This window comes from Rutidosis leptorrhynchoides, chromosome 7 (assembly GCF_046630445.1).
Source record: "Rutidosis leptorrhynchoides isolate AG116_Rl617_1_P2 chromosome 7, CSIRO_AGI_Rlap_v1, whole genome shotgun sequence".
NCBI classification, from domain to species: domain Eukaryota; kingdom Viridiplantae; phylum Streptophyta; class Magnoliopsida; order Asterales; family Asteraceae; genus Rutidosis; species Rutidosis leptorrhynchoides.
In genome coordinates this window covers 329,457,915-329,530,003 of record NC_092339.1, presented here as the reverse complement: position 1 = coordinate 329,530,003, position 72,089 = coordinate 329,457,915, and positions in this window count along the sequence as shown.

Genomic DNA, 72,089 nt, shown 5'->3' with positions numbered 1-72,089 from the left:
TTTTCCAGTTTCAAACCTTCTCTTTTTCTCAGCTTTACCACCATACTATTCTTTATCATCAAACTTTTGACTGTTAAAGTCGTTTACAGTTTTTGCTGCTTCATCAGCATTTTTCCAATTTCGGAGAACTAGTTCATAGTTTGGGATGTTTTTCAGAAAATTCACATTCGAAGTATGTAAGTCTAGGAGATAGACGTTATATGTATACATATAACTTTTAACGTAAAATTGTCGCGAAATTCAAAATACTGATTGCTAATTCCCAGTAGTTGGTGTGACAATTATTGTTACAGGATGTAGGTGAGTACATGATGGGGTTTAATGAATAAGTATAGTGGATTTTCGGAGAGGCTTAAGTCGAAGGTTAATGAAGTTGTTGATAAGTTTACTGCTAATGTGACGAGATATGAAAGGTTCCCCGGTAACCATGATAAAGGGTTTATTCGTATAAACAAATGAAGGTGATTTGCTGGAGCTGTGACAAAACTGTCTATTTTGGAAAGAGATTGAAAAATTATATTTGGTAATAAATATCAAAGGATCTAACATGGATACGTGTTAAACTATAACTTTGGTTTTGAGAGCTTTTCAGGTGCATGACAGTGGGTAATGTGTGGTTGGATCATCATCTCGCATGTCTTTAGGAATTTCGAAGTGTTTGAACACATATTGTAATTGTTAATATACATATGATGTTCTAAGATTTTGAATGATACAAATATTTTTGTGAGTTCCATGAATAGAAATGAGGTTATAGGACAGTTTTGAAGTCAAAGTATAGTTTTGAAAGATGTAGGAATCTAAGAGTGATGATTTCGGTTATATCTTGAATCGAATTCTGAGATTTTAAAATCAGAATATGTAATTAGATTTTGAATGAGTATGGTTGTTTTGATTTCTATAAAAGAATGTATATTGTTGTGAAAGTAGGGAGTATAATGGATGACTTGCTGAATCAGATTCGAAGAATGTAACATATTAATTGTGAATTTATATATCTCTCGGGTATTACCTACCCGTTAAAAAAAAATTTCACAATTAATATTTTGTACAAAAGAATTTTATTACAGTCTTTATGGAAATATATATGTGTATATTTCTTCAGATGTAATATAAATTTAATGAGTTAATATTAAATTAAACTCATTTGATTTATGGTTAAGGCTAGGATAGATAATTTCTAAACTTTAGAAATTACATAATCGCCGTAGAATGTTTCCCCAATGAAGTTATGAATCAATACTTAATCGTTGTGGTATTCCTTGGTATCTACATGGCGTATGACGTCGATGCTCGTGGGACAGATTGTGAAGTTGAGGTTTGCGATGCGGTTGTTGTTGGTGGTGGTAATGGTACTGTTGATGTTGTTGATGGTGGTACTGGTTATGCTGTCGGTGCTGCTGCTGGTATTTGTAACCTTTGCACCATATTCTCCAAAGCCACTACCCGAGCGCTAAGCTCGTTGACTTCTTCTATTACACCGGGGTGATTGTCGGTTCGGACGAGCGGATAAATAAGATCTAGAATTTGGTGTAGTATATAATCATGACGAGATACTCTGGAAATGAGAGAGAAAATGGTGTTTCGGACAGGTTCGCCAGAAAGTGCTTCAGGTTCATTGCCAAGAGGGCAATGTGGTGGATGAAAGGGATCACCTTCTTCTTGTGTTCAATGGTTAAGTAGATTACGAACCCATCCCCAATTCATCCAGAATAGATGATGGCTAATTGGTTGATCCATTCCGGTCACGCTGATTCGGAGCTCATGTGGAAATCCATATCGGCATAGCTGTCGGAATCCGAGGAACTCAAACTGGTTGAGGGATCCATCTTGTATGATCAGGGAAAGAATTTTTTTGTATGAAATAGATTGTAGAATTTAGATTTGGTATTCTTCAATACATAATTTACATATGTATATATAATACCAAAATCCCATAAATTACGGAGGAATCTTTGAAAGATATCAGTCAAAGTTCACATTAACAGATATGCTAAGATAAGAATTCGTCTATACACTATTATGCAATAAATGTAGGAAAACGCGTCTAGACTTAAGAATGATAAGCAGGTAATTTCCTAAGGGTGGTAAGTAGATGATTTCAGACTAAAAATGATAAGCAAAACTTTTGACATGCAGACACGGTCGAAGTCCAGACTCACTGATGCATCTTAACAACTATCAGTTAGACACACTAATGCAAGACCTGGTTCGCTAAGACCACCGCTCTGATACCAACTGAAAGGATCCGTTCATATACATTATAAACGATTCACAATAGTTGATTACATCGCGAGGTATTTGACCTCTATATGATACGTTTTACAAACATTGCATTCGTTTTTAAAAGACAAACTTTCTTTACATCAAAAATTGACGGCATGCATACCATTTCATATTACATCCAACTATAATTGACTTAATATTAATCTTGATGAACTCAATGACTCGAATGCAACGCCTTTCAAAGTATGTCATGAATGACTCCAAGTAATATCCTTAAAATGAGCTAATGCACAGCGGAAGATTTCTTTAATACCTGAGAATAAACATGCTTTAAAGTGTCAACCAAAAGGTTGGTGAGTTCATTAGTTTATCATAATCAATCATTTCCGTAATAGTAATAGACCACAAGATTTCAGTTTCTATAAATATCCGTACACTCGCAAGTGTATAAAAGTATTCTATAAGTTGTAGGCACCCGGTAACAAGCCTTAACGTTCATGTTTTACCGTCTGAAGTACACCAGATCAGGTGTGTTTAAAATAACCTCGAAGTACTAAAGCATCCCATAGTCAGGATGGGGTTTGTCAGGCCCAATAGATCTATCTTTAGGATTCGCGCCTACCGTACATAGACAAGTAGTTTAATGTTACCAAGCTAAGGGTATATTTCTGGTTTAAACCCATATAGAATTAGTTTTAGTACTTGTGCCTATTTCGTAAAACATTTATAAAACAGCGCATGTATTCTCAGCCCAAAAATATATATAAAAAGGGAGTAATGAAACTCACCATACTGTATTTCGTAGTAAAAATACATATAACGTCATTTAACAAGTGCAAGGTTGGCCTCGGATTCACAAACCTATATTAATTATATATATTTATATGTTGGTCAATATTTGTCTAACAATTTTTGGTCAAGTCATAGTGTACCACAATCCTAATGCTCGAGACTAATATGCAAAAGTCAACAAAAGTCAACTTAACCCAAAATGACTTCTAAAATTTATACGTGTTTATTATATAACTTAACTATAGTCATTTTATATATTTAAATATATTTATTAGATTTTATAATAATAAAAGTCATTTATTAATAAAAATTTATATTAACGTTTATATATGATAAAATATACTTTTATATATCTTAAGTAGTAAAATTTATAAAGTTCACTTAATATCATAAAACTATAGTGGTAAGTATTATTAATGTAATTATATTACGCGTGGTGAAAAATATCTTTGTATCCCCTATTTATTTGATAAAATAATATTGATCATAATAATAATAAGTAAAAGTTGTATTAATTTGTAATAATAATTATTATTATTCTATAAAAATAACAATATTTATATTTACTAAAAATGTTATTATGATAAAATGATAATACTAACATAATAGTAATAATGATATTTTATAATAACAATGATATTTCTATTAAAATAATAACGACGATAGTAATAATAATCATTTTAACAATAATACTAAAATTCAGTTGACTATAACTTCTAATCCGTTCATCGAAACCATTCGATATCTAAGTGAAAAGTTCTTAATTTTTCGCTAGCTTTCCAATGACATGCATATCATATACCCTATCTCAGTAGCATATGTATCTAATTCAGGATTCAACAAACTTATCTAAGGACAATATCGAATGTACAAGCATGCATAATCCTATATACTCGAGCACTAGTCAGGGATACACTATTGAAATATAAAAGTTAAGTTATGAGTGCTCACGTATCAATATTGAGATTCAATATTGCAGGAAAGTACGTAGACGAAACGAAAATGATAAATGTTAGGTTGACCTCACGAGCAATACCCTCGATCAATACCCATAACCTCCATAGCTATAACCCATAATTTCCTTAGCTCTATTCCGTTTGAAAACTTATTTTAAAATCGTCTGAATATAACTCCGTCGTAGCATTTTATGTATACTAATAATATCTTGAAATAATATAAAGAAAATATATATGTGTAATTCGATTGAGAGAGTTTAGAGACATATATTTTCAAGTTTCTATGAAATAATAAAACCTATTGAATTCTATTTATAATAGATTTTTGAATTATTAAAGTGAATTATTAAAGTATGAATTATTAAAGTGAATTATTAAAGTATGAATTATTAAAGTGAATTATTAAAGTATGAATTATTAAAGTGAATTATTAAAGTATGAATTATTAAAGTGAATTATTAAAGTATGAATTATTAAAGTGAATTATTAAAGTGAATTATTAAAGTATGAATTATTAAAGTGAATTATTAAAGTATGAATTATTAAAGTGAATTATTAAAGTATGAATTATTAAAGTTAAAGTAAAGTAAAAGTAAAGTAAAGGTAAAGTTAAAGTATAGTAAAAGTATAAAACTATATACGTATAATACGCGTATAAATATATATAATATTAATTTAAATCATTATATATATTTGATAAAATAAAATATAAATATCGTTATTTTATCGTACTAGTTAAGTAATGAGTGGTCAAAAAGAATAGATTTTCTTAAATCACAGTGGACCTCATAACATAGGCCCGTAATCATATCACAATGTATCTGATAATTCAATCATTTGATATTATCTCTTAATTCTGTCAATAAATATATCGAAACAAATACGTTCATGTAAAGTATCATATATCTAATACTTTGTTAATGTTTTCAGTTAATATTATATATTATATATACATATCTATATACACATAATTGTTCGTGAATCGTCGAACACGGTCAAAGGATAATTGATTACATGAATGTAGTTCCAAACTTTTTGAGATTCAACATTACAAATTCTGCTTATCGTGTCGGAAACATATAAAGGTTAAGTTTAAATTTGGTCGGAAATTTTCGGGTCGTCACAATGGTTCACCACCCCAAACACAAAAGCTAACACGCTCTTAACAACCGAATCACCAAAGCCCATTCCCGAGGCTTGGTAGAAACATCTCCCGAACAACAAGGAATGCTTGGTTGCACCAAGTCTTACGCCCTTCGCCCATCAATCAAAACGTCACCGTAGGGTAATTCCATTAGGAATGTCACTCGTAACAATAACATGCACAACACAATGCATTCAACAAACCGAGCTCATCGGCACATAATAATTAATCAAAGGACATATTTATTAAAGCGAAACGTACCTTAACGTCTCCTTGCCACACCCGTCCCCGCTAACTCGGGACACTCCGACTTACGATGTCCTTCTTCTTGGCAATTGAAGTACACCGTGCCATCCCCCTTTGGCACCGAACATTCCCAAGACTTGTGACCCCTCAAGCCACAATTGTAACACCTAGATGCACTAGAGTCCGATATACCCGTCCGTGTACCACCCGTGCTCACACTGGGACCCTTAGTCCTCTTACTTGGAGCACCATACAAAACAACCCTTCTCTCACTTGAAGGTTCACCCATCTTCGATCGCGAATACGACTCGAAACCTCTAGCCACGGCGAATAATTCCGCAAACGATTACCTCTGCTAATTTTGTTCTTCAAGTCATCATTCAAAGTTCGATAGAAATCCTCCATCAACAAGCGATCACTCCCCAAATACTCCAGGAAAAAGCGAGCCTTCGCCATAAAGGCCGTCTTGAGAGTATTCAAATCCATAGAACCTTGTTGCAAATTTAGCAACCCGCTACGCAATTCCGACAAATCGGCTGAAGTCCAGAACTCCTCGAAGAATTCCTCCTTAAACTCGTCCCACGATAACGCCATAAACGGATCACCACCGACAAGATCAATCTTACCATCCAACCAATCCTTCGCCCTACCTAGCAACAAACTAGTAGCGAGTCTTGTCCTCTTCTCGGGAGGGAATTCGATAGTGCGAAAACAAACTTCGACATCCGAGATCTACGTTGTGCTAACCAAAGGATCCGGTTTCCCGTCATACATCGGAGGTTTAGTCCTCATGAAGCTCTTATGACAATACTCCATTTCACTACTACTCCGAGATTCGGAATACTTCCTATCCATTTCTTCTCGAAACGCACCCATTTGCTCCGCAACGGCGGCCGCAACTCTAGCTTTAAACTCCTCGTCATTCGTCTCGATATCATTTCGCGTCGCCATTCTAAAAAATGAAAAACGATTAGTCCACGAACATATAAAACCACACGCACAACACCGCCCCATCTTGCTAAACACACGTCGTACATCACTTGTTAGACACGATTTGCACCCGTAATAAGGTTTGCAAGTCCTTATTACACACACACGCCGTATCAACTTGTTAGTACAACGACCGCCTCAATCGATGATATAAACAACACAACTAAAATATTTTACGCGACATAAACACACGCAAGAATAATGTCACAATACAAGCCAATACCCTAGTTAGTTCACCTACACGCTAAGGCACTAACCAACTGAAATGTCCCGTTCTTATTGATTAAAAACGTTCCATATTAATTGATTTCGTTGCGAGGTTTTGACCTCTATATGAGACATTTTTCAAAGACTGCATTCATTTTTAAAACAAACCATAACCTTTATTTCATAGATAAAGGTTTTAAAAAGCTTTAAGTAGATTATCAAATAATGATAATCTAAAATATCCTGTTTACACACGACCATTACATAATGGTTTACAATACAAATATGTTACAACAAAATAAGTTTCTTGAATGCAGTTTTTACACAATATCATACAAGCATGGACTCCAAATCTCGTCCTTATTTAAGTATGTGACAGCGGAAGCTCTTAATAATCACCTGAGAATAAACATGCTTAAAACGTCAACAAAAATGTTGGTGAGTTATAGGTTTAACCTATATATATCAAATCATAATAATAGACCACAAGATTTCATATTTCAATACACATCCCATACATAGAGATAAAAATCATTCATATGGTGAACACCTGGTAACCGACATTAACAAGATGCATATATAAGAATATCCCCATCATTCCGGGACACCCTTCGGATATGATATAAATTTCGAAGTACTAAAGCATCCGGTACTTTGGATGGGGTTTGTTAGGCCCAATAGATCTATCTTTAGGATTCGCGTCAATTAGGGTGTCTGTTCCCTAATTCTTAGATTACCAGACTTTAATAAAAAGGGGCATATTCGATTTCGATAATTCAACCATAGAATGTAGTTTCACGTACTTGTGTCTATTTTGTAAATCATTTATAAAACCTGCATGTATTCTCATCCCAAAAATATTAGATTTTAAAAGTGGGACTATAACTCACTTTCACAGATTTTTACTTCTTCGGGAAGTAAGACTTGGCCACTGGTTGATTCACGAACCTATAACAATATATACATATATATCAAAGTATGTTCAAAATATATTTACAACACTTTTAATATATTTTGATGTTTTAAGTTTATTAAGTCAGCTGTCCTCGTTAGTAACATACAACTAGTTGTCCACAGTTAGATGTACAGAAATAAATCGATAAATATTATCTTGAATCAATCCATGACCCAGTGTATACGTATCTCAGTATTGATCACAACTCAAACTATATATATTTTGGAATCAACCTCAACCCTGTATAGCTAACTCCAACATTCATATATAGAGTGTCTATGGTTGTTCCGAAATATATATAGATGTGTCGACATGATAGGTCGAAACATTGTATACGTGTCTATGGTATCTCAAGATTACATAATATACAATACAAGTTGATTAAGTTATGGTTGGAATAGATTTTTTACCAATTTTCACGTAGCTAAAATGAGAAAAATTATCCAATCTTGTTTTACCCATAACTTCTTCATTTTAAATCCGTTTTGAGTGAATCAAATTGATATGGTTTCATATTGAACTCTATTTTATGAATCTAAACAGAAAAAGTATAGGTTTATAGTCGGAAAAATAAGTTACAAGTCATTTTTGTAAAGGTAGTCATTTCAGTCGAAAGAACGACGTCTAGATGACCATTTTAGAAAACATACTTCCACTTTGAGTTTAACCATAATTTTTGGATATAGTTTCATGTTCATAATAACAATCATTGTCTCAGAATAACAACTTTTAAATCAAAGTTTATCATAGTTTTTAATTAACTAACCCAGAACAGCCCGCGGTGTTACTACGACGGCGTAAATCCGATTTTACGGTGTTTTTCGTGTTTCCAGGTTTTAAATCATTAAGTTAGCATATCATATAGATATAGAACATGTGTTTAGTTGATTTTAAAAGTCAAGTTAGAAGGATTAACTTTTGTTTGCGAACAAGTTTAGAATTAACTAAACTATGTTCTAGTGATTACAAGTTTAAACCTTCGAATAAGATAGCTTTATATGTATGAATCGAATGATGTTATGAACATCATTACTACCTTAAGTTCCTTGGATAAACCTACTGGAAAAGAGAAAAATGGATCTAGCTTCAATGGATCCTTGGATGGCTCGAAGTTCTTGAAGCAGAATCATGACACGAAAACAAGTTCAAGTAAGATCATCACTTGAAATAAGATTGTTATAGTTATAGAAATTGAACCAAAGTTTGAATATGATTATTACCTTGTATTAGAATGATAACCTACTGTAAGAAACAAAGATTTCTTGAGGTTGGATGATCACCTTACAAGATTGGAAGTGAGCTAGCAAACTTGAAAGTATTCTTGATTTTATGAAACTAGAACTTTTGGAATTTATGAAGAACACTTAGAACTTGAAGATAGAACTTGAGAGAGATCAATTAGATGAAGAAAATTGAAGAATGAAAGTGTTTGTAGGTGTTTTTGGTCGTTGGTGTATGGATTAGATATAAAGGATATGTAATTTTGTTTTCATGTAAATAAGTCATGAATGATTACTCATATTTTTGTAATTTTATGAGATATTTCATGCTAGTTGCCAAATGATGGTTCCCACATGTGTTAGGTGACTCACATGGGCTGCTAAAATCTGATCATTGGATTGTATATACCAATAGTACATACATCTAAAAGATGTGTATTGTACGAGTACGAATACGGGTGCATACGAGTAGAATTGTTGATGAAACTGAACGAGGATGTAATTGTAAGCATTTTTGTTAAGTAGAATTATTTTGATAAGTGTATTGAAGTCTTTCAAAAGTGTATAAATACATATTAAAACACTACATGTATATACATTTTAACTGAGTCGTTAAGTCAACGTTAGTCGTTACATGTAAGTGTTGTTTTGAAACCTTTAGGTTAACGATCTTGTTAAATGTTGTTAACCCAATGTTTATAATATCAAATGAGATTTTAAATTATTATATTATCATGATATTATCATGTATGAATATCTCTTAATATGATATATATACATTAAATGTCTTTACAACGATAATCGTTACATATATGTCTCGTTTAAAAATCATTAAGTTAGTAGTCTTGTTTTTACATATGTAGTTCATTGTTAATATACTTAATGATATATTTACTTATCATAGTATCATGTTAACTATATATATATCCATATATATGTCATCATATAGTTTTTACAAGTTTTAACGTTCGTGAATCACCGGTCAACTTGGGTGGTCAATTGTCTATATGAAACATATTTCAATTAATCAAGTCTTAACAAGTTTGATTGCTTAACATGTTGGAAACATTTAATCATGTAAATATCAATCTCAATTAATATATATAAACATGGAAAAGTTCGGGTCACTACAGTACCTACCCGTTAAATAAATTTCGTCCCGAAATTTTAAGCTGTTGAAGGTGTTGACGAATCTTCTGGAAATAGATGCGGGTATTTCTTATTCATCTGATCTTCACGCTCCCAGGTGAACTCGGGTCCTCTACGAGCATTCCATCGAACCTTAACAATTGGTATCTTGTTTTGCTTAAGTCTTTTAACCTCACGATCCATTATTTCGACGGGTTCTTCGATGAATTGAAGTTTTTCGTTGATTTGGATTTCATCTAACGGAATAGTGAGATCTTCTTTAGCAAAATATTTCTTCAAATTCGAGACGTGGAAAGTGTTATGTACAGCCGCGAGTTGTTGAGGTAACTCTAGTCGGTAAGCTACTGGTCCGACACGATCAATAATCTTGAATGGTCCAATATACCTTGGATTTAATTTCCCTCATTTACCAAATCGAACAACGCCTTTCCAAGGTGCAACTTTAAGCATGACCATCTCTCCAATTTCAAATTCTATATCTTTTCTTTTAATGTCAGCGTAGCTCTTTTGTCGACTTTGGGCGGTTTTCAACCGTTGTTGAATTTGGATGATCTTCTTGGTAGTTTCTTGTATAATCTCCGGATCAGTAATCTGTCTATCCCCCACTTCACTCCAATAAATCGGAGACCTGCACTTTCTACCATAAAGTGCTTCAAACGGCGCCATCTCAATGCTTGAATGGTAGCTGTTGTTGTAGGAAAATTCTGCTAACGGTAGATGTCGATCCCAACTGTTTCCGAAATCAATAACACATGCTCGTAGCATGTCTTCAAGCGTTTGTATTGTCCTTTCGCTCTGTCCTTCCTGCTCAAGGCATCGGCTACCACATTTGCCTTCCCCGGGTGGTAACGAATCTCAAAGTCGTAATCATTCAATAATTCAATCCACCTACGCTGCCTCATATTCAGTTGTTTCTGATTAAATATGTGTTGAAGACTTTTGTGGTCGGTATATATAATACTTTTGACCCCATATAAGTAGTGCCTCCAAGTCTTTAATGCAAAAACAACCGCGCCTAATTCCAAATCATGCGTCGTATAATTTTGTTCGCGAATCTTCAATTGTCTAGACGCATAAGCAATCACCTTCGTTCGTTGCATTAATACACAACCGAGACCTTGCTTTGATGCATCACAATAAATCACAAAATCATCATTCCCTTCAGGCAATGACAATATAGGTGCCGTAGTTAGCTTTTTCTTCAATAACTGAAACGCTTTCTCTTGTTCATCATTCCATTCAAATTTCTTCCCTTTATGCGTTAATGCAGTCAAGGGTTTTGCTATTCTGGAAAAGTCTTGGATGAACCTTCTGTAGTAACCAGCTAGTCCTAAAAACTGGCGTATGTGTTTCGGAGTTTTCGGGGTTTCCCACTTTTCAACAGTTTCTATCTTTGCCGGATCCACCTTAATACCTTCTTTGTTCACTATGTGACCGAGGAATTGAACTTCTTCCAAACAAAATGCACACTTTGAAAACTTAGCGTACAATTCTTCCTTCCTCAATACTTCTAACACCTTTCTCAAATATTCACCGTGTTCTTGGTCATTCTTTGAGTAAATAAGTATGTCATCAATGAAAACAATGACAAACTTGTCAAGGTATGGTCCACACACTCGGTTCATAAGGTCCATGAACATAGCTGGTGCATTAGTTAAACCAAACGGCATGACCATAAACTCGTAGTGACCGTAACGTGTTCTGAAAGCAGTCTTTGGAATATCATCTTCTTTCACCCGCATTTGATGATACCCGGAACGTAAGTCAATCTTTGAATAAACAGACGAGCCTTGTAGTTGATCAAATAAGTCATCGATTCTCGGTAGTGGGTAGCGGTTCTTGATGGTAAGTTTGTTCAACTCTCGGTAGTCGATACACAACCTGAATGTACCATCTTTCTTCTTGACAAACAAAACAGGAGCTCCCCACGGTGATGTGCTTGGTCGAATGAAACCACGCTCTAAAAGTTCTTGTAATTGGCTTTGTAGTTCTTTCATCTCGCTGGGTGCGAGTCTGTAAGGAGCACGAGCTATTGGTGCAGCTCCTGGTACAAGATCTATTTGAAATTCAACGGATCAATGTGGGGGTAATCCCGGTAATTCTTTCGGAAATACATCGGAAAATTCTTTTGCAATGGGAACATCATTGATGCTCTTTTCTTCAGTTTGTACTTTCTCGACGTGTGCTAGAACAGCATAGCAACCTTTTCTTATTAGTTTTTGTGCCTTCAAATTACTAATAAGATGTAGCTTCGTGTTGCCCTTTTCTCCGTACACCATTAAGGGTTTTCCTTTTTCTCGTATAATGCGAATTGCATTTTTGTAACAAACGATCTCTGCTTTCACTTCTTTCAACCAGTCCATACCGATTATCACATCAAAACTCCCTAACTCTACTGGTATCAAATCAATCTTAAATGTTTCGCTAACCAGTTTAATTTCTCGATTCCGACATATATTATCTGCTGAAATTAATTTACCATTTGCTAATTCGAGTAAAAATTTACTATCCAAAGGCGTCAATGGACAACTTAATTTAGCACAAAAATCTCTACTCATATAGCTTCTATCCGCACCCGAATCAAATAAAACGTAAGCAGATTTATTGTCAATAAGAAACGTACCCGTAACAAGCTCCGGGTCTTCCTGTGCCTCTGCCGCATTAATATTGAAAACTCTTCCGCGGCCTTGTCCATTCGTGTTCTCCTGGTTCGGGCAATTTCTAATAATGTGGCCCGGTTTTCCACATTTATAACAAACTACATTGGCATAACTTGCTCCGACACTACTTGCTCCGCCATTACTCGTTCCGACACCATTTGTTCCTTTCGTTCTGTTAACCCCTGGTCCATAGACATCACACTTCGCCGCGCTATGACCATTTCTTTTACACTTGTTGCAAAATTTGGTGCAGAACCCCGAGTGATACTTTTCACACCTTTGGCATAGCTGCTTCTGATTGTTGTTATTGTTGCGGTTATTATTGTTGTTAAGATGATTGTTGTGGTTGCTGTTGTTGTTGTTGTTGTTGTTGTTGTTATTGGGCCGTTTGTTGTAGTTGCGATTGATGTTGCGATTGTTAGGATAGTTGTTGCGATTATTGTTATAATTGCTGTTGTTGTTGTATTGGTGATTCTTATCACCGTTTTCCTCCCACTTTCTTTTGACTTGCTTCACATTGGCCTCTTCAGCAGTCTGTTCTTTAATTCTTTCTTCAATCTGGTTCACTAGTTTGTGAGCCATTCTACATGCCTGTTGTATGGAGGCGGGCTCGTGTGAACTTATATCTTCTTGGATTCTTTCTGGTAATCCTTTCACAAACGCGTCGATCTTCTCTTCCTCATCTTCGAATGCTCCCGGACACAATAGGCACAATTCTGTGAATCGTCTTTCGTACGTGGTAATATCAAATCCTTGGGTTCGTAACCCTCTAAGTTCTGTCTTGAGCTTATTGACCTCGGTTCTGGGACGGTACTTCTCGTTCATCAAGTGCTTGAATGCTGACCACGGTAGTGCGTACGCATCATCTTGTCCCACTTGCTCTAGATAGGTATTCCACCATGTTAACGCAGAACCTGTGAAGGTATGCGTAGCATACTTCACTTTGTCCTCTTCAGTACACTTACTTATGGCGAACACCGATTCGACCTTCTCGGTCCACCGTTTCAATCCGATCGGTCCTTCGGTTCCATCAAATTCCAAAGGTTTGCAGGCAGTGAATTCTTTGTAGGTGCATCCTACACGATTTCCTGTACTGCTAGATCCAAGGTTATTGTTGGTATGTAGCGCAGCCTGTACTGCGGCTATGTTTGAAGCTAGAAAAGTACGGAATTCCTCTTCATTCATATTCACGGTGTGTCGAGTAGTCGGTGCCATTTCCTTCAAAATAGTTAAATGGAACAAGTTAATCATACAGAATATTAAGAGTAGTTAATAGTATTTCGTAGCATAATATGAACTCATTTATAAAAGCTTTTTCTTCATATTAGCGTTTTATAAGTTTAAATTCGGGTAGTACCTACCCGTTAAGTTCATACTTAGTAGCTAATATACAATTCAACTACTACAATTCTATATGAAAAACTGATTATAATAATATTTCGCGTTCAAAATTTTACACAATATTTTACAAACTTACAATACCGCTTATTTTACATATAGCATTAAATATAGCACACAATAAATTTGATACAAGATGGTTGTGAAGATAATTCTAGCTAGTACACAAGTCGTTCAGCAAAGGCAATAAAGACACGTAATTCATACGTCCAGAAACAAGTCATGCATTCTGGTTTTACTAGGATTACTTCCCATCCTTGGTCTTGTGGAACATAACCGTTATGGCCGTTGATAAGACAGCGTGTTGTAACGTCGTCAAAGGGACGAGGGTTACGTAATGTCCAACAGTCTCGTAACAATCTAAAAACCTCATTTCTTACCCCAATTACCGACTCCGTCACTTGTGGGAACGTTTTGTTTAATAGTTGTAGCCCGATGTTCTTGTTCTCACTTTGGTGAGAAGCGAACATTACTAATCCGTAAGCATAACATGCTTCTTTATGTTGCATGTTAGCCGCTTTTTCTAAATCACGAAGTCCAATATTCGGATATATTGAGTCAAAATAATTTCTTAACCCATTGCGTAAAATAGCATTTGGGTTCCCCGCAATATATGCGTCAAAGTAAACACATCGTAACTTATGGATTTCCCAATGTGATATCCCCCATCTTTCGAACGAAAGCCTTTTATAAACCAAGGCATTCTTGGAACGTTCTTCGAATGTCTTACAAACTGATCTTGCCTTAAATAGTTGTGCCGAAGAATTCTGACCGACTCTAGACAAGATTTCATCAATCATGTCTCCGGGTAGGTCTCTTAAAATATTGGGTTGTCTATCCATTTTGTGTTTTTATACTGTAAAATAGACAAGAGTTAGATTCATAAAAAAAAAATACTTATTAATACAAGCAATTTTTACATATATCATAAAGCATAAGCACACTATATTACATATATTACACCACACGAATACAACTATCTTATTCCGACTCGCTTGTTTCTTCTTCTTCGGTTTTGGTTCGTTTTGCCAAGTTTCTAGGGATATATGATGTTCCCCTAATACGAGCCGTCGTGATCCACATTGGTTTAGAAAAACCTGGTGGTTTAGAGGTTCCCGGGTCATTGTTACAACTTAAGGACTTCGGGGGTTGACGATACATATAAAGTTCATCGGGGTTGGAATTAGATTTCTCTATTTTTATGCCCTTTCCCTTATTATTTTCTTTTGCCTTTTTAAATTCCGTTGGGGTAATTTCTATAACATCATCGGAATTCTCGTCGGAATCCGATTCATCGGAGAATTGGTAATCCTCCCAATATTTTGCTTCCTTGGCGGAAACACCATTGACCATAATTAACCTTGGTCGTTTGGTTGAGGATTTTCTTTTACTTAACCGTTTTATTATTTCTCCCACCGGTTCTATTTCTTCATCCGGTTCCGATTCTTCTTCCGGTTCCGATTCTTCTTCCGGTTCCGACTCTTCTTCCGGTTCCTCTTCGGGAACTTGTGAATCAGTCCACGAATCATTCCAATTTACATTTGACTCTTCATTATTATTAGGTGAGTCAATGAGACTTGTTCTAGAGGTAGACATCTATCACATAATATCAAACGCGTTAAGAGATTAATATATCACATAATATTCACATGTTAAAAATATATAGTTTCCAACAAAATTTGTTAAGCAATCATTTTTCAAGTAAACACGGTCGAAGTCCAGACTCACTAATGCATCCTAACAAACTCGATAAGACACACTAATGCAAAATTCTGGTTCTCTAAGACCAACGCTCGGATACCAACTGAAATGTCCCGTTCTTATTGATTAAAAACGTTCCATATTAATTGATTTCGTTGCGAGGTTTTGACCTCTATATGAGACATTTTTCAAGGACTGCATTCATTTTTAAAACAAACCATAACCTTTATTTCATAGATAAAGGTTTTAAAAAGCTTTACGTAGATTATCAAATAATGATAATCTAAAATATCCTGTTTACACACGACCATTACATAATGGTTTACAATACAAATATGTTACAACAAAATAAGTTTCTTGAATGCAGTTTTTACACAATATCATACAAGCATGGACTCCAAATCTCGTCCTTATTTAAGTATGTGACAGCGGAAGCTCTTAATAATCACCTGAGAATAAACATGCTTAAAACGTCAACAAAAATGTTGGTGAGTTATAGGTTTAACCTATATATATCAAATCATAATAATAGACCACAAGATTTCATATTTCAATACACATCCCATACATAGAGATAAAAATCATTCATATGGTGAACACCTGGTAACCGACATTAACAAGATGCATATATAAGAATATCCCCATCATTCCGGGACACCCTTCGAATATGATATAAATTTCGAAGTACTAAAGCATCCGGTACTTTGGATGGGGTTTGTTAGGCCCAATAGATCTATCTTTAGGATTCGCGTCAATTAGGGTGTCTGTTCCCTAATTCTTAGATTACCATACTTTAATAAAAAGGGGCATATTCGATTTCGATAATTCAACCATAGAATGTAGTTTCACATACTTGTGTCTATTTTGTAAATCATTTATAAAACCTGCATGTATTCTCATCCCAAAAATATTAGATTTTAAAAGTGGGACTATAACTCACTTTCACAGATTTTTACTTCTTCGGGAAGTAAGACTTGGCCACTGGTTGATTCACGAACCTATAACAATATATACATATATATCAAAGTATGTTCAAAATATATTTACAACACTTTTAATATATTTTGATGTTTTAAGTTTATTAAGTCAGCTGTCCTCGTTAGTAACCTACAACTAGTTGTCCACAGTTAGATGTACAGAAATAAATCGATAAATATTATCTTGAATCAATCCACGACCCAGTGTATACGTATCTCAGTATTGATCACAACTCAAACTATATATATTTTGGAATCAACCTCAACCCTGTATAGCTAACTCCAACATTCACATATAGAGTGTCTATGGTTGTTCCGAAATATATATAGATGTGTCGACATGATAGGTCGAAATATTGTATACGTGTCTATGGTATCTCAAGATTACATAATATACAATACAAGTTGATTAAGTTATGGTTGGAATAGATTTGTTACCAATTTTCACGTAGCTAAAATGAGAAAAATTATCCAATCTTGTTTTACCCATAACTTCTTCATTTTAAATCCGTTTTGAGTGAATCAAATTGCTATGGTTTCATATTGAACTCTATTTTATGAATCTAAACAGAAAAAGTATAGGTTTATAGTCGGAAAAATAAGTTAAAAGTCGTTTTTGTAAAGGTAGTCATTTCAGTCGAAAGAACGACGTCTAGATGACCATTTTAGAAAACATACTTCCACTTTGAGTTTAACCATAATTTTTGGATATAGTTTCATGTTCATAATAACAATCATTGTCTCAGAATAACAACTTTTAAATCAAAGTTTATCATAGTTTTTAATTAACTAACCCAGAACAGCCCGCGGTGTTACTACGACGGCGTAAATCCGGTTTTACGGTGTTTTTCGTGTTTCCAGGTTTTAAATCATTAAGTTAGCATATCATATAGATATAGAACATGTGTTTAGTTGATTTTAAAAGTCAAGTTAGAAGGATTAACTTTTGTTTGCGAACAAGTTTAGAATTAACTAAACTATGTTCTAGTGATTACAAGTTTAAACCTTCGAATAAGATAGCTTTATATGTATGAATCGAATGATGTTATGAACATCATTACTACCTTAAGTTCCTTGGATAAACCTACTAGAAAAGGGAAAAATGGATCTAGCTTCAATGGATCCTTGGATGGCTCGAAGTTCTTGAAGCAGAATCATGACACGAAAACAAGTTCAAGTAAGATCATCACTTGAAATAAGATTGTTATAGTTATAGAAATTGAACCACAGTTTGAATATGATTATTACCTTGTATTAGAATGATAACCTACTGTAAGAAACAAAGATTTCTTGAGGTTGGATGATCACCTTACAAGATTGGAAGTGAGCTAGCAAACTTGAAAGTATTCTTGATTTTATGAAACTAGAACTTTTGGAATTTATGAAGAACACTTAGAACTTGAAGATAGAACTTGAGAGAGATCAATTAGATGAATAAAATTGAAGAATGAAAGTGTTTGTAGGTGTTTTTGGTCGTTGGTGTATGGATTAGATATAAAGGATATGTAATTTTGTTTTCATGTAAATAAGTCATGAATGATTACTCATATTTTTGTAATTTTATGAGATATTTCATGCTAGTTGCCAAATGATGGTTCCCACATGTGTTAGGTGACTCACATGGGCTGCTAAGAGCTGATCATTGGAGTGTATATACCAATAGTACATACATCTAAAAGATGTGTATTGTACGAGTACGAATACGGGTGCATACGAGTAGAATTGTTGATGAAACTGAACGAGGATGTAATTGTAAGCATTTTTGTTAAGTAGAAGTATTTTGATAAGTGTATTGAAGTCTTTCAAAAGTGTATAAATACATATTAAAACACTACATGTATATACATTTTAACTGAGTCGTTAAGTCAACGTTAGTCGTTACATGTAAGTGTTGTTTTGAAACCTTTAGGTTAACGATCTTGTTAAATGTTGTTAACCCAATGTTTATAATATCAAATGAGATTTTAAATTATTATATTATCATGATATTATCATGTATGAATATCTCTTAATATGATATATATACATTAAATGTCTTTACAACGATAATCGTTACATATATGTCTCGTTTAAAAATCATTAAGTTAGTAGTCTTGTTTTTACATATGTAGTTCATTGTTAATATACTTAATGATATATTTACTTATCATAGTATCATGTTAACTATATATATATCCATATATATGTCATCATATAGTTTTTACAAGTTTTAACGTTCGTGAATCACCGGTCAACTTGGGTGGTCAATTGTCTATATGAAACATATTTCAATTAATCAAGTCTTAACAAGTTTGATTGCTTAACATGTTGGAAATATTTAATCATGTAAATATCAATCTCAATTAATATATATAAACATGGAAAAGTTCGGGTCACTACACCAAGTTCCCATTCCGACCTGTAATCCTACAAGTCCCGCAACAAATAGGCACACACAAAAAGTCTAAGTCTAGGCGCCTATCTCAAGTCACTGTGGTACCTGGGAGGAGGTACTTTGCCGGCACAGGTGTAGTGACCCGAACTTTTCCATGTTTATATATATTAATTGAGATTGATATTTACATGATTAAATGTTTCCAACATGTTAAGCAATCAAACTTTTTAAGACTTGATTAATTGAAATATGTTTCATATAGACAATTGACCACCCAAGTTGATCGGTGATTCACGAACGTTAAAACTTGTAAAAACTATATGATGACATATATATGGATATATATATATAGTTAACATGATACTATGATAATAAAACATATCATAAAGTATATTAACAATGAACTACATATGTAAAAACAAGACTACTAACTTAATGATTTTTAAACGAGACATATATGTAACGATTATCGTTGTAAAGACATTTAATGTATATATATTATATTAAGAGATATTCATACATGATAATATCATGATAATATAATAATTTAAAATCTCATTTGATATTATAAACATTGGGTTAACAACATTTAACAAGATCGTTAACCTAAAGGTTTCAAAACAACACTTACATGTAACGACTAACGATGACTTAACTACTCAGTTAAAATGTATATACATGTAGTGTTTTAATATGTATTTATACACTTTTGAAAGACTTCAATACACTTATCAAAATACTTCTACTTAACAAAAATGCTTACAATTACATCCTCGTTCAGTTTCATCAACAATTCTACTCGTATGCACCCGTATTCGTACTCGTACAATACACAGCTTTTAGATGTATGTACTATTGGTATATACACTCCAATGATCAGCTCTTAGCAGCCCATGTGAGTCACCTAACACATGTGGGAACCATCATTTGGCAACTAGCATGAAATATCTCATAAAATTACAAAAATATGAGTAATCATTCATGACTTATTTACATGAAAACAAAATTACATATCCTTTATATCTAATCCATACACCAACGACCAAAAACACCTACAAACACTTTCATTCTTCAATTTTCTTCATCTAATTGATCTCTCTCAAGTTCTATCTTCAAGTTCTAAGTGTTCTTCATAAATTCCAAAAGTTCTAGTTTCATAAAATCAAGAATACTTTCAAGTTTGCTAGCTCACTTCCAATCTTGTAAGGTGATCATCCAACCTCAAGAAATCTTTGTTTCTTACAGTAGGTTATCATTCTAATATAAGGTAATAATCATATTCAAACTTTGGTTCAATTTCTATAACTATAACAATCTTATTTCAAGTGATGATCTTACTTGAACTTGTTTTCGTGTCATGATTCTGCTTCAAGAACTTCGAGCCATCCAAGGATCCGTTGAAGCTAGATCCATTTTTCTCTTTCCCAGTAGGTTTATCCAAGGAACTTAAGGTAGTAATGATGTTCATAACATCATTCGATTCATACATATAAAGCTATCTTATTCGAAGGTTTAAACTTGTAATCACTAGAACATAGTTTAGTTAATTCTAAACTTGTTCGCAAATAAAAGTTAATCCTTCTAACTTGACTTTTAAAATCAACTAAACACATGTTCTATATCTATATTATATGCTAACTTAATGATTTAAAACCTGGAAACACGAAAAACACCGTAAAACCGGATTTACGCCGTCGTAGTAACACCGCGGGCTGTTTTGGGTTAGTTAATTAAAAACTATAATAAACTTTGATTTAAAAGTTGTTATTCTGAGAAAATGATTTTTATTATGAACATGAAACTATATCCAAAAATTATGGTTAAACTCAAAGTGGAAGTATGTTTTCTAAAATGGTCATCTAGACGTCGTTCTTTCGACTGAAATGACTACCTTTACAAAAACGACTTGTAACTTATTTTTCCGACTATAAACCTATACTTTTTCTGTTTAGATTCATAAAATAGAGTTCAATATGAAACCATAGCAATTAGATTCACTCAAAACGGATTTAAAATGAAGAAGTTATGGGTAAAACAAGATTGGATAATTTTTCTCATTTTAGCTACGTGAAAATTGGTAACAAATCTATTCCAACCATAACTTAATCAACTTGTATTGTATATTATGTAATCTTGAGATACCATAGACACGTATACAATGTTTCGACCTATCATGTCGACACATCTATATATATTTTGGAACAACCATAGACACTCTATATGTGAATGTTGGAGTTAGCTATACAGGGTTGAGGTTGATTCCAAAATATATAAAGTTTGAGTTGTGATCAATACTGAGATACGTATACACTGGGTCGTGGATTGATTCAAGATAATATTTATCGATTTATTTCTGTACATCTAACTGTGGACAACTAGTTGTAGGTTACTAACAAGGACAGCTGACTTAATAAACTTAAAACATCAAAATATATTAAAAGTGTTGTAAATATATTTTGAACATACTTTGATATATATGTATATATTGTTATAGGTTCGTGAATCAACCAGTGGCCAAGTCTTACTTCCCGACGAAGTAAAAATCTGTGAAAGTGAGTTATAGTCCCACTTTTAAAATCTAATATTTTTGGGATGAGAATACATGCAGGTTTTATAAATGATTTACAAAATAGACACAAGTACGTGAAACTACATTCTATGGTTGAATTATCAAAATCGAATATGCCCCTTTTTATTAAGTCTGGTAATCTAAGAATTAGGGAACAGACACCCTAATTAACGCGAATCCTAAAGATAGATCTATTGGGCCTAACAAACCCCATCCAAAGTACCGGATGCTTTAGTACTTAGAAATTTATATCATATCCGAAGGGTGTCCCGGAATGATGGGGATATTCTTATATATGCATCTTGTTAATGTCGGTTACCAGGTGTTCACCATATGAATGATTTTTATCTCTATGTATGGGATGTGTATTGAAATATGAAATCTTGTGGTCTATTGTTACGATTTGATATATATAGGTTAAACCTATAACTCACCAACATTTTTGTTGACGTTTAAAGCATGTTTATTCTCAGGTGAATATTAAGAGCTTCCGCTGTTGCATACTAAAATAAGGACAAGATTTGGAGTCCATGTTTGTATGATATTGTGTAAAAACTGCATTCAAGAAACTGATTTCGATGTAACATATTTGTATTGTAAACCATTATGTAATGGTCGTGTGTAAACAGGATATTTTAGATTATCATTATTTGATAATCTACGTAAAGTTTTTTTAAACCTTTATTTATGAAATAAAGGTTATGGTTTGTTTTAAAAATGAATGCAGTCTTTGAAAAACGTCTCATATAGAGGTCAAAACCTCGCAACGAAATCAATTAATATGGAACGTTTTTAATCAATAAGAACGGGACATTTCAGTTGGTATCCGAGCGTTGGTCTTAGAGAACCAGAAAATTTGCATTAGTGTGTCTTATCGAGTTTGTTAGGATGCATTAGTGAGTCTGGACTTCGACCGTGTTTTCTTTAAAAATGATTGCTTAACATTTTTGTTGGAAACTATATATTTTTAACATATGAATATTATGTGATATATTAATCTCTTAACGTGTTTGATATTATGTGATAGATGTCTACCTCTAGAACAAGTCCCATTGACTCACCTAATAATAATGAAGAGTCAAATGTAAATTGGAATGATTTGTGGACTGATTCACAAGTTCCCGAAGAGGAACCGGAAGAAGAGTCGGAACCGGAAGAAGAATCGGAACCGGAAGAAGAATCGGAACCGGATGAAGAAATAGAACCAGTGGGGGAAATAATAAAACGGTTAAGTAAAAGAAAATCCTCAACCAACCGACCAAAGTTAATTATGGTCAATGGTGTTTCCGCCAAGGAAGCAAAATATTGGGAGGATTACCAATTCTCCGATGAATCGGATTCCGACGAGAATTCCGATGATGTTATAGAAATTACCCCAACTGAATTTAAAAAGGCAAAAGAAAATAATAAGGGAAAGGGCATAAAAATAGAGAAATCTAATTCCAACCCCGATGAACTTTATATGTATCGTCAACCCCCGAAGTCCTTAAGTTGTAACAATGACCCGGGAACCTCTAAACCACCAGGTTTTTCTAAACCAATGTGGACAACAACGGCTCGTATTAGGGGAACATCATATATCCCTAGAAACTTGGCAAAACGAACCAAAACCGAAGAAGAAGAAACGAGCGAGTCGGAATAAGATAGTTGTATTCGTGTGGTGTAATATATGTAATATAGTGTTCTTATGCTTTATGATATATGTAAAAATTGCTTGTATTAATAAGTATTTTTTTATGAATCTAACTCTTGTCTATTTTACAGTTTAAAAACACAAAATGGATAGACAACCCAATATTTTAAGAGACCTACCCGGAGACATGATTGATGAAATCTTGTCTAGAGTCGGCCAGAATTCTTCGGCTAAAACTATTTAAGGCGAGATCAGTTTGTAAGACATTCGAAGAACGTTCCAAGAATGTCTTGGTTTATAAGAGACTTTCGTTTGAAAGATGGGGGATATCACATTGGGAAACCCATAAGTTACGATGTGTTTACTTTGACGCATATATTGCGGGGAACCCAAATGCTATTTTACGCAACGGGTTAAGAAATTATTTTGACTCAATATATCCGAATATTGGACTTCGTGATTTAGAAAAAGCGGCTAACATGCAACATAAAGAAGCATGTTATGCTTACGGATTAGTAATGTTCGCTTCTCACCAAAGTGAGAACAAGAACATCGGGCTACAACTATTAAACAAAACGTTTCCACAAGTGACGGAGTCGGTAATTGGGGTAAGAAATGAGGTTTTTAGATTATTACGGGACTGTTGGACATTACGTAACCCTCGTCCCTTTGATGACGTTACAACACGCTGTCTTATCAACGGCCATAACGGTTATGTTGCACAAGACCAAGGATGGGAAGTAGTCCTAGTAAAACCAGAATGCATGACTTGTTTCTGGACGTATGAATTACGTGTCTTTATTGCCTTTGCTGAACGACTTGTGTACTAGCTAGAATTGTCTTCACAACTATCTTGTATCAAAGTTATTGTGTGCTATATTTCATGCTTTATGTAAAATAAGCGATATTGTAAGTTTGTAAAATATTGTATAAAAGTTTGAACGCGAAATATTATTATAATCAGTTTTTCATATAGAATTGTAGTAGTTGAATTGTATATTAGCTACTAAGTATGAACTTAACGGGTAGGTACTACCCGAATTTAAACTTATAAAACGCTAATATGAAGAAAAAGCTTTTATAAATGAGTTCATATTATGCTACGAAATACTATTAACTACTCTTAATATTCTGTATGATTAACTTGTTCCATTTAACTATTTTGAAGGAAATGGCACCGACTACTCGACACACCGTGAATATGAATGAAGAGGAATTCCGTACTTTTCTAGCTTCAAACATAGCCGCAGTACAGGCTGCGCTACATACCAACAATAACCTTGGATCTAGCAGTACAGGAAATCGTGTAGGATGCACCTACAAAGAATTCACTGCCTGCAAACCTTTGGAATTTGATGGAACCGAAGGACCGATCGGATTGAAACGGTGGACCGAGAAGGTTGAATCGGTGTTTGCCATAAGTAAGTGTACTGAAGAGGACAAAGTGAAGTACGCTACGCATACCTTCACAGGTTCTGCGTTAACATGGTGGAATACCTATCTAGAGCAAGTGGGACAAGACGATGCGTACGCACTACCGTGGTCAGCATTTAAGCACTTGATGAACGAGAAGTACCGTCCCAGAACCGAGGTCAATAAGCTCAAGACAGAACTTAGAGGGTTACGAACCCAAGGATTTTATATTACCACGTACGAAAGACGATTCACAGAATTGTGCCTATTGTGTCCGGGAGCGTTCGAAGATGAGGAAGAGAAGATCGACGCGTTTGTGAAAGGATTACCGGAAAGAATCCAAGAAGATATAAGTTCACACGAGCCCGCCTCCATACAACAGGCATGTAGAATGGCTCACAAACTAGTGAACCAGATTGAAGAAAGAATTAAAGAACAGACTGCTGAAGAGGCCAATGTGAAGCAAGTCAAAAGAAAGTGGGAGGAAAACGGTGATAAGAATCGCCAATACAGCAACAACAGCAATTACAACAATAATCGCAACAATTATCCCAACAATCGCAACTACAACAAACGGCCCAACAACAACAACAACAACAACAGCAACTACAACAATCATCCCAACAACAATAATAACCGCAACAGCAACAACAATCAGAAGCAGCTATGCCAAAGGTGTGAAAAGTATCACTCGGGGTTCTGCACCAAATTTTGCAACAAGTGTAAAAGAAATGGTCATAGCGCGGCGAAGTGTGAGGTCTACGGACCAGGGGTTAATAGAACGAAAGGAACAAATGGTGTCGGAACGAGTAATGGCGGAGCAAGTAGTGTCGGAGCAAGTTATGCCAATGTAGTTTGTTATAAATGTGGAAAACCGGGCCACATTATTAGAAATTGCCCGAACCAGGAGAACACGAATGGACAAGGCCGCGGAAGAGTTTTCAATATTAATGCGGCAGAGGCACAGGAAGACCTGGAGCTTGTTACGGGTACATTTCTTATTGACAATAAATCTGCTTACGTTTTATTTGATTCGGGTGCGGATAGAAGCTATATGAGTAGAGATTTTTGTGCTAAATTAAGTTGTCCAATGACGCCTTTGGATAGTAAATTTTTACTCGAATTAGCAAATGGTAAATTAATTTCAGCAGATAATATATGTCGGAATCGAGAAATTAAACTGGTTAGCGAAACATTTAAGATTGATTTGATACCAGTAGAGTTAGGGAGTTTTGATGTGATAATCGGTATGGACTAGTTGAAAGAAGTGAAAGCAGAGATCGTTTGTTACAAAAATGCAATTCGCATTATACGAGAAAAAGGAAAACCCTTAATGGTGTACGGAGAAAAGGGCAACACGAAGCTACATCTTATTAGTAATTTGAAGGCACAAAAACTAATAAGAAAAGGTTGCTATGCTGTTCTAGCACACGTCGAGAAAGTACAAACTGAAGAAAAGAGCATCAATGATGTTCCCATTGCAAAAGAATTTCCCGATGTATTTCCGAAAGAATTACCGGGATTACCCCCACATCGATCCGTTGAATTTCAAATAGATCTTGTACCAGGAGCTGCACCAATAGCTCGTGCTCCTTACAGACTCGCACCCAGCGAGATGAAAGAACTACAAAGCCAATTACAAGAACTTTTAGAGCGTGGTTTCATTCGACCAAGCACATCACCGTGGGGAGCTCCTGTTTTGTTTGTCAAGAAGAAAGATGGTACATTCAGGTTGTGTATCGACTACCGAGAGTTGAACAAACTTACCATCAAGAACCGCTACCCACTACCGAGAATCGACGACTTATTTGATCAACTACAAGGCTCATCTGTTTATTCAAAGATTGACTTACGTTCCGGGTATCATCAAATGCGGGTGAAAGAAGATGATATTCCAAAGACTGCTTTCAGAACACGTTACGGTCATTACGAGTTTATGGTCATGCCGTTTGGTTTAACTAATGCACCAGCTGTGTTCATGGACCTTATGAACCGAGTGTGTGGACCATACCTTGACAAGTTTGTCATTGTTTTCATTGATGACATACTTATTTACTCAAAGAATGACCAAGAACACGGTGAACATTTGAGAAAGGTGTTAGAAGTATTGAGGAAGGAAGAATTGTACGCTAAGTTTTCAAAGTGTGCATTTTGGTTGGAAGAAGTTCAATTCCTCGGTCACATAGTGAACAAAGAAGGTATTAAGGTGGATCCGGCAAAGATAGAAACTGTTGAAAAGTGGGAAACCCCGAAAACTCCGAAACACATACGCCAGTTTTTAGGACTAGCTGGTTACTACAGAAGGTTCATCCAAGACTTTTCCAGAATAGCAAAACCCTTGACTGCATTAACGCATAAAGGGAAGAAATTTGAATGGAATGATGAACAAGAGAAAGCGTTTCAGTTATTGAAGAAAAAGCTAACTACGGCACCTATATTGTCATTGCCTGAAGGGAATGATGATTTTGTGATTTATTGTGACGCATCAAAGCAAGGTCTCGGTTGTGTATTAATGCAACGAACGAAGGTGATTGCTTATGCGTCTAGACAATTGAAGATTCACGAACAAAATTATACGACGCATGATTTGGAATTAGGCGCAGTTGTTTTTGCATTAAAGACTTGGAGGCACTACTTATATGGGGTCAAAAGTATTATATATACCGACCACAAAAGTCTTCAACACATATTTAATCAGAAACAACTGAATATGAGGCAGCGTAGGTGGATTGAATTGTTGAATGATTACGACTTTGAGATTCGTTACCACCCGGGGAAGGCAAATGTGGTAGCCGATGCCTTGAGCAGGAAGGACAGAGAACCCATTCGAGTAAAATCTATGAATATAATGATTCATAATAACCTTACTATTCAAATAAAGGAGGCGCAACAAGGAGTTTTAAAAGAGGGAAATTTAAAGGATGAAATACCCAAAGGATCGGAGAAGCATCTTAATATTCGGGAAGACGGAACCCGGTATAGGGCTGAAAGGATTTGGGTACCAAAATTTGGAGATATGAGAGAAATGGTACTTAGAGAAGCTCATAAAACCAGATACTCAATACATCCTGGAACGGGGAAGATGTACAAGGATCTCAAGAAACATTTTTGGTGGCCGGGTATGAAAGCCGATGTTGCTAAATACGTAGGAGAATGTTTGACGTGTTCTAAGGTCAAAGCTGAGCATCAGAAACCATCAGGTCTACTTCAACAACCCGAAATCCCGGAATGGAAATGGGAAAACATTACCATGGATTTCATCACTAAATTGCCAAGGACTGCAAGTGGTTTTGATACTATTTGGGTAATAGTTGATCGTCTCACCAAATCAGCACACTTCCTACCAATAAGAGAAGATGACAAGATGGAGAAGTTAGCACGACTGTATTTGAAGGAAGTCGTCTCCAGACATGGAATACCAATCTCTATTATCTCTGATAGGGATGGCAGATTTATTTCAAGATTCTGGCAGACATTACAGCAAGCATTAGGAACTCGTCTAGACATGAGTACTGCCTATCATCAACAAACTGATGGGCAGAGCGAAAGGACGATACAAACGCTTGAAGACATGCTACGAGCATGTGTTATTGATTTCGGAAACAGTTGGGATCGACATCTACCGTTAGCAGAATTTTCCTACAACAACAGCTACCATTCAAGCATTGAGATGGCGCCGTTTGAAGCACTTTATGGTAGAAAGTGCAGGTCTCCGATTTGTTGGAGTGAAGTGGGGGATAGACAGATTACGGGTCCGGAGATTATACAAGAAACTACCGAGAAGATCATCCAAATTCAACAACGGTTGAAAACCGCCCAAAGTCGACAAAAGAGCTACGCTGACATTAAAAGAAAAGATATAGAATTTGAAATTGGAGAGATGGTCATGCTTAAAGTTGCACCTTGGAAAGGCGTTGTTCGATTTGGTAAACGAGGGAAATTAAATCCAAGGTATATTGGACCATTCAAGATTATTGATCGTGTCGGACCAGTAGCTTACCGACTAGAGTTACCTCAACAACTCGCGGCTGTACATAACACTTTCCACGTCTCGAATTTGAAGAAATGTTTTGCTAAAGAAGATCTCACTATTCCGTTAGATGAAATCCAAATCAACGAAAAACTTCAATTCATCGAAGAACCCGTCGAAATAATGGATCGTGAGGTTAAAAGACTTAAGAAAAACAAGATACCAATTGTTAAGGTTCGATGGAATGCTCGTAGAGGACCCGAGTTCACCTGGGAGCGTGAAGATCAGATGAAGAAGAAATACCCGCATCTATTTCCAGAAGATTCATCAACACCTTCAACAGCTTAAAATTTCGGGACGAAATTTATTTAACGGGTTGGTACTGTAGTGACCCGAACTTTTCCATGTTTATATATATTAATTGAGATTGATATTTACATGATTAAATGTTTCCAACATGTTAAGCAATCAAACTTTTTAAGACTTGATTAATTGAAATATGTTTCATATAGACAATTGACCACCCAAGTTGATCGGTGATTCACGAACGTTAAAACTTGTAAAAACTATATGATGACATATATATGGATATATATATATATAGTTAACATGATACTATGATAAGAAAACATATCATAAAGTATATTAACAATGAACTACATATGTAAAAACAAGACTACTAACTTAATGATTTTTAAACGAGACATATATGTAACGATTATCGTTGTAAAGACATTTAATGTATATATATCATATTAAGAGATATTCATACATGATAATATCATGATAATATAATAATTTAAAATCTCATTTGATATTATAAACATTGGGTTAACAACATTTAACAAGATCGTTAACCTAAAGGTTTCAAAACAACACTTACATGTAACGACTAACGACGACTTAACGACTCAGTTAAAATGTATATACATGTAGTGTTTTAATATGTATTTATACACTTTTGAAAGACTTCAATACACTTATCAAAATACTTCTACTTAACAAAAATGCTTACAATTACATCCTCGTTCAGTTTCATCAACAATTCTACTCGTATGCACCCGTATTCGTACTCGTACAATACACAGCTTTTAGATGTATGTACTATTGGTATATACACTCCAATGATCAGCTCTTAGCAGCCCATGTGAGTCACCTAACACATGTGGGAACCATCATTTGGCAACTAGCATGAAATATCTCATAAAATTACAAAAATATGAGTAATCATTCATGACTTATTTACATGAAAACAAAATTACATATCCTTTATATCTAATCCATACACCAACGACCAAAAACACCTACAAACACTTTCATTCTTCAATTTTCTTCATCTAATTGATCTCTCTCAAGTTCTATCTTCAAGTTCTAAGTGTTCTTCATAAATTCCAAAAGTTCTAGTTTCATAAAATCAAGAATACTTTCAAGTTTGCTAGCTCACTTCCAATCTTGTAAGGTGATCATCCAACCTCAAGAAATCTTTGTTTCTTACAGTAGGTTATCATTCTAATACAAGGTAATAATCATATTCAAACTTTGGTTCAATTTCTATAACTATAACAATCTTATTTCAAGTGATGATCTTACTTGAACTTGTTTTCGTGTCATGATTCTGCTTCAAGAACTTCGAGCCATCCAAGGATCCGTTGAAGCTAGATCCATTTTTCTCTTTTCCAGTAGGTTTATCCAAGGAACTTAAGGTAGTAATGATGTTCATAACATCATTCGATTCATACATATAAAGCTATCTTATTCGAAGGTTTAAACTTGTAATCACTAGAACATAGTTTAGTTAATTCTAAACTTGTTCGCAAATAAAAGTTAATCCTTCTAACTTGACTTTTAAAATCAACTAAACACATGTTCTATATCTATATGATATGCTAACTTAATGATTTAAAACCTGGAAACACGAAAAACACCGTAAAACCGGATTTACGCCGTCGTAGTAACACCGCGGGCTGTTTTGGGTTAGTTAATTAAAAACTATAATAAACTTTGATTTAAAAGTTGTTATTCTGAGAAAATAATTTTTATTATGAACATGAAACTATATCCAAAAATTATGGTTAAACTCAAAGTGGAAGTATGTTTTCTAAAATGGTCATCTAGACGTCGTTCTTTCGACTGAAATGACTACCTTTACAAAAACGACTTGTAACTTATTTTTCCGACTATAAACCTATACTTTTTCTGTTTAGATTCATAAAATAGAGTTCAATATGAAACCATAGCAATTTGATTCACTCAAAACGGATTTAAAATGAAGAAGTTATGGGTAAAACAAGATTGGATAATTTTTCTCATTTTAGCTACGTGAAAATTGGTAACAAATCTATTCCAACCATAACTTAATCAACTTGTATTGTATATTATGTAATCTTGAGATACCATAGACACGTATACAATGTTTCGACCTATCATGTCGACACATCTATATATATTTCGGAACAACCATAGACACTCTATATGTGAATGTTGGAGTTAGCTATACAGGGTTGAGGTTGATTCCAAAATATATAAAGTTTGAATTGTGATCAATACTGAGATACGTATACACTGGGTCGTGGATTGATTCAAGATAATATTTATCGATTTATTTCTGTACATCTAACTGTGGACAACTAGTTGTAGGTTACTAACAAGGACAGCTGACTTAATAAACTTAAAACATCAAAATATATTAAAAGTGTTGTAAATATATTTTGAACATACTTTGATATATATGTATATATTGTTATAGGTTCGTGAATCAACCAGTGGCCAAGTCTTACTTCCCGACGAAGTAAAAATCTGTGAAAGTGAGTTATAGTCCCACTTTTAAAATCTAATATTTTTGGGATGAGAATACATGCAGGTTTTATAAATGATTTACAAAATAGACACAAGTACGTGAAACTACATTCTATGGTTGAATTATCAAAATCGAATATGCCCCTTTTTATTAAGTCTGGTAATCTAAGAATTAGGGAACAGACACCCTAATTGACGCGAATCCTAAAGATAGATCTATTGGGCCTAACAAACCCCATCCAAAGTACCGGATGCTTTAGTACTTAGAAATTTATATCATATCCGAAGGGTGTCCCGGAATGATGGGGAGATTCTTATATATGCATCTTGTTAATGTCGGTTACCAGGTGTTCACCATATGAATGATTTTTATCTCTATGTATGGGATGTGTATTGAAATATGAAATCTTGTGGTCTATTGTTACGATTTGATATATATAGGTTAAACCTATAACTCACCAACATTTTTGTTGACGTTTAAAGCATGTTTATTCTCAGGTGAATATTAAGAGCTTCCGCTGTTGCATACTAAAATAAGGACAAGATTTGGAGTCCATGTTTGTATGATATTGTGTAAAAACTGCATTCAAGAAACTGATTTCGATGTAACATATTTGTATTGTAAACCATTATGTAATGGTCGTGTGTAAACAGGATATTTTAGATTATCATTATTTGATAATCTACGTAAAGTTTTTTTAAACCTTTATTTATGAAATAAAGGTTATGGTTTGTTTTAAAAATGAATGCAGTCTTTGAAAAACGTCTCATATAGAGGTCAAAACCTCGCAACGAAATCAATTAATATGGAACGTTTTTAATCAATAAGAACGGGACATTTCAACAGGTCTCTTTCGGGGTGGGATTGGTGGGTGCTACGGCACACAGGGTTAGCGTGTCCCTTGCCAACTTACACGTTTTGATCCAAGTCACCTAAATCCCTTAGACCATGCTCTGATACCACTTGTAACGACCCAACCCGTTATCCAACCGAAAATACGGCTAAAAAAAAATTTGTGGGGCAGTACATCTGGACGGCATCCAGCTATCTGGACGGTGTCCAGTTATGAAGGATTGGACGGCGTCCAAGCCTTTTGGACGGCGTCCAAATTAATTAAATATTTCTGATCAGTTTTGCAATTTTACGCGAGCAGAAAACTCGCTTACCGACACTTTCACAGGAAAACACTTTCACAATATGTTATAATAATTATAACTAAGAGTTTTCCACGATAAAACAGAGTTTTACGAAACCGGGCCCACATCGGCCGTTTTACGACTTTTGTACAAAATTACGAGTTTTCGACCACGTGAGTTTTAACATAAACTAAAGACCGAGCATGGCGATTGGGGATACGCTACCCAATCCTAATCAATCCAAAAGCAAGATCTTCTAAGGCCACTACGCGAGTCCACTAGTCCCCATGTAGCGACCCCGACAAATCGTCAAATGACGGCGTCATCTACGTATGGTCCCATTACATGGTCGTAAGTCTTTATAACAACGTTTGACCGAAAAGTATGTCGCATTCATTTCATAAATAAGGGTGTTTCAAAGTTTACAAAAGTGGTTCCCATAACAAGTACATAACAATGTTTAAAGTTTGTATGAAACACGTGCGACACGATTAAAAGTAGTCGAAAAGACGCTCCACGTATGCAAGTATACTCGACATCCAATGCAAGTATCAAATAGTATGAGCGGAAGCATGTATCACCTAAGTTCAAGGACCTGAGAAAAACATAGAGAATCTGTCAACGAAAACGTTGGTGAAATCATAGGTTTAAGTAAGTAAATGAGTAATAGTAAGTTGAACCACAAGATTTGTAACATCGATAAAGCCATAGTACATTCTAAAAGTTAATATTCACGAGCACCCAATTATCAAAGCTTAACGTTCCGTCCGTTGAATACCCCATCAATTAGTGCTAGAACAACACTGTTCCCGAAAATATATTTCATTCGTAAACGGTAGCGAACCGTTTGAATGAGGGTTTGTCAAACCCATATGGCCATATAACATAAGTTCTCGCTTACACCATCTGATGTAACTAATGATAATCGGATTGAGGATTTTCGTTCTAAACTCGTATGTAGAATGTTTGTTTTCCCGTTCTTGTGTTCACTTAGTTCAAAAGAATCGTTTATGTTTTCTCATCCCAAAAGTAAGTTTAAAAGAGTAAAAGTGGGACTATGATCTCACCTTGTATGCACGAACCAAAAAGTACTTCGACAAGTAACGTGTGCAAAGAACAATGCTAGTCTTGACCTAAACAAGTAAGTTATATCAATTAACCGGTTACGACACAAGGTCGGGTGAAATGTGTTCAATTAGTCCTATGGCTCGTTACGACTCGAATAGTATAGCATGTGAATCACGTTGTCAAGTTTCATGCAAGAATCAAGTATAAAAGCATGTTAGAACGATTGTAATAAAGTTTGAGTTGACATTTCAAAACCTTACCATTAGAAAGGAAATCTTATTACGTTTCCAACGATATTTGATTCATCGAAAACGGAGTTACGGTCAAAAAGTTATGGCCAAAACAAGTTTGCTGAAGTTCGGATGAAACAGGCTATTGTCGCGGCGCGACAAATGGCTCCGCGGCGCGACAAATGCCTATGTTGAAGGTCAGAAAGCCTGAAAAACATGTTCTAAAATCACCCTTTGGGCCACGGCGCGACAAATTGCTCCGCGGCGCGACAATGGCCGTGGCCTGGTACCTGGTCAGTCTCAAATGTTCAAGTCTTGGTCAAAACTTCAAACAACCATAAAACGCAAACCGTAAACAACTAGAAGGCGTATCTTATACCGTTGGAAAGCTCTTTTGACAAGGAACACAACTAAACATGTTTCATCAAACAAAAACAACATTTTCCATAACCGATTTCTCGTCAAGTGATCATTTAAAAGTCCATTTTCAAAGTTTCAAGTTCATCAATTGCATTTTAAGTTTCGGGAATCCAATTCACACATATGATATGCCGTTTTGAAGGTAATGAAGCATACATCACTACTAAACACTAACAATTAACATTCCATGGCATTTAAGCATCCAAAAGTTCATGTCAAGAACTACCAAACCCTAGTCAAACATCACAAAATCATTAATCGGATTCTTGAAGTTTTCTTAATCAACCTACGCATCAAAACGAAGCTAGTGATACTAGTAACACAATTAAAACATGCACTTTAACAATCTAACAACATTAACTCATCCAAAATCAAGGATTAAGCAAACCCATTTCAAATGTTCAAACTAGTTACTCAAAACAACGAATCGAGCAAACAAAACATATATTCATGTTATACACGAGCCATAGACACTAACTAACACCATTTCAAGTCAAAAACACGAATTTATAGAAATCTAGAGTTTTTAGAAAGTTACCCAAACGAGATGAAGTTGGTATCAAATTGTAGAGGATGAAGAGAGGATTCCAAATATGTAATTTGTTTTGGAGTTTGCTTCCCGATCCGGATTTAGATGATGATTTATGTTTGTGTTCTTGAGAGAAAAAAAAGAAAGAAAGAAGGAGAAAGAAATGGATGAATGAGGGGTGGAGGTGGTGAGTGGTTGACTAGTCAACTACTAGCCACCTCTTTGGTCAAGTGGCGGAACTAGTCCCTCAAGTTTCAGAGCGGGTGCGGGAATTAACCAAACGAATATTTTTAAAACGCTCGAGTAAACGGGTGATGTTATAAACATATAACGGAGTTTAAATAGTTAAACGGAAAAGTTGACGGAAAAAGGCGGGATGTTACACCCCACACTTACCCGAGCCACCGCATCCATGCATATCTATAAAAATGTAAACAACGAGAGGGTAAGCTAAAGCTTAGTGAGTGAGAATATACTACACACATATATATATATATATATATGCATAAAATGGACACGCCACATAAGTAATCAAATAACGCATAACGGAGCATCCACGTATAAGGCAAACTAAGCATACCGTTCAACCGCTATATAACAAGCTAATAATCAACAAGTAAGTTCACCAACGACGCTATGAACAACACCCACAAGCTACACCAGGAGGGCTAGCTACATCACAACAATACGATGATATATATATATATATATATATATATATATATATATATATATATATATATATATATATATATATATATATATATATATATATATATATATATATATATAACTAAAAATAAAGCGTAAAACGCCCAAGGTTAACCCCTTAACCCAATACCAAAAGTCAATTACCAAAATACCAAAATGAAGATTGGCCGAACTACACGAGCCTTAGTAAATCCGCATCCACACGAGACTACTATCTTTAATATCACAAGAACATCGAGGTTGGCCGAACTACACGAGCCTTAGTGAATCCGCAACCACACGAGATCACTACCTCAATAAGATGACCGAAATACACGCGTCATCATGAATCCGAACTACACGGGACTCACTTCCGATAAGATGACCGAACTACAAGCGTCATCGTGAATCCGCATCCACACGTGATCCACTTCTCCAATACAACTCAATACTAACCCTTCACCATTGGGTTGTATAATCCACATCACAAGCATATGTGATAACGTACACACAAAGTGTGCACCTCGACAAAGGTGGTCAACCAAAACGCACAACCGTGCTAATTTGGACCCATACACAAGTCCATCAAATCTACCTATATGTGAAATGAGCTCTATAGCCGAGAATCTCCTCACCCGACCCGAACCCATCCTACACATACATGTGCACATAGGATATTAACACTCACCTTGTCGCCTTGATGAATGCAACCGAAATAATCCGCAATGCGCCAATGGAAAGTACCTATTCCATTATCACAATACAAACAACACACTTAGAGTGGATTTACAAACCAACTCAAATCGACACTTAGTGCAATTTCGACCCATTGCACTTCCAAGCACCAAACCGCCTCCAAACTAACCAATAATCACTAACACAAGTGAGAATGGTCCTAATACGCCAATTAAACCCGAACACAAGTGTTAAACACCCGTCTTGCTCAAATTGACACCAAATTCTAATTTTGGCCCATTTCAAAATTAGTCAACCAAATACTCCCAAAAGGGTTCCAACACTTCCATAATCACTAAACCTAGTGATTAAACCCAATATCAAGGCCTAGACATGGCCAAAACGTCAACCAACCCAAAACCCGCCAAGTGACAAGAATAACTAGTCACCATAAACCCACTTCATCATCTAAAAGGGTTTTACAACTAAACAAGCTCAAACCCTAACTTGAATATCAAATCTAACAATTGAAATTCAGAGTTTGAACTTACCAATACTACCACAACGTAGCTAGGAGCGAGATGAACAACTTTAAAACCCGAGCCTTGGTGAGAATCCGACTCCTTCTTCCCCAAATCAAGCGCTCTCTCTCTCTCTCTCTCTCTCTCTCTCTCTCTCTCTAAACCCTTCCTCTCTCTCTAGATACAAGTGTGTGAGTGAAAAGAGGTGAAATGAGGATAAGATAGCCCATGGATCAGTTTTGTGGCTCATAAACCGACCCTCAAGTAAAAATACCAAAATACCCCTTACTAACTCAATTTATCACAGCTGGCCCGCCAGTTCTGTTGGACGGCGTCCCAAAACTTGGACGGCGTCCAACCCTTCATTGCTGGACGGCGTACTCCAATCTGGACGGCGTCCCAATCAACTGAAAAGGACTGAAACAGAAACAGGGTCTTACACTAAAAGCAAACATCTACCTGCAAAATAAGGACGACAACAATAAACTACAAAAGTATACAAAAAACAGAAGAATAGAAGGAAACAAAACTTAATACCGTCGATGAAGGATGGGGGCTGAAACCTGACATGTAAAGACCATGTAAGCAAAAGGAAAACAAATAATAAAAAATCAGGTATTACCTTATATATATTTAATTGAACGTCGGTCTCTATTCTCTAAACTTGATTTCGGATGTCGTAAAGCAAAATCTGAGATCAAGTACAAAATAACAACAACAACAACAATAAATAACAATTTTAAACAAAAACCAAAATTCGGGAAACGATGATACCCGAGTTGCAGATAAAGCGGAATATATGAATACTACATGAAAACAATTGAAGATTAGACCCAAAAAAACAAATAAAAAAACAAAAACCTAACCAATTAATCAGTAAATTAACCATGGAAATCAGTAAATACAACGAAAATATTACGCGTATAAAATAATAGTAGGTGCAAAAACCTACTAACAGTACATGTGGAAATCGCAGGGAATAAGAAATGGAAGCAGGGCAAAGAGGTAAGAGTTTTGGCGCGAAAAAAATAAGAATAGCAAAGGGTAAAACGTCGAAGCCGATAGAGAGGATGAACAAGTGGACGACATGCGTGAGATACGTCCGATCAGTTTTTACACCAGTGCAAGTTTATTTGCTCCGATACGTTACCTCAAAATATCCAATTTATTTTTTCTTTTATTGTTAAATAAACAGCCGGGAAAAAAAGAAAAAATAGAAGTTGAATAGTTGGCGGCCCAATAGGAAGGCTGGATTAAATGGATGGGCCAATGAGGAGCGAGCTTACTCGGGCGTAACTAGAGATAGGGAATTTAAATTATTAAACGGTTCGGTCAAGTTTGGCTGTTGATTTGACGTTTTTTAATGAACTTTGATGTTTTAAATTTTCTAATTGTAATATTGTACGGGGTATATGTTAATCAGTCTATAAGTTATTGATATGTTAAGGTAGGTGCACCTGCTGCCGTGCTTGCTGCGCCAATAGACATCATGATTGCATTGCATCTTGCTAAGTCAATGGACATCAAGTTAATAATAACATTGTTATGGGTTTTGTTTATTATTAGATAATTTATTTTGATCATAGGTTAATTTGATCTTTAATAAAATATAGTCAAAGTACCCATAATATCAAGTTGTTAAGCCAATGGACACCATGACTTCATTTATTTTGATCATTGGTTAATTTGATCTTGTCTTTATTGTTTTGCTCATCGGTTAACTTGATCTTTTTATCGATTATATATATTCCCTAATATTTATTATATGTGAAATAATTTGGAGGTTAATAAAAGTGACATATATATCTTTAAGGGTTAAAGTCAAAAATAGGCTACAAACTTACACAAATGTATCGATGTCGCCCACAAACCCATTTCCGTCTTACTGTCGCCTACTGTCACGACCATACTTTTTCCGTTATCTTTTACCATTTATTATTTAACATCCGTTAATTGTTATTCGTGTCACGTCATTTCTATGACCTATATTATTATTTTTGTAATAATATATTAATTATTATGTGTTATGTGAATATTTGTATTCATATTTAAAGTTGTACGTTTCTACGTGTCGTGGATTTCTATCCGGCGAATCTTTTCGGTTTTCAAACCAACGGTCAGACTTTTGAGATTTTTGAATCTCATTTATTTTAAATATGATATTTTGATGTCATATGATTTTATATAGTGTTTATATATTTTATTTGTCGCGTATATGTTATCTCTCTGAATATTTAATCGCGTAGCGGTGTTTTCGCGTTTCGGGCTTCGATCGGGCGTTCGGGCCACAAGTAATTTATCAATTATAAAAGATGGGCTAAATGGGAGCCCACTCCAACCCCCATTCGACCGAAACCCTCTAGGAGGGGTGTTATGTGCCATTTTGAGAAAATTGTGACTACTTCCATTTTAATCTCCACATTTATTCATTTCTCTAACATTTCTAAACCTAGCAAGCCTTTCTCTCCTCTCTCTTTTTCTTTTTGTGGCCGTCACCTTCATCATCATCATTCTTCATCAATTATTGCTTCGATTTTAGGGCTTTTAGCATCAATAGATTACTCTCATCATTCTCTACGCGTTCATATCTCTTGATTCTTGATTAGGGTATAAACTCTAACCCTAGCTTTTTTATTTTTTATTCATTTTACTGATTTTGAATGTTATTATGATAGTATGGCACTTGTGTATTGTTGTATTGTTGATTATATGCGTAGAAATGCTCGATTGTGTATGTTTTCGGTTTGAAAAATTTGGACAGCGGACTATTTGATCATTTCAGTACACTTAACTGATGTTTTTGATAAATTAAAGTATTTAGATGAGTTCCTCTCATCAAGACATTGATTTTAGACTCCGAATTCATGTTATTTCGATTCCCGGAACTTAAGTTATGATTAAAATGGTGTTTTCATAAAATTAAATTATAAAAACGAATGTGTTCAGGTTTGGTCCGACTTTGTGACCACTTTTGGAGTCTCTAGGGTCTACTAGTGTGTTAGGATTAATGATTGGATGAACATTCATGTTTGGATCATCGAAATCCGAGCCACGAATCACCCGGTATGACTAAAACAAGTTTTTGATCGGATTAAAGTTCCAAGTTGAATTATGGCTGTTGGTCACGACTTGGGGGCTATTCTTGGGGTGTTCTTGAGTGTACTAATATGTCGGGTGGTTTGGTTAGGCGAGGATATATATAAGACTCGCCGAAAACCGACACCCGGGGCTCAAGTTATGACCCGATGAACTTTTAATTAAAACTTATGGTTATAAAACTTAACTTATGATATGAATAATGATTTTCATTATTAATAAATTACTTATGATATAAAAGTGATTAATTAAATTTAAGACTTATGATATACATATTTATTATATCATTATTAATTACATTTTTTTTTTTTTGAAAAGCAAGTAGATTTATATATATCAACGAAAGAGTACAATGGTTGTCAATTTGACAACGACAATAATACACGAAACTATTAAGCTATACAATTACACGGAACATGAAAATTGCAAAGGATGCAATTCCGACTACTATGGATTTGTGAACCAAGTGTGCCAATCGATACTAAGATGTTTATGTCTTCGCGAGATCCAATCAAAGGAGAGAGCTTAGATTTCCATTAATAAGGATGGAACCGTCGTAATCTTGTTCTTGAAAACTTTAGAGTTCCGACTCTTCCAAAGCAAGTAACATACAATCCAATAAACCGCTTGCCACACCGCCCGCTTGCTATCCCAAGCCGATGACCCAAATGTGCCTAAGAAGATATCTTCGAACCCAAATATTGCCGAATCATAACCCCACCAACCAAGAACTTTACGCCAAATTTCCTTTGCGAATTGACAAGAGAATAGAATGCGTTCAACCGTCTTGATCCCCCCATCACATACCGGACATCTCAAACTATGCAAATCTATACCCCTTTTGTCTAATTCAAACCTCACCGGTATACGCCCTTGTCTAGCTCGCCATATGAAAATATCGATTTTTTTAGGAGCCAAACGATTACAAAGTGTCTCGATTGAATTAAAATCCCTGGGTAAAATAATGTCATCAATCAATGTTGCCATTCTCTTCACTGAGTACCCTTTAATCGGATCCAGAGTCCACTGCCAACCATCTATTTTGTCTCGGTCCAGAATAATGTGCTGCAGTAGTCCACCGAGTTTGATGAATTCAGCAGCAGTTCGGCCCGACGGTTCACGAGCCCAAGTCCAACAAACATCAGCCCCATCGAGAGTTCCAACCATCTTGTCTTTCACGCTTGCGTTTTTGTTTATCTCCAGCCTATATAATCTCTTGAATCTATTTTTGAAGCAAAGGTTACCAATCCAAATGTCATCCCAAAAAGAAGTATTCGCCCCATCCCCGATAACATGAGAGAACGAACTAGAGAAAAGAATCCCTAGCTCGTCCACACCTTTTCCTGCATTACAAATAGAAGACCAAAGGCTCGCGTTTGAATTACGAGTAATCTCGTTACCAAACACAAGCCCTTCGTTAGAACCATAGATGCTACGAATCACGGTAGTCCACAAAGTGTTGGTTTCAGTTTTAAACCTCCACCACCACTTACAAAGAAGTGCAAGGTTTTTACATTTAAATGACGAAATATTTAACCCTCCTTCTTCGTGAGGAAGAAGGATTGTTTCCCATTTAACCCAAGACATTTTCGAATTATGACCCGACCCGCACCAAAAAAAGTTCCGTCTCACACTCTCTAAAAATTTAAGCACACAAGGCGGGGCCCGAAAAAGCGAGAATTAGTAAAGAGGCAAACTAGAGAGAACCGATTTAACAAGAGTTAATCGACCACCGAATGACACCGTTTTAGCCCTCCATTCCGCTAACCGATTGTTAAACTTCTCCATAACCGGGGACCAATCATTCATTTTTTTCATTTTACAACCCACGGGGAGACCCAAATAAAAGAACGGTAGTTTGCCCGCTTGACAAGAGCACCATGATGCTAGATCCTCCACAATATTGTTATTAATACCAACCTCGTATAACAAGCCTTTATTGAAGTTAACCTTTAATCCCGAAGCCCTTTTAAAACATTCCAACAAGTACATTAGATTTCGAGCATTACGTCTACTCCATTCACCGAAAAAAATAGTGTCATCCGCATATTGCAAATGGGAGATGACTACCTTATCAATACCCACCTCCACTCCTTTATACAAACCTTTCTCGACCGCTGCTTTAGTTAGAATATTTAACCCTTCCGCCACGATAATAAATAAAAATGGGGATAGAGGGTCACCTTGTCTAACACCTCTTTTTAAATGAAACTCACGAGATGGAGATCCATTGATTAGAATGGATATGGATGCCGAATGTAAACACGAAGATATCCACTTACGCCATTTAATCCCAAACCCTATACACTTCATGACCTCAAGAAGATAATTCCAATTAAGAGAGTCGAAAGCCTTTTCGAAATCTACTTTAAAAATAAGCCCGTGCTTTTTGTTACGTTTGAGATCATTTACAACTTCGTTTGCCACAAGAACACTGTCAAGAATGAACCTATCTCCAAGAAACGCACTTTGCTCCGGACCAATCAGACGAGGGACCACATGTCTCAGCCTAAGGGAAAGCATTTTCGCGATAATCTTGTAGTAACTACCAATGAGGCTAATCGGTCGGTAGTCGCCAAAGGAAAGTGGATCCAATTTTTTAGGGATAAGGGAAACGAATGAGGCATTGCATCCCTTAGAGAATTCCCCGTTTATCCAAAACCAATTAATTTCCTCAACGAGATCCCCTTTAATAATGCTCCAAAATTTTTTAAAGAAATCCAAATTAAAACCATCGGGCCCGGGGGCTTTAGAGCTACCGCAACACTTAATCGAATTCCATATTTCATCCTTGGTAAACGGCAGCTCCAGATCAGCTGCTTCCTGATCCGTAATCGACGCATAGGATAATCCATCGAGGCTTGGTCTGTCACAAGTCTGCTCGTTGAAGATGTTTTCAAAATGGCTCGCTGCAGTCTCTTTGATAAGCACTGGATCCTCACACCAGGCCCCATCAATTGATACCCCACGAATATTATTTTTATTATAATCCCTGCGCAACAAGTTATGAAAATATTTGGAGTTCTCATCCCCCTCCGTCATCCAACGAGCTCGAGCTTTTTGCTTCAACATACCGGTTTTAACTTTCTCTTTATCTAACCAGGTTTTCCTCGAAGCCATCCAATTTCCATATTCAACATTATCCAACAGTCCTTGTTCTGCTTTAATTTCAAGATCCATGGCCACACACTTAGCATTCTCAATTTCATCATCAAGGTTACCGAAATGCGAGTGGCTCCACTCTTTAAGAACCTCTTTCAATCTCTTTAGTTTATTACGAAAAACGCAGTCTTTCCGGTTTCCTGCCATAGGAATCGACCAGGAATCGAAAATAAATTGATCAACACCATCCACAAAAAACCAATCATCGAATACTTTGTACGGTTAGGGACTAAATTAACGTCACCATCGGAAAGCAAAATAGGACAATGATCCGAGACTTTTCTATCCAAAGTAGTTACTTTAAGATTCGGCCACAAAACAAGAAAGTCGCCGGAGACTAGGAACCTATCTAGCTTGCTCATCTTGATACCATCATCACTAACCCTAGTAAATTTCCTCCCACCCATCGGAATGTCCACGAGCATGTTTCTATTGATAAACTCATTAAACATCTTTGCCCGGTTTTCAACGAATTCACAATTTAATCTCTCGGAGATATCCCTAACCTCGTTGAAGTCCCCGCAAATTACCCACAAAACCCCACTAAAGCAAAGGAGGTTGTCAAGCGAATCCCACATCTTAGGTTTACTTATATCATCATGTGGCCCATAAACATTAACAATAATTGATTCACTACCCGAAACCTTCCAAGTCCCCCGAATTGCAATAAAATAATCACCTATTAGATCACCACTGACTTCAAATACATTCTTGTCCCAAATTAGAAGTTGTCCTCCCGACTTGCCAAGCATCTCTTTTTGAATGAACCCACACTCTTTAGACCCCCAAATACCGAAAACCCAATTATCATTTCTATTATGACATTTAGTTTCTTGAAGAGCAAAAATCGAAGGTTTTTCCGAAATACATAATTTTCTAACATCCCCGAACTTACTTTCTTTCCCCAACCCAAACCCACGAATGTTTAGCGAGATAATATTCATTTGAACCTGCTAAAATGAAACAGAAAGGAAGCAAACTTACATAGCATTCTTGGTCCATTTTAGACCAAGAGTCGTGCCAAATTCCTCAACCCCGATGCTACTCTCTGAAATTTGTTGCTTTAACTCCACATTCTTGCTATTGCGCGAAGAAGATGAAGATTTACCTTTAGGGATTGATCTCGACTGAGCAAAATTCTTTGACTTTTTCCCTCTTTTGGTGCCATCAGTAACACCGTTGTCGCCCACCAGCACATCACTCTTAATCTTTTTCCTACTCACTTTATTTGCTCGGAGAAGTTTCGAAGAGGCTTTCCAATTTCCAACCGAGTTTCAGTAGCAATTGGAGGAATCAGAACCATACACTTTTTCTTTATTCTTCTTGTTGGCTGCCATACCCTTTGAAGCCGAAGGTAAATTAGCGGAATCAGAACCCCCCCCCCCCCCCAACTTGTCTAGATTTAAATCGTTAGGCCCAATAGGCCCAAGATCATTAGATGGAGTAGGCCTAATTATTGGGTTGAAACAATCATCATTATCGGAGGAACAATCAGTTTCTCCCAAGTCTTCCACAATAACCTTATCGCGAGGATCCAATGGGCTATTATTCACACTCGACCCATTAACAAGTTTAGGAGAACTTGGGCCCACCACTTCAACCGGAACATCCACAGGATTGGAGAGTTTTGTGCTTAGTCTGCTAGGGTTATCAGGGCTCTCTGACCTCACCTCCTCGTTTCCAGCATTTTTGGAATTAATAAAGTTGGAGGCTCTAGGTGTTTCTTTCACGTTGGACGAAGTGTCATCATTATCATTGATTAATCTAAAAAGATGTTTAATACCCATGCATGAAGACCCATCATCTTCCATCGGAATTGAAGCTTTGCGTCGGTGACATGCCCTGAATTCACCTTCTTCCAATTCGTCAGCACTATCGTCGGAATATGAGTTTGAAATATCATCCGAACACGATGAATCCTCCCAATCAGAGACGTTAATATTTTCCAGATCCAATTCAATTTTATCGAATGACTCAATGATGTTAACAAATTTGCACAGTGAACCAGCGACTAACTTAACCACACCATATATATGTTCATCTTCCCACGTGTGAATTAGGACTTTTCCAGAGATTAAGTTTTGTTTCCCATGAGTAATGTTACAGTTTCTAAATTCGATAGCCTTCCCCCACCACTTAGCAATCGAATTGAATGAAGAGATGTTCCAATATTTAAAAGGAACAACTTTGATGTCCACCCAAACTAATCTTCTAGAATTAATAAAAACCACCATCCCAAACCTTTAAATATTGGAAGCATTTGTTAAAAGGTAGATTGTCCCCATCCATGATATTTTTTGCAATGACAGGGTTGTCACAAATAATCAACACGAGCAGCCCTCCAACATATTTTAAGTAGAAGCCATTCAACCCATTAGCAAGACCTAAAGTGGTGATCAGATTAAGCGACCCGATACTTTTTAATTCACCAAGAAGAACACGATCCTCTATATTAAAAAAGGAAGTTTTTTTTTTCAACCTCCACGATTCTGGATTTCTCTATCTCCTTTAGAAGCTTTCTTTCCCACCTCTTCTTCAAAATCTTCTCACGTAGATCTTCTTTGCAATGGTTCACATTAAACCTTCTGTTGTGTAATGGAACACCAAAGGTGGTGTTCCTGTGCCTAACCCCATAGGCTTCTTTGAGATCAAGGAAGTCATCACTCAATGCTAGACGATTCGAATTCTCCATGGGATTAGCTTTAGGTAACCACACAGACCCGTCGTTTACCTTTTCAGTCCTAGCCGGAGGAATGTTACCCCTGCCCACATTAGGGTTCCTGTTAATTGCCTTGAAAACCCTAATAGGCCTCGAATCAAACTTAATACCCTCAAGGCACCGAAGAAGGCGATCTGCATCCATTACCCCGTGAAACCTAGCGAAGGCAAATTTGAGACCACTTCGCAACCTTTTGCCAGCTAAGTAGATGTCTCTAAGATCTCCAAATGGTTTGAAGGTCCGCCAGAGATCTGAGATGCTCCAATGGTCACCGAAATTGAAGAACATAAAAGACGTCAGACGATACCCGAAGAACCTTGAATCCGAAGCTCTGTTGTTGCCCTCACTCGATCTCTGCCCATTCGAACCAACCTTGTGTACATCTCTTAGAAAATTGGTTTTCTCTATCCTCGCCGTTTCTCTCTCACACACACTCGCCATAAATTGACAGGAAAAAAAAATTTCTCACTTATTGTATATCTTCGTCTTCACGGGTTGTTAAAATCGACTCCTTAATTTGGCGTTGTCCCTTTAGGTTGAACTGCTAATACCTCCGATTAGAATTTCATAATGGTATAGGATTGATTGAAGTTTATGGTAGGATAACCTTTCATTCCTAAACCCAAAATATACCCATATTAATTACATTTTTGATTAATGAAACTTTTAATTAAACTTATGATTAATAATACTTTTATTATTAATGAAAAATACTTATGGTAAGTATTAAATTTATGTTATGAGATTATTATAATAAGACTTATAATAAGGATTAATTAATTATTTAATTATTATAAGGCTTAGTTATTATTTAATTATAATTTAATTATTAAATACTTATAATTTAATGATTATAATTAGAAACTTATGATATGATTAATAATTCATTATTAATTAATAATACTTATGATATAATTAAAATTTATTATTAATTAATAATACTTATGTTATGATTAATATGTAATTAATTAATTAAATACTTATGTTATATTAATTATATCATTTAAACTTATGTTAACTTTAATAATTCATTTTAATTTAATTAAACTTATGTTATGACATAATTATACATATATGACTTTAAATAACATTATAACTTATATTATTAATATAACTTATACTTTAAAATTCAATGTTGACTAAGTTTGACCAAGGTTGACTTTTGAGTTGACTTTCGGTTGACTTTGACTTTCAGTTAACTTTTGTTGACTTTCTAATTAAGGAAACTTTCCTAACTTATAAACTTTACAAAAATAGCAACTTATAAACTTTTCAAAAATAGCAACTTTCTAAATAGAAACTTTCCTAAAATAGAAACTTTCCAAAAAATGGAAACCTGCTAAAAATAGAAAGTACGTGTCCTTACGCTGTTCTGATCAAACCGAAGCATACTGAGTGTTGTTCTATGATTACTTGCAACAAGTGCTATAGCTATCATACTAAGACTTGACCTAAGTTAGTTATTTATATCGACCTGCTTTATTTATAGGTCGGCGTTGTGATCATTCTTGTTCACTTTACTTCGTGCAGTTCACATTTTCTGTGATATTACTTCATTTTCATTAAGGTGAGTTATAGTCCCATTTTTCTATTTTATATCTTTTGGGATGAGAATACATGCATTTTATTTTTTTTATATTGGACACAAGTGGAAGTTGGTTTAAGTTATTCATTGTGAGTTGAACGAAAATATTCTCTAGCCTGGTAACTATAATCACTGGTTTCTACTGGTGAACACGAATCCTTTGGTTAGATCTATCGGGTTTGACAACCCCATTTCGTGCTAGTCGCGCTAGCAATTTTTGAAGACGGAATGTATTAGTACTTTGTAATTATTTGAAGATACACCGGTTCAGTGTATATTGTGTTTGGTAAGGGTGGAATTGGTTAAGTGGTTACCAGGTGGCTCACGGGTTAATGGAATAATGTTTTATATGTTTTCGAGCATATAATTTTTTTGGTCCAAAATAAGGCTTTATGTTTTCAAACATAAATTTTTATGGTTTAATTCAAATATTGTTTGCAATATTAAACCTATAATTCACTCAACATTTTTATTGACAGTTACTCGCATGTTTTATTCTCAGGTTCATGATTGATTGCTTCCGCTGTGCTTAGAGAGTCTGCATATTTATGATGGCAGCTTTTGTTAAACATTAACTTGCATTCTATTTTGATACATTAAATTGTGGGTGTTTGTTGACTTTGGTTTTGGTCAACTTTTGGTTAAGTAATTATGTATGGTTTTTCTAAACTTACATATTTTGGTAGGTTTCCTTTATAGGGAATCATTTTTAAATCAATAATGCAAGGTTATTTATTAAATTCATTTAGAGTTATGATCAAGCTATGGGACCAAGATAATGATGGTCGTCAAGTGTACTTTGACGAGTCGTTAAACCTACAAACTTTCAAAAAGTGTACCAATGTAAACAAAAACTTTTAAAAAGTGTACCAATGTAAACAAAAATTACTTGCTACCGGCTAAAATGGTTAAAAATCAACACGTGTCGTTCGTGGATTGGATCTTAATTCTTAAAAAAATAATAATAATAAAAAATTTATCAGGGGTCAAAATTAGTATGTAACAGGTCAAAACTATAAAATGTTGATATTAGCACAATTTTTGAAAGCTTGTAGGCGACAGTAGGGACGAAAATGGGTTTGTGGGCGACATCGGTATATTTGTGTAAGTTTGTAGCCTATTTTTGGCTTTAACCCTATCTTTAAAGTGTGAGTAAAGTTGTTCCCTTTGTTTCAGTGGTCTACTACATAATTATTAGCCGATATACATTATCCTGCATATATTCTCCATATTTAGATTAGCCTATGTATAGTTGTCATATATCAAGTCAACACTATTATGTTTAGAAAAGATTACACAGAATCGTTTGAGATCATAGCATAGGTGTATATATATGGCACATGTATTGTAACAGCGCAATTCAAGAATCATTTGCTTACATGGTATCAAGCCACCCGATCCTACCCTTCTAAACCCTCTCAATAGTCTTCTTGCTTCTGCTCATTCATCTATCCCTGTAACCACAAACAACCTGTCATCGTGACTAAAAAAATTCCACCCTGTACTATCAATTTCTAACATCAAAAATCTTATTCCTATTACTCTTGATATCAATAATTCACAATATAATTCTTGGTCTAACCTTTTCAAGCTACATTGCAGGGCTTATGATGTCATTAACCACAACATTCCAACTGCTGATGATTCATCCTCTTCCATCACTTCTCCTACTGTCAACACTAACACAGATCCACTATGGGATCGCTTAGATGCCCTCGTTCTTCAATATATCTATGCTACCATCTCAACTGATTTGATGAATCAAATTATAGAAGATAAATCTACTGTAGCAAATGCTTGGAATCGTTTGCAAAACATCTTCCAAGACAACAAAAATACTCGTGCACTTTACCTTCAACGTCAATTCAATACTATCCATGTAGATGATTTCACAGATTGTGCTGCTTATTGTCAAGAGATCAAGGTATTAGCTTATTAGCTTCGCAGCGTTGGTGACAAGGTATCCGACGATCGTATGGTTCTCCAATTAATTGCCGGTTTGAATGATTCGTTTGACACTGTTGGTACTTATTTCACTCAAATGGATAAACTCCCAACCTTCTATAATGACCAATCGAAGCTAATATTAGAAGAAACTTGTAAGAAGAAGCAAGCCGTGAACAATTCGGCTCATACCGAAGCCGCTCTTATTGCCACCGTACCTCCCAAACCCTCGGCTACCAACAATCCGACTCCGGTCAACAATTCATCTGATCGGTACAATTCATTGGCTCCGGTCAACAATCAGACATATCGGTACTCCAATAATCGTGGTCGTGGTCGTGGTAATAACTATCAGGGGAGGAATGGCCGTGGTCGTGGTTGGAAGTATTCTCAGAACTCACCTGCTCAATATTGGAACGGATACCCCCACTGGATGTATTCTTCACCGCCTTGGGCTTCCCAATGGGCTGCTCCACCATGCCCATATCCTACTCACCCCAATACTCATACAAATAAAAATCAGGTGGGTATTTTAGGTCCAAGGCACAGCAATCATAACAGTGGACATCAGGCCCATTATTCTACTGGATCCGTTTCATCAGGTTACAGCCAAACTGATATCGATAGTGCAATGCATACGATGACTCTTAATCCTCCCGATGATACGTGGTACATGGATATAGGAGCTACCTCTCACAAGACCGTGAATTCAGGTAATCTTGAGTCTTATTATCCCTTAAGGTATCGTAAAAGCATTATTGTTGGTAATCGCCATGGCATTCCCATTCACAATTTTGGTCACTCTAGCTTAACTAATCTTTCCCGTCCTCTTAATTTACGAAATATTCTTCACTCACCTACCCTTATTAAAAATCTTATTTCTGTTCGTTGCTTATCCACTGATAATAATATTTCTATAGAATTTGATCCTTTTAGTTTTACTGTGAAGGATTTTCTACAGGGCACTCCAATTCTGAGATGTAACAGTACCGGCGATCTTTATCCTATCACAAACTCATTGCTGAAGCATCTATCCAAACCTTCTACCTTTGCTGCTTTTTCTACCATCATATGGCATCATCGTCTTGGATATCCAGGCGACGATATAATACGTTCTCTTAATAATAAATGGCTTATTTCTTGTCATAAACAATCTCTGTGTTTGGAAAGCAACTAAAATTGCCATTTGTTTCTTCTTTATCTACTACTTTATCTCATTTTGATATCATACATAGTGATTTGTGGACTTCTCTGGTTCCTAGTACCGCCGAATATAAATATTATATTCTTTTTTTAGACAATCACACTAATTTTCTATGGACATATCTACTTGCAAACAAATATGTTGTCTTCTCCACTTTTCTCAAGTTTAATACCTATATTCAAACTCAATTTGAAAAGTCTATCAAAACTTTCCAATGTGATAATGGAACGGAGTATAATAATAAAAAATTCCATCAATTCTGTGACACACATGGAATGCAAATTCGTTTCTCTTGTCCATACTCCTCACCCCAAAATGGAAAATCAGAAAGGAAAATACGTGCTATAAATAATATCATGCGAACCATGCTCTCTCATGCCGCTCTTCCACTATCTTTTTGGCTCACGCTTTTCAAATGGCAACCTACTTACTAAACATACTACCAACTAAAACTCTCAACTTTCGCTCTCCAACATAATGTCTCTATAAACGCATTCCCACTTACTCTCATCTCCGTACTTTCAGATGCTTATGTTATCCTCTACTACCCTCACACACCAACAATAAATTACAACCCAGCTCAACTCCTTGTGTTTTTCTCGGGTATCCTCCAAACCAGTAAATTTATGATCTCTCAACCAGTAAATTTATTATCTCTCGACACGTTGTGTTCGACGAATCTCAACTCCCTTTTGCTATAACACCAAGTTCCAACACTCCCAAATATCACTTATTAACAGACACCATAAACACTTCGTTCTATACACATGTTCTCGCAACTAAATCTACTCTTGATCCACAAGCAAGTAGCCTACCAAACGCATCTCCGAATGAAGTAGATGATGTAAGCCCAACACGCTCTTCTTTACACTTCAGCCTCTAGAATACAACTTGTGACGACCCGAAAATTTCCGATCAAATTTAAACTTAAATCTTATATGATTTCGACAAGATAAGCAAAGTCTATAATTTTGAGTATCGAAAACTTTGGAACAATTTACAGGAATGCATTTGCCCTTTGACCATTCCTGACGATTCACGAACATTTGTGTGTAAATAAATATGTAAATAAATATATATACATATATATATATATATATATATATATATATATATATATATATATATATAAATGTGTATATATTAATTTGTATTATATAATATCAATTAATCATGTGATTTAAACAAGTAAAGTAATTTACAAAATAGAAAGATATTATTAAAATAATCATATAAATATATATATATATATATATATATGAGATTTGATATGTATAAATTGTTACATCAATATTATTATTACTTTCACTAGTATTATTAATACCATTATTTGTATTATTAATTATTATATAAAAATGTAACATTGTAACATGATTAATATTAGTATTATTATTAGATATTATTGTTATTATTATCATTGTTATGTTATTATTAAGTATTAGTATTAGTATTATTATTATTACTACTATATTTGTATTACTATTATATTTAATATTACAGAGTATTACTATGGTATTACATTTACTAATAAGATTAATTATAATCTATAAGTACAAATATTATTGTAAGAACAATTAAAAGTATAACTTAGATATAATTTAAATATCATTAGTTAGTATTATTATTTTCATTGTTTACATTGTCATTAATAATTATGAGTATCCTTGCTATTAATATTATTTATTCATTATCATTATTTTTATAAGTAATATTATAAGAAACATCTTTTATAATGTATTTTTCTAATGATAATATTGTTATAAATATAATTTTACTTATTAATATGATTATTATTATTATTAGTATTATCTTAAGATTATTATTATTATTATTATATATTATTATTATTATTATTATATATTATTATTAATATTATTATTATTATTATTAGTATTTCTATTAATATATTTATATTTATTATTTAACAATGCTAAATAAAATAATACAGATGAAAGTGAGTTCAGTGTTATGCTTTTAATCTGATTGTGATTCTGTCCTCAATACAAACCAAACGGTTAGCCATCTATATCAATCGTACAACTTTGTTAAAGTTTTTTTTATCGGTTTCTAATTTTTGTATTTTTTTTTTCTTTTTCTTCTTTCTGTTATTGGTTTTGTCTTCCTGTCTACCCCGATAATTGAGATTGATCAAATTGTCACTATAAAACAATCAGATATATCATAATAATATCAGACAATCGTCCACCATTATCATCAATTATAAATTTTAATGATTTAAATAGAAAATTACATAAAAATAAAGTTTTATTCTCTGTTCTTGAACTTTTTAGCCAAAAACTGAATTTGAATCATTTTTCAAAAACTAAAAATGCATAAGTGACCAAATTCATGTCGTGATACTTTCTGCAAAGTTTTAAAACCTAATTCATTTTATTGAGTACGAATTTTAGAGTCAAACTTTTGAGATTTAAAAGTCAACTAATGTTCATCAATCAAATTCGTGTTTTCTGTTACAATTCAACTTAAATTGACAATTTGGAAAGTTTATACGAAGTATTTAGAATCTATTTCATGTTGTGATCTCAGTCTATAACGATCTCATTATCAAAATCAATTTTTTTTTCTTCCTTGACCCGTCGCACAGCAGGCCCTGTTGGGTTCTTTTTTTTAATTTTTTATTTTTTTTTCTATCCAATTTATCACAAGATAATTGTTTATAGGTTAGATAAAAAGTCTTAAATCGAAAGTGTAATTCGCGGTTATGATTTATTTTGATTTGGATTCGTTCTTGGTGAGGAAGAAGATGTGTATGAACACAGAAATATATATAGGTTATAATGATTTTCGGTTGGGTTATATCAGAAAGACTGGAAACAGATGGATGGTTTGGGTATGGTGTCGGGTTTCGAGAGGTCACGGGTTCAATCCTTGCTCGTGACAATTCTTTTTAGCAAAAGCTAGTGAGGTAGTTTTCAATACTGAATTTTTATTTTCATTATTATTATTATTATTATTATTATTATTATTATTATTATTATTAATATTATTATTATTATTATTATTATTATTATTATTATTATTATTATTGTTATGATTATTAGTGTTATCATTATTATTGTTATCATTAATGATATAAACATTATTATTATTATCACATGTATAAGTATTATCATTATTATCATTATTATTATTATAAGTAGTAATCATATTAATATTAGTAGTAACCTTAACATTTTAAGTATTATGACCATTATTATGATTATTATTATCATTATTAGGAAAACAATACAACCTAATATTATTATCATTAATATCAGTATTATTTCCATACTTATAATTATTACTATCATAAGTATTATTATTAAGGTTATCACTATTATTATTACTAGCATAGTTATGATTAATATAAGTATTACTACTAATATTATAATTAGGATTACGAATGGATGTTATAGAAACTTTAATTATTGTTTTAGAAATTAAACATGAGGATTTTGTTATTATTATTAACAAAAGTATTATTACTAAGATTACCACTAGTAATAAGATTGTTATAATTATTATTGTTATTAAGTATTAGGAATTATTATCCAAATTATTATTTTCATTACCATTACTATTAAATTATTCATGTTATTAAAAACTACTATTATTATCATTATTATGAGATTTATTATAAACACAATCATTAATATTATCATTTATAGAATTATTAATACTATTATCATTATTATTATTGTTATCACCTAAAAATATTATCTTAGTATTATTAACATAATACTTTAACAACCAAATGATATTTATATATAAATATATTTAATACATATAACATAACAAAATGTAATATTTATATGTACCAAATGAATACATGAAACATATATATATTATTAATATAAAAAGAATTTAACTAGTAAATTTATATATATATTTACTCGAATACAATTATGTATATTAATAAATATACAAATGATATAGGTTCGTGAATCCGAGGCCAACCCTGCATTGTTCAATGTCGTCATATGTATTTTTACTACAAAATACAGTATAGTGAGTTTCATTTGCTCCCTTTTAAATGCTTTTGAAATATATATATTTGGGATTGAGAATACATGCGCTGCTTTATAAATGTTTGACGAAATAGACACAAGTACTTAAAACTACATTCTATGGCTGGATTATTAAACCGAATATGCCCCTTTTTAGTCTGGTAATCTAAGAATTAGGGAACAGACACCTTAATTGACGTGAATCCTAAAGATAGATCTATTGGGCCCAACAAGCCCCATCCAAAGTACCGGATGCTTTAGTACTTCGAATTTATCATGTCTGAAGGGAGTCCCGGAATGATGGGGATATTCTATATGCATCTTGTTAAGGTCGGTTACCAGGTGTTCACCATATGAATGATTTTTATCTCTATGCAGTTTGCGAAATGCCTGATATGAGATGTATATTTATGGAAAATGAAATCTTGTGGTCTATTAAAATTATGGAAATAATCGATTATGATAAACTAATGAACTCACCAACCTTTTGGTTGACACTTTTAAGCATGTTTATTCTCAGGTATGAAAGAAATCTTCCGCTGTGCATTTGCTCATTTTAAAGATATTACTTGGAGTCATTCATGGCATATTTCAAAAGACGTTGCATTCGAGTCGTTGAGTTCATCAAGAATATTATTAAGTCATTTATAGTTGGATATAATATGAAATGGTATGCTTGCTGTCAACTTTCGAAGTAATGAAATTTTGTCTTTTAAAAACGAATGCAATGTTTGTAAAATGTATCATATAGAGGTCAAGTACCTCGCGATGTAACCAAATGTAATGTATTCGTCCATATGGATTAGGACGGGTCATTAGAGGTGGTATCAGAGCGGTGGTCTTAGCGAACCAGGTCTTGCATTAGTGTGTCTAACTGATAGTTGTTAAGATGCATTAGTGAGTCTGGACTTCGACCGTGTCTGCATGTCAAAAGTTTTTCTTATCATTTTTTTCAAAAATTATATGCTTACCATCCTTAGTCTAGACACATCTTACTGCATTGATTGCATGAATAGTATATAGACAAAAATTTATATCTTAGCGTATCTGCTAATTCATATCTTAGCGTATCGGTTACTGTAAACTTTGCCTGACATATTTCGTAGATTTCTCCGTAACTTATGGGATTTTAGTATTATATATGCATATATAAATTATGTATTGCAGGGTACTAATCTACATCCTATAATCTATTTCTTATCAAAAATCCTTCATTTGATCGTACGAGAAGAATCCCTCAACCAGTTCGAGTCCCTCAGATTTCGATAGCTATTCCGATAGTTATTCCGACAACTATTCTGACATGGATGTTCACCTAAGCTCCGAAAGCAGCGTCACCAAAATTAATCAGCCAATCAGCCATCCCCAATTCATCTGATGGGTTCGTAGTCTGCTTAATCATTGGAGACAAGAAGAAGTTGATCCTTTTCGCCAACCGAATTCACCTCTTGACAATGAACCTAAAGCACTTACCGGCGAACCAGTCCGAAACACCATTTTTTCTCTCATTTCCAGAGTATCTCGTCATGACTATATACTATACCAAATTCTAGATCTTATTTATCCGCTCGTCTGAACCGACAATCACCCCGGAGTAATAGAAGAAGTTAACGAAATTCGTGCCCGAGTTGTAGCCTTGGAAAACATGGTTCAAAACGTACCAGTTTCAGCAATATCACCGGCATCAACAGTACCACCAACAACATAAGTTTCAACATCACATGCCCCAATATCTCATTCTGTACCTCGAGCATAATCATCGTTCTACGAATCATTCTACATTATTAATCTTTTGTTCGACATGGCGATTATATAATCTTTAAGGTTTTAGAGATTATATACTCTTGTTCTAACGGTAAATCAAATGAGACTAATATCATATTGACTCATTAAATCCATGATTACATATGAAGAAAATGTATATGTATATATATTTTCATAAAGATTGTATTTGAAAATTCTTTTGTACAAACTGTTAATGATGAAAATATTTTAACGGGTAGGTAATACTCGAGGAATATTTAGATTTCACATTAATAAGTTACACAGTACATTCTTCGAACCTGAATCAACAGTCATTTACTATCCTACTTACATCCACAGCTATACGAATACGTTCACCACAGAATAACCATTTTCATTCAATTTCATATTTGGATTTTTACCTATCAGAATCCAACAAGTGGCATAATGAAGAAAACATTGTACAAAATAAAATTTGTTAGAAACAAACAAATTAACAATGAGAAGAATTTTGTTAAAAATCCACGCTAACTGTTCCTAGCTAACTGATTACATTTTATTTATCGCAATTTAATTATCGCAATTTATATTCTCACAATTTTATTTATTGTCATTTAATTTCTATTATTTATTTTACGCACTTTAAATATCGGGACACGTATACAAGGTTTTGACATATCATATCAACGCATCTATATATATTATTTGGAATAACCATAGACACTCTATATGCAGTAATGATCGAGTTAGCTATACAGGGTTGAAGTTGATTCTATAATAATATATATAATTTGAGTTGTGATCGAGTCTGAGACATGTACACGGGTCACGAAATGTATTAATTAATTCGAATATTATATAATAAACTATATATAAATTATTGAATTGCTAACGGTGGACTATCAACTGAGGACTACCAACATTGGACAATTAAAATGAATTAAAATATTGATTATAACATATGAAACTAAATATTTCTCCAAGTTTGCCACTTGATTTCAACTTAAACCTCATTTGTATCTTGACAATTCCAATCTGCATTCAAACCTTTTGTGATTTTTGAAAACACCTCAGTCGAGAGGATGAACCAACCACACTTCATCTACGTAAGAAAAGATGGATGTATATAGTTATGCACCTAAAAACACTCGGAACCTGAGTAAACGTTTAACACGTATGTGTGCTAGCTCCTTTGGCGTTGTTATTACCGAAAATAACTTTGCAATCCCTTTCCAAAGTAGCCAATTTTGTCACAGCTCCAGCAAGTCAACTTCGACTTTTCTTTCAAAACAACCTTATTATAACCTTGATATATATGCGTGCTCTTTTATTGTTATCGGGGAACCTTTTATATTCCATCATATTAACATCAGCGTATAATCAGCTAAAAACACAATTCTCCTAAACCACCTAGGATTGATAACCGATGATTCAGATATCGTAACATTAAATGCAGAGGAAACAGAAAATTTGTAGATGGTCTAAACGGCCAAAAGTTTGATAATAAAAAAAGGAGTGTTAGGAACACTCGATAGAAAATTTAGTACTGAAAAACGGATTGAGCACACCATGAAAGACACCGCGGACAAAGACAAGGACCAAACCCTATATTCAAAGAATCCAAGTAATTCTGGATCCGATGAAATCTTTAGAGAATATCTTGCTCCGTACTCATGTTAAAATCTTGCGAAAAATTTTTCTTCATCAACCTTCGAACTTGGAAATTTCAAAATATCATCATCAATATTTTCGATATTTTTGAGGATATTTTCATAAATATTCTCATCCGAAATTATTTATCTCTTCGTGCTATCTATATTACATCATAAAGGAAACTACTTAGTTTCTAAATTCCTTTAAATTCGAGTTTGAATTATGAATAATTTTGAAGTAGTGTTGGGAATTGATGCATGAGTTAATATAATATAATGACACTTGATCAACGTGATTATATTACAGTAAGTCATGCTGAGTTTCTAATGGAACGTGATGATTCACAGATCATAACGTCATCAAGTGCCATGTTACATAACTCTTTCATTCTGCTTAACTTCTGAACATATCAAGAAAATATATTCTTGATAGTTCTATTCTCAGTGATTCTAGTAATTTGACAAATCAAATCGTGCTATTACGTTCTTTCTTATTTAGAACATTAAGTTCATTTGAAACTCCATAATTATGAATTCTGGACCATTACTCGCTTTACTAGAGGTCGAGAAGAGAATAAAAAAGGCAAGAATCTCCAAAATGTAAGAGAAACTATAAAGCCCAATAACAACACCAAAATTACAAACCATGGATATCAGTGCATATAGCAATATAAAGACACGGGAGGATTATAAATACAATAATCCCTAGAGCATAGTAGAAGTAAACAAATTCCTCTGGTGGAAGTTGGAAAAGGAGAATGATTGTTGTGATAGTTAGAATAAGGACAAGGATTAGAACCAGATTAAACATTATTATGATCTTTTGGGTATACGAACTGAGAAAGAAGGTATAGGAGTGATGAAAACTAATGAAAAGGAAAAGATAAATTTATAATGGAAATACCAGACGTAGTAATCGGGACAGATCATCGCATTTAATTAAAGAGATCATAATTTCCTCTTCTACCGAAGAATCGGATCTTAAAGATTTCATAGATTTTCTTTAAATCCCTTGAATTCTGAAATTCAACCCTGGCTACGTCAAACGTTAAGACAAATCTTATTTTTCTCATTTCATTCTTTTGTGATAACTTCACTCGTACGCTTCGAATAAACGAATTCTTTTATCCATATTACTCACTGATGATAAAAATTCCATTTATCAACTCATATGAGACATGAAAACATATTTATTGTTAGTCAAGACGACTTCGATCAAATTTCGGGACGAAATTTCTTTAATGTGTAGGTACTGTGACGACCCGGATATTTTCGATCAAATTTAAACTTAAATCTTATATGATTTTGACAAGATAAGCAAAGTCTGTAATTTTGAGTATCGAAAACTTTGAACAATTTACAGGAATGCATTTGCCCTTTGACTATTCCTGACAATTCACGAACATTTGTGTGTAAATAAATATGTAAATAAATATATATAAATATATATACTATATATATATATATATATATATATATATATATATATATATATATATATATATATATATATATATATATATATGTGTGTGTGTGTGTGTGTGTATATTAATTTGTATTAATATATATATATATATATATATATATATATATATATATATATATATATATATATATGTATATATTAATTTGTATTAATATAATATCAATTAATCATGTGATTTAAACATGTAAAGTAATTTACAAAATAGAAAGATATTATTAAAATAATCATATATATATATATATATATATATATATATATATATATATATATATATATATATATATATATATATATATATGGATTCTGTACACAATTAATAATATATGTATGCGTAATATATCTAATGTATATAAATATTAAATATTCAAATGTGTTATTATAGGTATTACATAACTAATAAAATGTAATATTACTATTTTAAATTTAATTATGAGTTAAAATATAGTTATTATATTAGTTCCATTATTAATATTGATATCAGTATTATTAATAATATTAAATTTATATTTATATATATATATATATATATATATATATGAGATTTGATATGTATAAATTGTTACATCAATATTATTATTACTTTCACTAGTATTATTAATACCATTATTTGTATTATTAATTATTATATAAAAATGTAACATTGTAACATGATTAATATTAGTATTATTATTAGATATTATTGTTATTATTATCATTGTTATGTTATTATTAAGTATTAGTATTATTATTATTACTACTATATTTGTATTACTATTATATATAATATTACAGAGTATTACTACGGTATTACATATACTAATAAGATTAATTATAATCTATAAGTACAAATATTATTGTAAGAACAATTAAAAGTATAACTTAGATATAATTTAAATATCATTAGTTAGTATGATTATTTTCATTGTTTACATTGTCATTACTAATTATGAGTATCCTTGCTATTAATATTATTTATTCATTATCATTATTTTTATAAGTAATATTATAAGAAACATCTTTTATAATGTATTTTTTAATGATAATATTGTTATAAATATTATTTTAGTTATTAATATGATTATTATTATTACTATTAGTATTATCTTAAGATTATTATTATTATTATTATATATTATTATTAATATTATTATTATTATTATTATTAGAATTTCTATTAATATATTTATATTTATTATTTAACAATGCTAAATAAAATAATACAGATGAAAGTGTATTCAGTGTTATGCTTTTAATCTGATTGTGATTCTGTCCTCAATACAAACTAAACGGTTAGCCATCTATATCAATCGTACAACTTTGTTAAAGTTTTTTTATCGGTTTCAAATTTTTGTATTTTTTTTTTCTTTTTCTTCTTTCTGTTATTGGTTTTGTCTTCCTGTCTACCCCGATAATTGAGATTGATCAAATTGTCACTATAAAACAATCAGATATATCATAATAATATCAGACAATCGTCCACCATTATCATCAATTATAAATTTTAATGATTTAAATAGAAAATTACATAAAAATAAAGTTTTATTCTCTGTTCTTGAACTTTTTAGCCAAAAACTGAATTTGAATCATTTTTCAAAAACTAAAAATGCATAAGTGACCAAATTCATGTCGTGATACTTTCTGCAAAGTTTCAAAACCTAATTCATTTGATTGAGTACGAATTTTAGAGTCAAACTTTTGAGATTTAAAAGTCAACTAATGTTCATCAATCAAATTCGTGTTTTCTGTTACAATTCAACTTAAATTGACAATTTGGAAAGTTTATACGAAGTATTTAGAATCTATTTCATGTTGTGATCTCAGTCTATAACGATCTCATTATCAAAATCAATTTTTTTTTCTTCCTTGACCCGTCGCACAGCAGGCCCTGTTGGGTTCTTTTTTTTTTTATTTTTTTTTCTTTCCAATTTATCATAAGATAAGTGTTTATAGGTTAGATAAAAAGTCTTAAATCGAAAGTGTAATTCGCGGTTATGATTTATTTTGATTTGGATTCGTTCTTGGTGAGGAAGAAGATGTGTATGAACACAGAAATATATATAGGTTATAATGATTTTCGGTTGGGTTATATCAGAAAGACTGGAAACAGATGGATGGTTTGGGTATGGTGTCGGGTTTCGAGAGGTCACGGGTTCAATCCTTGCTCGTGACAATTCTTTTTAGCAAAAGCTAGTGAGGTAGTTTTCAATACTAAATTGTTATTTTCATTATTATTATTATTATTATTATTATTATTATTATTATTATTATTATTATTATTATTATTATTATATTATTATTTTCATTATTATTATTATTATTATTATTATTATTGTTGTTATGATTATTAGTGTTATCATTATTATTATTGTTATCATTAGTGATATAAACATTATTATTATTATCACATGTATAAGTATTATAATTATTATCATTATTATTATTATTATTATAAGTAGTAATCATATTAATATTAGTAGTAACCTTATCATTTTAAGTATTATGACCATTATTATGATTATTTTTATCATTATTAGGAAAATAATACAACCTAATATTATTATCATTAATATCAGTATTATTACCATACTTATAATTATTACTATCATAAGAATTGTTATCACTATTATTATTACTAGCATAATTATCATTAATATAAGTATTACTACTAATATTATAATTAGGATTACGAATGGATGTTATAGAAACTTTAATTATTGTTTTAGAAATTAAGCATGAGGATTTTGTTATTATTATTAACAAAAGTATTATTACTAAGATTACCACTAGTAATAAGATTGTTATTATTATTATTATTATTATTAAGTATTAGGAATTATTATCTAAATTATTATTTTCATTACCATTACTATTAAATTATTCATGTTATTAAAAACTACTATTATTATCATTATTATGAGATTTATTATAAAAACTATCATTAATATTATCATTTATAGAATTATTAATACTATTATCATTATTATTATTGTTATCACCTAAAAATATTATCTTAGTATTACTAACATACTACTTTAACAACCAAATGATATTTATATATAAATATATTTAATACATATAACATAACAAAATGTAATATTTTTATGTACCAAATGAATACATGAAACATATATATATTATTAATATAAAAAGAATTTAACTAGTTAATTTATATATATATATATTTATTCGAATAAAACTATGTATATTAATAAATATATAAATGATATAGGTTCGTGAATCCGAGGCCAACCCTGCATTGTTCAATGTCGTCATATGTATTTTTACTACAAAATACAGTATAGTGAGTTTCATTTGCTCCATTTTTAAATGTTTTTACAATATATATTTTTGGGACTGAGAATACATGCGCTGCTTTATAAATGTTTGACGACATAGACACAAGTACTTAAAACTACATTCTATGGCTGAATTATTAAACCGAATATGCCCCTTTTTAGTCTGATAATCTAAGAATTAGGGAACAGATACCCTAATTGACGCGAACCCTAAAGATAGATCTATTGGGCCCAACCAGCCCCATCCAAAGTACCGGATGCTTGAAGGGAGTCCCGGAATGATGGGGATATTCTATATGCATCTTGTTAAGGTCGGTTACCAGGTGTTCACCATATGAATGATTTTTATCTCTATGCAGTTTGCGAAATGCCTGATATGAGATGTATATTTATGGAAAAATGAAATCTTGTGGTCTATTAAAATTATGGAAATAATCGATTATGATAAACTAATGAACTCACCAACCTTTTGGTTGACACTTTTAAGCATGTTTATTCTCAGGTATGAAAGAAATCTTCCGCTGTGCATTTGCTCATTTTAAAGATATTACTTGGAGTCATTCATGGCATATTTCAAAAGACGTTGCATTCAAGTCGTTGAGTTCATCAAGAATATTATTAAGTCATTTATAGTTGGATATAATATGAAATGGTATGCATGCTGTCAACTTTCGATGTAATGAAAGTTTGTCTTTTAAAAACGAATGCAATGTTTGTAAAATGTATCATATAGAGGTCAAGTACCTCGCGATGTAACCAAATGTAATGTATTCATCCAGATGGATTAGGACGGGTCATTAGACAACTCACCACCACATACTCCTAGATCTCAGCCCACTCAATCTATCTCTTCTCCCATTACCACTTACGGTCCATCACCTTTCTCACCAAACACTAACACCGAATCTGTTCAACCAATCTCTCCTACCTCACCCTCTACAACTTCGCATCACTACACTACTCAGGAACATTCTACTGAGTCTAGTCCAACCTCCTCTCCTCCTACTCGTACCATAACCACTCGTAGCATGACCGGTATTTACAAACCAAAAGTCCCACTCAATCTCTCCTCAATCACCACCATCTCTCCTCTCTCTCGCTCACCTAAAGAAGCCTTATCCGATCCTAATTGGAACATGACCATGACCGATGAATACTAAGCCTTAATGGATAATAATATTCGAGTGTGAAGCGAGTTAAACAAGGATTCAAAAAAAGGAAGAATTCGGTTCACCAGTGGAGGCGCGCCGCAGCCTTTCCTAGGCGCGATGCAGCCTAGAGCGTGAACAAGGGGTCAAGACGAAAGAGCTACTATTTTGGTTTTTGCCTTAGAGGCGTGGCGCGGCCCTCTATGGGCGAGGCGCGGCTTCGTCTGCGAGGAAGTTTCTAAAATCGAGTTTTCTTGTTCCCAAAGCTATTTCTTTGTTTAGTTTTGCCTATTTAAGCATCTTATTGTAACCCATACATGTATCCACAAATTTTATCAATAAAGAACTCTCTTTGGTGGCCGAGGATTAAAGTAATCATTCGTGATTACATATAACCTCGTTAAATTCTCTTGTCTTTATCGTTTTTACTAGTTTCTTCGTATACATCAACTATTTTCATTTATTGTAAGAGGGTTTGATAACCTAGGGTTATCAAGTCTTGTTATGGCTCACGTGCTTCATTCCTAACAAGTGGTATCAAGAACTTCGGTTCGGTTTCACGGGAACAATGGCGGAAAAGAGTGATGTGAAGATTAACAAGTTTGATGGGAATGATTTTAGCTTTTGGAAGATGCAAATTGAAGATGTGCTCTATCAAAAGAAGCTTTACCAACCGTTGAAGGGTGTTAAACCGGAAGAGATAACTCAAGGCGAGTGGGAGTTGTTGGATAGGCAAGCCCTAGGAGTTGTTTGACTTTCACTGGCCAAGAACGTTGCTTACAACATCGTGGGTGAAACCACAACGGCGGGATTGCTTGCGGCTTTATCTAACATGTATGAAAAGCCATCCGATTTGAATAAAGTTTTCTTGATTCAGCAATTGGTGAATGCTAGGATGATGGAGGGTTCCTCGGCGGCGGATCATGTTAACGAATTTAATTTGATTTTAACACGATTGAAATCGGTGAATATTAAATTCAATGATGAGCTTGAGGCATTGTTTTTGCTATCTTCATTGCCCGAGAGTTGAGCCGGTACAGTTACGGCGGTTAGTGGTTCAACCGGAACTACTAAGTTAACTTTTGAAGGAATCCAGGATTTGATTCTTAGCGAAGGTATTCGTAGGAAAGATTCGAATGGAAGCTCGGGTTCGGCTCTAAGTGTTAGTTGGGCAAGAGCTAGGTCAAGAAGTCTGTCAAGGAACAAGAATGTGGTGCGTTGGAATTGTTATTAAGTTGGTCACTATAAGTCAAAGTGCCCGAGTTTTGAGTCGGGTGGGAGCGTATCGCCTGTGGTGATCGAAGATGCGTTGATGTGCCAAAAAGAGGTTCTTGACGAATCTTGGATTTTAGATTCAGGTGCCTCGTATCATGTTACCCCATTCATGAACGAGATGGTGAACTTCAAGGAATACTCCGGTAAGGTTCGAGTTGCGAATGGGAGTATACTTGAAATTGCGGGTATTGGTGATCTCGTGGTTAGACACTTGAATTATGCTTGGATCTTGAGAAATGTGCGGTTCGTTCCAAAGCTCAAGAGTCGGTTGATTTCAGTTGGGCAATTGGATGACGATAATTGTCATGTCCTATTTGGAGATCAAAAGTGGGTAGTGTTTAAGGGAGATTATGTGGTTGCTCGCGGGTTTAAAAGGGGAACCATGTATATGGTTGAAGTTCTTAAAGAGGAATGGCTAGGTAATTTTGTGGATGTCAAAAGTCTTAGCATGCTAATGCTTTCCGGAATTGTTGAGGGATCTTGTTTGAGTAGGAGCACAAAGGGAGTTGAAGCTAGTGAAAATTCAGGTCGAATTGGGTACAGTAGAGCTTTCGGTACTTCAGGTAGATCTTCTTCAATGGCAACTTTGTTGTGGTCGACTGAGGAACATGAACAAGAGGTTTTCTTAAGAGTCATGGTTAATGATACATCCGTACAGTGGGAGTTGGCTCGGGATGGAAAATTGGGTTTGTCAAAAGACGTGCGCACGTATGTGGTCGATGTTCCAATGGTGAAAGCAAAAGCGGTTATGTAGAAGATCAAGGGTGTGATTGTGTTCTCACACAGCTGCCTTGATGGTGTTGTCCACATGTTTGATCTACCAGTGGGTTTATTCTTTATTGGAAAGTTGAATCGGGTGGATGATGTTGTGTACGGGTGGATCGCTTGGGCGATGGGGTTAATTGGGTCGGGTCGGACTCAAACGACCCGTTATCTCCTAAACTAAGGAGGTATGTGCCATAGCCAAAGAGAGGTTCTTGTTTCCCAAGCTAGTAACATAAAGATCGTATTATAGCTCAGCGGTAACTTTTGGTGTCGAAAGACTTCACTTGTTCGAAGGTTATTGAATGAAGTGCGGCGTGATTCGGGTGCAAATCCGGCGGTATCAAAAGGAGGTATAATTAACAGGTCAAGTTGTTATTATGGGATTATGATGTTGTTGATGATGTTAGGTTAAGATGGATGCCGTTTAACATCTCTTCGATTGGGAGATTGTTGGAGTGCGAAGCTAGTTAAACAAGGATTCGAAAAAAGGAAGAATTCGGTTCACCAGTGGAGGCGCGCCGCGGCCTCTCCTAGGCGCGACGCGGCCTAGAGTGTAAACAAGGGGTCAAGACGAAAAAGCTACTGTTTTGGTTTTTGCCTTAGAGGCGTGGCGCGGCACTCTATGGGCGCGGCGCGGCTTCGTCTGCGAGGAAGTTTCCAAAATCGAGTTTTCTTGTTCCCAAAGCTATTTCTTTGTTTAGTTTTGCCTATTTAAGCATCTTATTGTAACCCATACATGTATCCATGAATTTTATCAATAAAGAACTCTCTTTGGTGGCCGAGGATTAAAGTAATCATTTGTGATTACATATAACCTCGTTAAATTCTCTTGTCTTTATCGTTTTTACTAGTTTCTTCGTATACATTAACTATTTTCGTTTATTGTAAGTGGGTTTGATAACCTAGGGTTGTCAAGTCTTGTTAGGGCTCACGTGCTTCATTCCTAACAAAAAATACTTGGGTACTTGTCCCGCGGTCACCGCACATGCATGTTATTCGTAGCATGTGGATCTTTAGACACAAAATAAAATCTGACGGGTCTCTTGAGCGATACAAAGCTCGATTAGTTGGTGATGGGCGTTCGCAAACTGTTGGTATCGATTGTAATGAAACATTTAGCTCGGTGGTCAAACCGGCTACTATACGCCTTGTCTTATCGGTTGCACTCTTTAAGTCATGACACATAAATCAGCTGGATGTTAAAAACGCGTTTCTTCACGGTTCTCTAAATGAAACAGTCTACATGTATCAGCCTTATGGATTTCGTGTGAAACAGTCTACATGTATCAGCCTTATGGATTTCGTGATAGTACAAAACCAGATCATGTTTGCTTGCTAAAACGTTCATTATACAGGTTAAAGCAAGCGCCTCGCGCATGGTACCAACGATTCGCCATGTTTGCCTCATCTATTGGTTTCACTCATAGTCACTCGGATCATTCTTTATTTATTTACACATGTGGAATTGATAGTGCCTATTTATTGCTCTACGTTGATGACATCATATTGGTTACCTCTTCGGACTCACTACATGCTAAACTAATGACTCTCTTTGGCAATGAATTTACCATGAAGGACTTAGGTTCTCTAAGCTATTTTTTGGGCATTTCGGTTACACGTGATGAACACGGGCTCTTTCTTAGTCAAGAAAAATATGCTGAGGAGATTCTTAGTCGCGCTGGTATGACAAACTGCAAGTCCGTCAAAACTCCGGTGGACACTAATGGCAAACTAAGTTCTACCAATGGTCCCTCATATTCGGATCCAACAGAATTTCGAAGTTTGACATGCGCTCTTCAATACTTAACATTCACGAGGCCCGACATTTCTTATGCAGTTCAACAAATCTGCCTGCACATGCACGATCCGAAAAAATGTCACATGCAAGCATTGCGTCGGATTGTTAAATATATACATGGCACACTTTCGCATGGTTTATAGCTGACCAAGAGTTCACTCTCCTCTTTAGTTTCCTATACTGATGCCGATTGTGGTGGTTGTCCCGATATACGACGCTCAACGTCCGGATATTGTGTGTTTTTAGGTGGTAACCTCGTCTCTTGGTATGCTAAACGACAACCCACTGTTTCTCGTTTGAGTGCCGAAGCTGAATATCGAAGTGTCGCCAATGTCGTGTCAGAATCCTGTTGGCTTCGTAATATACTTTTGGAACTTCTATGTCCCATTTACAAGGCCACCATCGTATTTTGTGACAACGTTAATGCCATTTTTCTATCAGGAAATCCGGTTCAACATCAAAGAACAAAGCACATTAAAATGGACATTCACTTTTTTCGCGAAAAAGTGGCACGTGGCCAAATTCGTATTCTTCATGTTCCGATGCTGTTTCAGATTGCTGATATTTTTACTAAAGGGTTACCTAGGGTTCTATTTGAAGAATTCAAGTCCAGTTTGAACGTCCGCTTGCCCTCCCGCTCAAATTGAGGGGCTGTATTAGCTGATATACATTATCGTGCATATATTCTCCATATTTAGATTAGCCTATGTATAGTTGTCATATATCAAGTCAACACTATTATGTTTAGAAAAAATTACACAGAATCGTTTGAGATCATAGCATAGGTGTATATATACGGCACATGTATTGTAACAGAGCAATTCTAGAATCGTTTGCTTACAATAATGCATATAGTTAATACACTGCTTACTAAGGATTACCTGTTTTAGAACGTATGGAATTTGTGACCAGTGTTATCAAGGTAAAATTTACTGTTATTATCATTTCTGCCCACAATGTTTATTTGACAACAAAAAATATATATGTTTCATGACCATGCTTTAACTATCTATGTGTTACATTATCAGGATGATGACCATGGTTACTACGAAAACCTAATTACTCTTCAAATGGATGTATTCCTAAGAAAGTGACAATCTTGACCCATTTATGTTTTTGACATGTTATTCAAAGCTTTTAATATAGAATTTGATTGATAGTTTATTTGAATTTAGACCATAAAGTAAGTACATATGCACCTTAAAGTATAAAAAGTTGTCAACCTTTTAAACTTTTGTTTTAGTTCAAAAACACGATTGTTTCTTATTGTTATTGAACTTGATTCTATATGTTTGTTTAACTGAGTTTATAAATAAAAATATAGTAGTAAACTCAAACATAAATCTAAGCCACTAAAAAGAGATCGAAACTTAGTAGAGACTTGTTTGAGGATTGGATTTGCGGGAACACTAGGAATACACACAACCATATGCATATTGCTTTTACATTGCTTTTTATAAAGTTAAGTGTGATACTTTCACAAAAAGTAAAAGCAAAAAAATAAAAAACGAATGTTGAAAAGCAGCATTCCAAATACCTTCGCTGATGAGTTGATTAAGTTTATCTTCTAAGTAATTAAAACATATCTAAAAAGGTAAATAAAAAAGAAAATTTGAACCTTTTAGCTATTTATATCCTACTAACTTATAAAAAACTAATAAACACTACAATAAAAGCAGCTTTATAGGACCCTTTTTCTAAAATTGTAATAATATAGGGTCCTAATTAATACTTATTAGGACACTCTCCTTTTAGGAGTCCTTTTATAACATTCATTAGTAACATAGGGTCCAAAAAAGTGGAACTAATAGACAATTCAGTTTCGGGGTCCTATTTTAACACTCTTCAGTAACTTAGGGTCCTAAAACGTGGTTTAAAAGGACGGTTTACCTTTGGGGTCATATTATACTTTTCATTATTAACGTATGTTAGACGGGTTATTATCAAAGGTCGCCAGATTCTTGATGGCCCGTTGATTCTTAATGAAACGATGGAATGGTTTAAGAAACAGAATAAAAAATTATTGGTTTTGAAGGTTGACTTCGAATAGGCTTATGATTCGGTGTCGTAGAACTTTCTTTTTCACATGATGAAAGCGTTGGTTTTCAATATATAAATGGCGCTCTTGGGTGAGTATGTGTCTTAAGGCGTCAAGAACGTAAATTTTGGTCAACGCGAGTCCAACCATTGAATTTAAGGTAGAATGCGGCATTCGTCAAGGGGATCCGTTGTGCCCTTCTCTGTTTCTTATCATAATGGAAGGGTTACATCTCGCTATGAAGGAACAAGTCCAAAAATGGCATTATTAGTGGTGCAATTTGGTAGTTCGAATGAGGTGGTGTCTCATCTCCTTTATGCCGATGATATCGGCCAAAATGTCACATTTTTACATCCGATATTAAGTCCCAAATCAATAAAACTATAAACTTTATCGCCAATTTAAGAGTTTATTCGTTTTATTTTGTAGATTAAGTGATTATGAAGACAATGCAAGAAGAATCGAATAAATCGGACTTAAAACGAAGAATCTAGAGCGAAACGGTGAAAATCAAGTTACGACCTCGAAAATCAGAATTTACGATCCAGGAAATTGAGCTGAACAGGCCAGCCCACGGCCACGTCCCACAGCCTTCCACCAAGCCCCACGGCCTGCCAGAGTCTCAAGTCCACGACCAAGACATGCGGGTCACCAGCAGCCACGACCTTGGAGATGCAAGAGATGATGAAACAGTTACAAGAACTCTTGGATAAGGGTTTTATTCATCCGAGTAGTTCTCTGTGGGGTGCACCAGTATTGTTTGTGATAAGAAAGATGGGTCGATGAGAATGTGTATCGATTATCGAGAATTGAATATGATGACCATCAAGAATAGATATCCTTTGCGTAGGATTGATGATCTCTTTGATCAATTGCAAGCGGCTAGTTACTTTTCTAAGATTGATTTGAGGTTGGGTTACCTCAATAGATTCCCATCGCGAAGGATCTCGGTCCACTAAGCTCTTTCTTAGGAATTTATGTTTAACGTACCAAGTATGGTTTATTTTTAAATTAGACATCTTATGCTAAAGACATGTAACAACCCAAACCAACCCGCGAACAAACCACGTGAAAATACAAAATAATAAAAAAAAAAATTTGCTGAACTGCCACCTGGCACGGCGCGCCATATAGGCCGCGCGGCGCGCCAAACCTGACTGTCCGGAAAGTCTTTAAATGCGAAAATGTTTGACTAGTTCCCGACGTATTTAGACAAAACGCTTTTAACCGCATGTTCAATATATAAAAACTAGCGCGTTCCATTAATAAAATTTAGTTTATGAAGCGGGGCCCACATTGACCCAAATTACCCCTTAAGTACCAAAATACAATTTTCGACCATACGACTTTTAATACAAAGCAAAGCCGAGCATGGCGATTGGGGATACGCTACCCAATCCTAATAAATCCAAAAGCAAGCCTTCTACGCAAACTATGCAAGTCCTCTAATCCTCGCGCTTACCCGAGCCACCATCCGCATGCAATCGAGGCATCCATATAAGGCACTACACTAAGCATATCGTACGATCTCTAAGCAACGAGCTAAAGATACAACAACAATATAAGTTCACCAACGACGATGTGAACAACGCCAAATAGCTACACCCGGAGGGTTAGCTACAACACAACAATACATTAATATATAACAATATAAACGAACAAGGTTAACACCTTAACCCAATACCGAGAACCAAATACCACAATGAAGATTGGCCGAACTACACGAGCCTTAGTAATCCGAAACCACACGAGATTACTATCTTCACAACATCGAGGTTGGCCGAACTACACGAGCCTTAGTAATCCGAAACCACACGAGATTACTACCTCAATAAGATGACCGAACTACACGAGTCACCATGAATCCGAACTACACGAGATTCATTTCCACAATACAATAAGATGACCGAAACCACACGCGTCATCGTGAATCCGAATACACACGCGATTCACTTCTCAATATTATACCCTTCGCCATTGGGGTTATATCAACCACATCACAACCACGTGTGATAATGTACACGCGAACGCGTACTTCGCCAAAGATGGTCAACCAAAACGCACAACCGTGCCAATTGGACTCATACAAAAGTCCATCAAATCCATCTATATGTGAAGTGAGCTCTATAGCCGAGAATCACTTCACCCGACCCGCACCCATCCTACACATACATATGCACATAGGATATTATCACTCACCTTGAAGTCTTGAAGAAAGCTTCCAAGTAAACCGCAACTCGCCAATGGAAAATACCTATTCCATTATCACAATTACAACAATACACTTAGAGTGGATTTACAAATCAACCCAATTCGTCACTTAGTGCAATTGCGACCCAAATGCACTTCCAAGCACAAACCGTGCCCAAAGCTAACCAATAATCACTAACACAAGTGAGAATGGTCCTAATACGCCAATTAAACCCGAACTCAAGTGTTAAACACGTGTCATACCCATTTTGACACTTAAACCCTAATTTTGACCCATAAGGTCAAAATCTCACCATTTACAAGTTTTGACACCAAAACACATTTAACTTGGTTTT